Source organism: Prionailurus bengalensis, chromosome D4 (assembly GCF_016509475.1).
Source record: "Prionailurus bengalensis isolate Pbe53 chromosome D4, Fcat_Pben_1.1_paternal_pri, whole genome shotgun sequence".
Taxonomy (NCBI): domain Eukaryota; kingdom Metazoa; phylum Chordata; class Mammalia; order Carnivora; family Felidae; genus Prionailurus; species Prionailurus bengalensis.
The window spans coordinates 15,251,991-15,324,079 of record NC_057359.1 but is presented as its reverse complement, the minus strand read 5'-3'; the positions used below and the strand labels follow the sequence as shown (position 1 = coordinate 15,324,079).

The 72,089-nt window shown below is 39.0% G+C and overlaps 1 protein-coding gene across 1 annotated transcript; it reads right to left on the bottom strand.

Annotated features, from left to right (window-relative positions):
• Positions 1 to 46,313: 46,313 nt before the first annotated feature.
• ANXA1 (annexin A1) lies at positions 46,314 to 65,636 on the bottom strand. Its single transcript, XM_043566922.1, has 13 exons — positions 65,273 to 65,636; positions 58,412 to 58,491; positions 58,210 to 58,318; positions 57,591 to 57,685; positions 56,393 to 56,506; positions 55,876 to 55,966; positions 53,667 to 53,746; positions 53,161 to 53,217; positions 51,484 to 51,577; positions 50,530 to 50,625; positions 49,386 to 49,444; positions 47,863 to 47,985; positions 46,314 to 46,658 (listed from the first exon to the last, which is right to left on the bottom strand). Exons 2-13 carry the CDS (start codon positions 58,475 to 58,477, stop codon positions 46,605 to 46,607), a joined length of 1,038 nt encoding a protein of 345 aa, XP_043422857.1. The 5' UTR covers positions 58,478 to 58,491; positions 65,273 to 65,636; the 3' UTR covers positions 46,314 to 46,604.
• Between the last annotated feature and the right edge of the window lie 6,453 nt (positions 65,637 to 72,089).

Sequence of the window (72,089 nt, the reverse complement as noted above, 5' to 3'; positions counted from 1 at the left end):
TGTCTATAATATATCTAGGCACAGTGCCCTTTTTTCCAGTATGCATTACTGGGATTATTTAACATGCACCGAGGATGGCCGCCGTGCAGAAATAATTAGAACAATGGACACCTCAAAGGGGAGCACATAGATGCCCCGCTGTACTGATAATGAAAGGTGCTATCAGAGGCAAATCACACCCAATTAAGACATAAAAAGAAGACATTATTAATGCTTAATTCTGACTGTGTCAAGAATCCCTGTTTGCCTTCCTTTATTGCCGATAAAATTGTTGCCTTGGCCCTACAGCAGAATTAGTGGCTGCCATTACCTCGTGTTGTATTCGCTGTAACCTAGAGATGTGTGTGTTTGTGTATTTATTTGCGATTTGTGTCTTGATCATAACATCACTTAGCATTAACTTTGTTCATAATTCTTTCAAAAAATGCGAAACCTCAGAGCAAAACCAGAAAAAAAAAACACCTCTTTTCACAAGATTCAGAAGTATTCAAGATGAGTTTGATTTAAATTTGTATGAGCTGTATGGACTAGTGACCTGGGTCCTCATTTGGTTTCTTGTTTTTTAAACCATATACACTTCACTATGCGTATCTGAAGAAAATAGTTAGGAGGTATATAGTAAGGTGGTCTTGTGTGTGTGTGTGTGTGTGTGTGTGTGTGTGTGTGTGTGTGTTTTGGGAGAGTTAAAATCATTGCACCTCACCTCACTAGGAATTGATGGTAATCCTTAAGCAGTGTGACTGGATGGCCTTGATCTTGATCTCCCCTGGCAGCTATTCTGGGGCTCTCTGCTCCTGTCCCACACCATCTCTGTTGTGCTGGGTATATGATTCCTGCTGTGGGACCCTTGCTCAGTCTTGGTTCTTGATTGACAACTTCTTGAAGGGGCAGTCTTTCCATTTTGAGCCTGTCTTTGTTAATGTTGGAAATGTCTATGCAATGATGCATTTATTCTATGTAATGACTTCGGTTGTTTTGTTTTGTTTTCGTCTTTGTTTTTGCTTTGGTATATGAGAGGCATCATAATGATCTTTGGAGGCAACACAACTCTTCCTGTTTGAAATTCAAAATAAAAAGTGGTCTTCTGTTATAGCCATGTCATGACACTTTCTGAGTAACACCATGCATGTTCTCCAGGCAATAGGACCTTGGTGTCTTGCTTAATATAGCATAGGTAACATGTGTGAAGGTATAAAAGGTGAAGTCAATTCAATTCAGCAAATACATGTTGAACGTTTAGTAGAAGCCACGCTTATGTAAGCCGGTTTCTCAACATCAAAATAATTCATAAACTGGTCCACCAAGGACTCATCTCCATGATGACTCAGGCTATAGGAAAATTCTGAAAACAGTATTTTCAACATAAGAGTTACAACCATCCTCCCACACATGTTCTAAGAGAAGAGAGAGAGGCACATTGCTCTTCTGATAATAATTTTACCTCTTCAAATGTTACACTTTGCATAGTCAGAACAAATAAAATCTAATCAACATTTTGTATCTTTACTGAGTTACCTTCACTATTGAGTAGCATGATGCTTCACTGCTCTCTGACCAAAAGGGACTACGTAAGTGGTTCTCAGCTGATGTTCAAAAGGGGAGAGTTACCAGTGGCCAGTAAAGGGACTCACTGGGGCTGAGTCTTTTACAAGGGCAGAATGAAGGGGAGAAATCATGCCTTTTGTTTTGCCGCAGTGCTCCCTCAACCTAAGAACACACTATGCACTGATGGCATGAAAGCGGTGGGGGTATAGATGGCAACAAAGGGCCAGATCAAGGCGTATCTGCCTCTCTTGGGCCAGTGCCATACATGTGAGATGGAATCTGGGCAGTTCCTGGCTCCTTTTATAACCCAGTAGTGTAGTGCCCAATCTAAATACTCAAGAAAATAGGAATTAAATATGCTTGAAATTGTCCAACTCTATGACAGATGGATTTCTAAATTCACAGAGACAATGGAATTGTTACATTTTAATATACCTTCCATTTGAACATTGACTATGGTATTCTTTTCTGGTCCTATATTATGCGTTGTTTCTTTAAAATTAGTTATTTTTAATGTGTGACATTATGCACATGGATGTTAATTAATTAATTTGTTAAAAAAGTTCTGCTTCTAGCCTGGAACTTCTTCCTTCATATTTCCCCAAATCAGAATGGCAGATACTTCCTATGTATGCTGATTATCTGCCTTCCCAGACCATGGCAGGTATTACAAGTTAATTTTTGCATACATTTCTGTTGAGTCTCAGAATCCTTCTCCACACAGCTCCACTCCAGCACCACGATCAATCAGAGTTGTCCTGGGAAATTAAACAACCGTCCTTGACATAGGTAGTTGCAGAAACTATAATTTGAAGTTCGTCCCTTACATTCTTGTTGGTGGTGTGTACTCAGGGCCTTGTGGCTGGCTCTGTGTGAAATAGTTTCTTCTTTAATGATGCTCTTCTGCCTTTGACCTTATGTCTTTTGCTATTTTTTTTATATTTTTTGTTTTGTTCTGCTTTAACCAGAGTATGAGTCAAATGTATCTCAGTATTCATAACTTCCCATTGCTCTGCCCTCATTCATTTCAGAATAAGTCTTTACCTCTGCTACTACGATACCAAGAATCAGTCACTTCAATTTTCATTGTGTAGAGTATGGGGCCTGGAGCCAGACAGCCTGTTTTATATGGCCTTCCATTGTTTTTTGTATCTGAAAATGTGGATACTTAGAGTATTGGCCTCCTATAGCTGCTATGAGGATTCGGTGAGTTAACACAAGCAAAGCACTTAGGACAGTGCCTACCACATGGTACGTGTCTAATACATGTTAGTTGCGGGCAGTTCAGTATTACTGGCTATCACTGTTGATCCTGGCTAGATGGGTTTACTCTTTTTTGCCCGCACATTCTCAGTATATGAGATCTGATCTCTTATTTAATCGACTTTTACTCACAGAGGTTCACAGTTATATAAGAGGGGACACATTAACAACCATAGCAGCAATAGCATCAAGTTCACTGTGTCTTTAACTCACCTGCTTCCTCGGAGCTTCTCTTTGAAGGTGCTCTCAAGTGGTCCTAGGAGTCTTCAAGGAGGATCTTTCCAGGCTTCCTTGCCACACTGTCATGTCCAGTCTCCCACCAAGCATTGCAGTCTTTGCCGTTGCTCTCTTTAGCCCTGCAGTCAAATTCTATTGCTGTCCAATAGATCTTTCTGTGATTTTAGGAATGTTCTATGTGTACGCTTCCCAGTACAGGAGCCACTAGCTGAAAGCGGCTACAGAGTACAAATGTGGCTAGTATGACTGAGGAGCTACATGTCTTATATTATTTACTTTTAATCACTTTAAATGTAAATAGCCACGTATTGCTAATGGTCACTGAATTGGACAGCAGGAGAGCCTGTACCCATCAGAGTCATGTCATGCCCTGCATGGATGGGAGGAGGACATCCATGTTCCTATATTGTGATCACGTAGTCACTTGGATGCTGAAACAATCCTGTGTGTGCTCCGTGCCTCTCAGAGCCCTATTTGAGAAGATCTTCAGTTCTGTCTGCCGCTTCTCATTCTCTAGGTCCCAGATACTAGCCAGGTTGGGGAAGGACACAAAGGAGACATTTAAATTATGTCTCTGGGTCCACCCGTCTACATTCCCACCTCCAACCCAGTGTCCTCTTTCTAATTTCTTCTCTTCCACATTCCGTGTTTCAAATCAATTTATGCACATTGACTTCCCCGAGAGTACACAACAATTTGATAGCTGTTGCACACATGAATTAATCCAGATATTATGCACATGGCATAACAAAAAATTTAGTATGTCCTGCGTTCAAAGGTATTAGCATCAAGAAGTAGTGAAATAGAAACTTCTCTATTTGTTCTCCCCTCTTCTCTAATCTCATCTCCATTGTCTACCAATATCCAGGAAATTCTCCCAACATGTAAGGATTCCACAAGCCCATGATGCATTTATTTTTTCTTTACGCTTCCAATCATCCTCAGTATCTGAGTTACTTGAAAAGCACCAATTTATAACCCTGAAATTCTCTAGCTACCCAGTTCCTCAGTGTTAACAAACTTCCTTCCGTTTCCCCTTTTTATACACCTCGGCGTGGCCGTATCCTGCCTCTTGCATATATGGGAGCTAATCCACCTACAAGCTCTCAAACCCAGAGACAGTCTTTCCTGAGCAGCTGTTAGCCTTCACCTCCCCTCACTTTGTTTTATGACATGCAAACCTGGATTATAATTACTTGTATTTCTTGCTTCTCTGCTTTAATATATTGTAAATTTCTTGAGAGAAAAACAACCCATTTGTTTTCTATTTACCTTCAATGCCTTATGCATGCGAAGTGACATTTTACTGTGCATGGAATAAATCACTGTGTTGGATAAATGTATAAAGATATCTTCCCGTATTCTTTGGATGCTATCCTGGGGCTCATTTGCATGATTTGTCCCTAACAAAACATACTGCACCTAGTTTTCATAAAATAAATCTATGCCATTTGATCACAGACCTGCACTTTACCAGTGGTGGGTTTTTTTGTTTGTTTGTTTGTTTTGTTTTGTTTGCTAGGAAAGTTATTTAATCTCCTAGACCCTCATTTCTCATTTATATAGAAGATAGACTCTTTCCAGTATTGTTGTGAAGTGATAATAATGAAAAGCACCTAGTACAGAGGTACAGCTGTTATTCAACTTATCCCTCCTCAAAAATTTGAATACGTTGAATACATTTTAATACACAAGAGAGTACTGTTCCCTTCACATATTGAGAAAGAGTAAACTTTTTTTTATAATGCCTAGTTTTTCTGAGAATGTAAGGAAACAGGCATGGTCTTATAAATGCTGGTATGAGTGTAAATTTGTGTCAATTTGGGGAAAAGTCATTTGGTAATAGAGAAACGAAGAGAAGGAAGAGGGAAAGAGCAGAGCAGGGAGATGAGGAAGGAAAGGGTCAATCCCAGGGTGACAAGGAAGTGAGAAATGGAAAGAGATTATTGGGGGTGGGGGAGGCAGGTAGAGGGGAAGGAAAAGACGTGTTGGGGCAGGTAATAGGAGTAGCCAGAGGAAACAGAAGGGTGAAGGAGACTTAATGCCACACGTAAGCAGAACACTTCTGAATGCAGAAGTGAGGGAGCCTGGGAGGACTGAGCCCATACCAGCTACCGCTCAACATGACTCCTCCCTTCCCCACCCTCCTGTGGGCTTTCTCTCGCTCTGCTCTGCTCTTTTCCCTGTGGTCACCATCTGGCCCTGATCCCGAAGAGGGGAGCACACGCAGCCACTCCAACAAAACCTCTGTCCTTGGGCTTTGTCTTCTCTGGCCACGCTGAATATTTCTCATATTCTTTTGATCGTTGCATGTGAATGTAGGATCAATAGGAATTTGATAGCCAACTTCACGAACATCAGGAAAAATAATGTATGGTATTTTCTCATCCATTCGACCTAGCAACTCCCAATGTCCCGGTGTGATGTGATTAAAAGAAATATGCGTTTTGTCTTTGTCCCAGTTTCTGGCACGGCGCTCCTGAAACCCTAATTTCCTAAGTGATGGGGGAACAGGGGAGAAGGAATCTTTTGTTATTGTAACGAGGTGACTTTTGCAGCCCACCTAAGGATGGGGGCTGGTTGCCAGTGGAGCCAACCATAGGATTAGAGGGTCGGCTTTCAGTCCTACCCCAGACCTCCCGGCAGGGGCTAGGAGATGGAGGTTGAATCAGTTGCCAAAAGCCAGTGATTTAACCAGCCATGCCTATGCTATGAAGACGCCCGAAAAAAAACAAAAGGACAAGATTTTTAGGGCTTCCAAGTTGGTGAATGTGGAGCGATTTGGGGAGAATGGTATGCTCAGAGGGCACAGAAACTCGCCCCCCATTTCCCCATACCTCCTCTGTGCCTGTCTTCCATCTGGATATTCCTAAGTTAATATCTTTTTTCCTTAAAAAAATATCTGGTAATCTAATAAGTAAAATGTTTCTCTAAGTTCTGGGAGCTGCTCCAGCAAATTACTCAAACCCAAAGAGGAGGTCATGAGTTCTCATGACTTACTGTCAGTTGGTCAGAAGCCCAGGTGACCAGCTGGACTTGTGAATTGTGTCTGAAGTCCAAGGAGGGAGCTGTGGGAACTTCTAGTCCCAGCCAGTCAGTCAGGCAGAGGCACAGGTGGGCTCACACTGGCGTCTGAAGGGTGTGTGGTGGTGGCAGTCTTACGGCATTGAACCGTTAACCTGTGGAACATGCAGCTATCTCCAGGTGGATAGTATAAGAATTTAGTTGAATTGTTGGAGACATCCTACTGTTGTCCAAGAATTGCTCATTGCTGGTGTGGGGAATCCCCCCTCCTTACACACACACACACACACACACACACACACACGCATACACACACATCAGTATTGGTACCAGAACCTGTTTAATAGGAAATGCTGGCTGACGCCATTTCTGCCACTATCTAAATATGTCACTTCAGCTCACTTTGCCCTCTTTGCCTCAGTTTCCTTTCTTGTAGGTGAAGGAATCAGTAGTTTTAGTTTGATATCTGAGTTTCCCAGAACCTTGTGAGTTCTACGGCTCTTCACTTCGAGACTGACATCAGTGTCTCTCACAGGTCAGGAAGCATCCAGTAGACAGGGCTCAGCACAGTGACTCTGCTTTTTTACATTCCACATATGACTTCCCCTGAAGAAGTGTTTGCATTCTCTAAACCCCCGTATACTTAGTGGTCACATGACTCTGTCCTATTGGCCAGACGACACACTCATAATCCTGCCTGTCTCCTCTCACCAGCTATATATCTCTAGCCTATCCTTCACTGGCATCCAGAGTTTGCCCAGTTCTCTCCAGCTCATGGGCAGTAACAGGTTCACATTGACTAAACAATTCTAAGCCTCACTGGTGGATGAACTTATTACCCCCTTAAGGACATCCTCCAGCCCCTACATTTCCCCCTTCCCAGCCTTGTTCTTTGCATTCTCACTAATTAAGCGCTGGGGGTGGGGGGAGGGGTTGCCCAGGCTGCTCAGCTCCTTCTTCATCAGTTGTTTCTATGGCCATCTGAGGTCATTCTTCAGACCTGCCTTCGAGAATGTGGCACTCTCAGTGCTCGAGAAGCTAACCCTGGAGGAACCAAAGTGGAATCATATCCCCCACAAAACTGAGCGCATAGGGTCCTAAGACATTTCTTGCAGAAGAGAAGTTATTACTCTGTCCCATCCTGTGATACCTTTTGTCCTCTGTAACTAAAACTGTATTTCTTGTAATTCCCAGGTCTTTCCTTCCTAGGATTACTATGTTCATTCTATTTCTGCCTTTGTCCCCTTCTCTTCAGACTCAGACACAAATTATATGACGGTGATGGCATGTTACCAATTTCTGACTAAGTGCTGATTTTCCCACTCACTCCATCTTTCATCAGGAGGGCAGTGCAGACCTTTGCTGCATAACCCTTTCTTCCCAGGGGATTCATCATGTGAGAAGAGTGGCCTTGGACATCAGACTTTTCAAATATTTCCAAGCTCACATGAATACCAGAAATGCCTAAATCTAATTATATCCTGGGGATGAGCTCACAGACTCCCATTCCTTCGAGATCATGCTCTTTACAAGTTGGCAAAGGGTGAGTTTGACAGTGAGTTTGAGATATGACTCAATACATAAACTTTAAAACTTAATTTATTATTTTTTTTTGAGAGAGAGAGAGAGAGAGAGAGCATAAGCAGGGGAGAGAGACATTCTTAACCAGCCTCCACGCTTAGCACAGAGCCCGACACAGGGCTCAATCCCACAACCCTGGGATCATGACCTGAGCTGAAACCAAGAGTTGGACATTCAGCCAACTGAGCCACCCAGGCACCCCAAAATGTAAAATTTTTATAGAAGAAATAGACAAAGTGAATATAGGTTGGTGAAGTAGGCAAAGGATGGAGGAGTTTGGGAGAGTATGTATGTGTATATCCATATATATTATATATATCTATATCTATACATATATATATATATATATATATCTACAGAATATATAAAATCCTGTGTGTGTGTGTGTATGTGTGTATAAAGTCAGTGACCTATGTCCTGTGTGAATATTTCTTCTTACTGATCCACCAAGGGGATGAATTTAGAGCACCAAAATAAGAAAGTATAAGAAAGCAAGAGCTTACTATAACAGGAAAGTTAGAGTCTGAATCAAGGCCCCCAAAGAATCATAAGAAAGAAAAACAAGCAAGTTAATCATGTCCCTAGCTTCCCATTGGCTATTAAAAAGGCTTTAGACCCACTTTTGTTGTTTCCCTGAAGCAAACATACTGATGTACACTTTGTGCATATTAAACCATTTCCTGGGTTTATTGTTTCTCCCAGGATGATCTCATTTTTAATATTGCATGTGTTTTTGAAAACTGAATTAATTATGTTAATTTGTTAAATTGTATTGTGAAATACATAAGAAACATGAATACATACATATACACACAATGTATGTGTGTGTAAGTGTGTGCAGATCAACACTCTTAAAGTATTTTTAGGATTGGGTAAACAAAGCATGTTAAGTTAGCAGAGCAATATATATCAAAACCAAAATAACTTTTACTGAATGCTTACCGATATCATCAAAACTGCCTAGGTGCTTAGAATTGTGCTCTGCAAAACAACAAAAATGATTTCACATCGTCTAAAAATAAAAAGTATATTTTCAGGAATGAAGTGCATATGAGAAGGTATGAGAATGGAAAAACAAAACATGAAAGGAAGGAGGTACATTTCTTGAAGCACTGATGCTTACCACATCCACATATAAATTTATTATAATATTTTAAAAACGCAAGCATAAGGAGAACCCAAAGAATTCCAGCTTCTGTCCTCCAAGTACCATTGGTCAAACACAGCTTTCTGGGATGTTCTAGGAGGCAGTCGGGTAAGCATGTCTACATCAACGTTTTGGGAAATAGGAGGCAAGACTCTCACTGAGTCATGAAATCAATGCAATATATTAGAAGCATTTTTTCATGGAACGGAACAAAGCAAAATAGAAAAGAATAGAAACATGAAAGAGAAAAGATCATGTCAGTGTATTATCCAAGATAAGCCCGCTGTTTCAGGAAACTTCGTTTTCTATATGTACACGCATGGAGATGGATAGAATTTTTTTTTTTTTACTGTGCAATTTTTTTTACTGTGGCTACCTGCCAAATGTTTTGGTAGCTCCCACCTTTCACAGTATTAGTGAAAAGCCATTTGCATGACACCAATAAGGGGATGTTCTACTTTGGAAGCGCTACAAATGGTGACCTTTCTGCCAGTACAAATGACAAAGCACTCCACAAATAAAACCCTGCGGTCGCAATAATCAACATGAAGTGATGATGTGGGAGAGAAGAAAAGGAGGGGAGGCAAGAGCCGTGGGGGGTGGTTGGCCGTGATAAAGAGCCTCTTCAATCTATTGAAGAAAAAAAAAATGTAGCTATCCGATTAGCTCCTGCCCACAACCAGTGGTTTATTCTCCATTTCCGTACCCCATACAACCCCCCCCTCCTTTTTGTTCAAATATGTGAGTTCTTGGACAATACAGATTTTGACATTTCTCATAATATAGAATGGCTCAAAAATCATCATTACAATCAATGGGGTGAAATGGCTGGAAGATGTTTAAATGCCTTTAGCGCCAGCTTCTCACTGAAGCAGACCTCAGACCATCTCTCATCACTGATTAGGCCATCACTTAATGCACTGCTAGCAATGTAGCTGGGCCTCTGATTTCCCAGGAAAAGGGGGAAAAGGGTGGGGGTGGAGGAAAAAGTTAAATGTTTTCATAGGGGCTGAGAGGTATCCCTCCATCTTTCTCTAGTCTGTACCATCAGTATTTCCCTTCTAATTATGCTGACAAGAAATTATTTTGGATGCTACTTTAGGGTGAGTTTCTTTTGACTTGTGTTTGGCTTCCCAGTCACAAGGGAGCATTAAGTGCGAGGTTTCCCACACGTTGTAGTATTTAGACCACTTATTGTGGCAATGAGCTGTATGCTCATCTCAAAGAAGGTCAGGAGAGACCATGCCATATAATGGAGGGAATCTTAAACTGTGAGTCAGTTCACAGGAGATTCTCCCCCAGTCACTAAATGGCAAAATACAATGGAGACATTCCTGTACCTCTCTGGATTTAGTTCTCTTGTCAATAAAACAAGTAAGTACTTAGACTAAATGTTATCAGAGCTTCTTTTCAGCATAAAATTCTTATAATTTCTCCCCAAAGCCATGGAACAAATACAAAACTGCTCACCAAACAATCCATTTCTCCAAATTTCCCAGCCTCCTTTGGATTTGTTTTGGGATCACATATCAGTTCTAGCCAATGTGCTGTGAGCAGAAAATAGGTATGTCACCTTTAGGCTTAGATACTTAAAAAACAGGTTTGATTTAATATTGCCAGATTTAAGGAGGCTCCTGGGTGGTTCAATCAGTCAAGCGTCCAATTCTTGATCTCGGCTCAGGTCATGATCTCGCGGTTCATGAGTTCGAGACCCCCATCCAGCTCTGCCTGACAGTGTAGAGCCTCCTTAAGATTCTTTCTCCCTCTCTCTCTGCCCCTTCCCTGCTTGCACTCTCTTTCTCCCTCTCAAAAAAAATAAACTTAAGAAAAAAAGATTGCCAGATTTAGCAAATAAAAATACAAGACACCCAGTTAAATCTGAATTTTTGGTAAACGAAAACATTTTTTGGTAAGTATGTGCCATACATTATTTGGGACAAACCGATACTGAAGAAGTTATTCATTGGTCATCTGAAATTGAGAATTAACTGGGTGCCCTATTTTGTCTGATAATTCTAGTTTAACTTTTAAGAATCTCTCATTGCCTACTGAAACTGTACTACCCTTGTTGGCCTAGAAGCATCACTAATTGTAGGAATATGGGATTCCTGAAAAGCTAGATGGAAGTTAATTGCCTTGGAGAGTCCTACAGAAGCATCAGAATTTGCAGGAAAGAAAAAGACTTTTTTGGCTTCACTAAGTCCTTGCAATTTCAAGATGTATTTTTTTTACAGCTTTATTGACATTTAATTGACATATAGCGTTGTATCAGTTTTATGCATACAACATGTTGATCTGAGAAACTTACGTATTAGACAGTGATTACCACCATAGCATTAGCTAACAGTTCCACCACATCACATAATATCATTTTTTTTTTTGGTGAAAATATTTAAGATCTACTCTCTTAGAAACTTTCAAGTTTGTAATATAGTATGATTATTATTGTTGAGAGAGTGCAAGTAGGGGAGGAGCAGAGAGAGAGAGACTATTTTTTAATTTATTTGAGAAAGAGAGAGCATGAACTGGAGAGAAGGGGAGAGAGAGACAGAGAGACAGAGAGACAGAGAGAGAGAGAGAAGCTCGAGCAGGCTCCACACTTGGCACAGAGCCTGATGGAGGACTTCTTCATCTCATGACTGGGAGATCAGGACCTGAGCCGAAATCAAGAGTCAGATGCTTAACTGACTGAGCCACCCAGGCGCCCCTGTAATATAGTATTATTAAGTATAATCACCAAGCTGTACATTAGATCCCAAGAACTTGTCTTATAACTGGAGGTTTATGCTCTGCCACCAACATCTCCCCATTTCCTTCACCCTCCAATCCCTGGTAACACTATTCTACTCTTTGTTTCTATGAGTTCAGTCTTTTTAGATTCCACATGTACATGATATCATATAGTATTTCTCTTTCTCTGTGTGGCTTATCTCACTTAGTATAATACCCTTGAGGTCCATGTTCTTACAAATGGCAGGATTTCCTTCCAGTAGCCAGTGGGAACATAAGCCCAGTGTTGCAAAAGATTCCTGTTATACAATGGAAGCCAGAAATTCAAGGGTAATAGTGTATAAAATCAGCTATATCATATATTGAGAATATATTTGTTTAAGCACTGAGCCATGATACTAAATAAAATATGCCTATAAACTAATAGTTGCAACCCCTTGTTAGTTGTTAAAAAAATAGAATAAGTTTAGGAAAACCATATGATTCAAGAGAGGGGGGAAAATTAAAACAAAACAAAACTATTTAAGATACTGCCAAGGAAGGGATCTCCCAAGACATGCTTTTAAGAAGAAGTAATGATAGTGACAAACTATGTTCGATTTCTCCTTTGGCTGGAGATAATCAACAATGCATTACTTAAACAGTCTGCCCAACCTAATTCTACTTGAAAAAATGACTGAGGAAGCCTGTTGGGGGTCAGTGGGGGCGGGGAGGACAACACCTGATCCTAATGGAAGAAAAAGTTAATCAAGCTCGATTTATAACATGTCCACATAAGACCAACAGTGTTCATCTTCTTTACTTTCACCTTCTCCCGTCCCTCACCTCTGTTCCAGATAAACTGACCTGCTTGCTATCTCTTAGACATAGGAAGCCAGGCTCCCGTTCAGGGCCTTTCCTCTTGCCTGGAATTGCCTTCCCCAGATATATACATGGTCTTCCTCTATTCCCTCCATATTTTTACCTGAAAGCCACCCTGTCAACAGGGTCTCCCCTGGCTACACTATCCACATTTTCAGCTGGCCCCTCTACCTTCAAAGGTCCCCAGCCCTGTCACATGTTCCTTTAACACTCAATTGTAGAGTAATTTATTAGTCATTAGAGTCACAATAATACAAGTTTCTTATCTCTTCTCCCCTTTCCATCTCTTTTCCCTTTTAGCTAGAGATACAAGTTTCTATTTTTTTTTTCAACGTTTATTTATTTTTGGGACAGAGAGAGACAGAGCATGAACGGGGGAGGGGCAGAGAGAGAGGGAGACACAGAATCGGAAACAGGCTCCAGGCTCTGAGCCATCAGCCCAGAGCCCGACGCGGGGCTCGAACTCACGGACCGCGAGATCGTGACCTGGCTGAAGTCGGACGCTTAACCGACTGCACCACCCAGGCGCCCCAGAGATACAAGTTTCTAACAAGTATCCTCAATTTATTTTCTACCCCTTCTGTTAATTTTTCTTCTCTGCTATTACACCTTTTTAGAATTCCAAGTGTATACTTATTGACTTTAAATATTGCTTTTCTTTGTTTAAATTTGTTGTTGTTGTTTGTTTATTTATTTATTTATTTATTTAGAGAGAGCGAGCAGGGTAGGGGCAGAGAGAGAGAGGGGAGAGAGAAAATCCCAAGCAGGCTCCACACTGTTAGCACAGAGCCCGATGCAGGACTCAGTCTTGTGAACCACAAGATTATGATCTGAGCCAAAACCAAGAGTCTGAGCCACCCAGGCACCCCTTTCTACTCACATTTAAATGAGGCTCAGGGAAGCATGATCGGATTCTCTGGTTTTTCAGATTTGACTTGTCACCTTGTGGGCATCATTGCATGGGGGTTTCATTCTAGGCAGCTCATTTGTTGGGATAGTCCATTTCCCACAAAGAAATCTTCCAGTCCCCTGCCTGGGAGGTATAAGCCAAGTCGCCAGGTTCTGAGTCATCCATGGAAAGGCAGGTGTCTGATGTCTCACCATTTAGTAGGTAGCTCTTCCTTTCATCCTCTGGTTTCAGTTTTGCTTCCTTGGGATTCTTCTGGAATTGGGGTTAGATGTTGCCCAATCCTCATGTAGTCTCATCCTACATGCATCATCCTAAGTTCTGCCTACTTAGACTCTCATCCAATCCAGTGTTCTAGATCCACCTTTACCAGAACTCTCAATTCCTGAGCCATGCAAATCTGCTTGATTCTCAACTTCCTCTCTGGCTACCTTATATCTCCATTTATTTGGTGCGTTCTACCAGACCATTTTCCACTCACCCCTCTGCCTCACAGCCTTTCTTCCACATCAGTCTTTTTGTTTTTATGGGCTTATTTGGTTATTTTAATGACTTTCCTCTTCCTCACTGAAATTTTGAGAAACTGAGATTTGACCCTGAACCTGTAAAACTTATTCACCCATCTACTCTACCATGAGAAACTGTTGCCCGGCACAGATTTTAGTGGCAAAAATGAGACCTGTGAAACAGTGTTGACCAAAAGAACAGCTTTGACCCAGAGAACAACAACATCTTGCTTGGATACAGTATGGTTTTCAAGTAGGCAAAAAAGGCTTCAATAGGTCAGTCGCAGACCTGTAGTGATATGGAATACTGTTAAGTCATTTGGGAGAAACTGTTTCTGGGGAACAGAAAGGGAACATCATTTTTCCTACAAGTCACACCTTTTAGGAAGGACTAGTGGAGAAAGTAACCATGGTGGTGATAGGGTTTTCAGAGACAGTCCCACGGAAAGATTGTTGCGCGGGAGAGTAGAGATGAAGGAAAGTGAGAACTCAGGGTTAATTTCTTTAGGATGTTGTAAAAAACTCCTGAGACTGCATAAGCCTCACACGGTATAGAAATAACTGTACAGGCAGTTGGGAGATCTGAGATCTGGGATAGCTCTTATTTTAACTTGTTTTCCAACTGAGGTGATTTTGGGCAAGGGATTGTGTTGGATGGAGAGGCTCACTATTATTTTGTTGGTAGCCTTATGCCCACGCATTTCCCAGTAAGTTAAAATTATGTGGCAAATGACATTAAGTGGTACTGAGTCGAATACTGTTTTGTTTTCATAGCAATATATTTAATGTCATAACTTACATATAAAAACTTATAGATTTTTTTAAAAAAATGTTTACTCATTTATTTGGAAAGAGAAAGAGTGCACGTGTGAGCAGGGGGAGGGGCAGAGAGAGAGAGAGAATCCCAAGCAGGCTCTGCACTGCCAGCAGAGAGGGACTCAATCCCACGAACTGTGAGATCATGATCACAGATCTTGAGCTGAAATCAAGAGTCAGATACTTAACCAACAGAGCTACCCAGGGACCCCTACAAACTTATAGATTTTAAAGATATTTTTCCTTAGAAGGTTGAAGGAAAATAAACAATTATTTTTTTTAAGTTTATTTCTTTATTTTGAAAGAGACAGAGACAGCATGAGCCGGGGAGTGGCAGAGAGAAAGGGAGGGAGAGAATCCCAAGCAGGCTCCACACTGCCAGCTGTAGAGCCTGAGGCGGGGCTTGAACTCATGAACCATGAGATCATGACCTAAGCTGAAACCAAGAGTTGGACGCTTAACCAATTGAGCCACCTGAAAATAACCCATTAATTTTTTAAAATACAGTAAACTCTGGGCACCTGGCTGGCTCTGCCCGTGGAACATGCAACTCTTGATCCTGGGATTGTGAGTTTGAGCCCCACGTACGGCACAGAGATTACTTAGAAATAAAATCTTCAAAAAATAATAATAAATAAATAAGTAGAGTAAATAACAATCTTTGTGGCATACAGATCTGGTAAATATCTTAAAGGTAACTAACCCATGAACGGGCAGTGTAGGAAACACTTGACTTGCTAACTTCCTGTCTCTGCCTGTATGTTTGGATTTCATGCACGGCTTTATTTCTACTTTTCTTTGGAGGGCCTTGTGAGAAGACACATTTTTAAAGTTAAAGAATCGGGGCGCCTGGGTGGCACAGTCGGTTAAGCGTCCGACTTCAGCCAGGTCACGATCTCGCGGTCTGGGAGTTCCAGCCCCGCGTCAGGCTCTGGGCTGATGGCTCAGAGCCTGGAGCCTGTTTCTGATTCTGTGTCTCCCTCTCTCTCTGCCCCTCCCCCATTCATGCTCTGTCTCTCTCTGTCCCAAAAATAAATAAATGTTGAAAAAAAAATTTTTAATAAAAAAATAAAAATAAATTAAATTAAATTAAAAAAAATAAAGTTAAAGAATCAATTCAAAATGCTAACCTTAACTTCTCATTTGTTTTAAGGGAGATTTTTTTCCCCCTCCTTGGACAAGGAAAAGCAAGGCTATGTGCAGTTCATTAAGACCACGGATCTTAGCATAAATGGTTTCCTGGAGGCACTGTTGAAACAGATTGGTTATAGCACCCATGTCTAATAATACCAAGGAAAGCAAAAATATGACAGGCGTCCAACTTGGCAATACTTTCCCCAATAAGACCATTTAGTTTTTGGCAACCAAAAAATAAAAGCTTCATCAGATATACTTAAGAAATGATTCATAGCATTCAGACTCCAGATCTTAGTCTCTTTCCGAGGGATGGAAGAAAGCCAGTGCTCTTACCTATAGAGACGGCATCACAGAAAGATGTTTTCAAGGCACTCTTCCTGGTGAATGACTCCTATGGATTGAAGTTTTCCTGTTTCTTCCATGATAACAAATAACAGCATTAAGACAGATGTTCTCCGAACTGAATTAGGTAGAGATCAATCAATCATTCGACCCTTAAGTGATTTTAGGTGAAAAATGTAAACTCTTAGGCACACCACTATTATAGTGATTAATCAGTGTGGTCCTGCTGTGGAAATTACTGAAGATACTATGTTCTTTTTTTTTTTTTTTTCATTGAAAAATGGCCAATCTTGAAAGGGAGACTAACTTGCCTCAGAACACTGATTTGGGGGTTGTTTCTAACCTCCAGCCAGTTAGCTGTTTGGCCCTAGGACTGGTACTAAACTTCTCTAGGCTTAAGTTTACCTATCTGCAAAATGAAATAATAAGAAAATCCAACTAAAACAGTATGTGTAACTATTACATAATATATTAAGTGCCTTGAAAAAGCAATTGGCATATATAAGATTAAAGGCATTATTTTTACATTGATCTAAACAAACGTGCTCCAAGGTCAGTTTGGTACTGTAGTTAAGATCTGGAAATGTCAGATTTTTCCACATAACAATACTTTTATTAATGTCGTTCATTAAATTCCCACCTTTTTTTTCCTGTTTTGCTCTATTTCATTCCCTATTATCATCTCTCAAAACCCTGTAGTTGCCTGCATTGTCTCCCTGCATAGTGGAAGGTGTTGGTGGCCTGGGTTTTTTGTTGTATTTTATTTTCAAAGATGTGTTCTCAGACTTTTAAAGGTGGCTCTGCATCTCTTTTTTGTATTGTCAACTTTTTAAAAAGCTTGATTCATTTAGCGGTGCGCGGGCATGTTGTTAGAATGAGGCTCTCACAATCCACTTGGGAGAGCCTCTGCTGATGCATAATCAATAAGGACCTGGCTGCTAGAGATTTTACTTATCTTATAGCTACCTCTGCAGCATAAATGGAGATTAGAACACTCAAGGATTCTGGGGATATTCATAAACTTTGCTAAAGGATTTTGGTTTCAGACTTAATGAACCCACCTTGAATGCTTTTATCATTTTTCATCCGCGGGAGATAAATTATCATTCTAAATTCCCTCAAGACATCCGATTTTAGCACCCCGATTTATTCTTAAATTAGTGGCTTCAAATCCTTATCTCATGCCTGTTTCCTAGCATTGCTTCTGAGAGGATGTAAAAGCGTGGACGTATCCTGATCTGACAGTAGTGACGGGAACCACAAGCTTCTCACTATATTATTTTGTCTCTTTCATTTAAGAGAAGAGATGGCTCAAATAGTAACTGGATTACTTTCTTAGAGCTGCCATAATGAAGTGCCACAAACTAAGTGACTTAAACAGCAAAAAATTATTGTCCTGTAGCTCTGAAGGCAGAAGTCCAAGATCAATGTGTTCACGGGGCCATGCTCTCCAAAGCCTCCAGGGAAGGATCTGTTCCGGGCCTCTCTTCCAGCTTCTGAGAGTTCCTCGTCTTGTGGCGACTGATTCTGACCTTCACTTGGCTTGCTTCCTCTTTGAATCTCTGGCTCTGTGTCCAAACTTCCTCTTTATGCGGATGCCAATCATTTTGGATTAGGGGCCCACCCTACTCTGATATGAGCTCATCTGAACTAAATACATCCGCACAAAGACCCTATTTCCAAATAAGTCACACTCTGAGATACTGGAGATTATGATTTCAGCATGTCAAATTAAGGGGCGGGGGGGGGGCACAATTCAACCCATAACACAATTGAATGCATAGCTTCATCTATGAATCGATTACTTTATTCAAAACCCTAGTCCGTAATAAGAGCTTATTCTTTAGATCAGTCCCTAGTAGATGAATTTTTAGCATAGGACTCCCAGAGATTTCACTCAGGGTGCTGAGTCACAGAAACAGCTAGAAGGACACAGAGATGATATATATCTGTTCACTGTGAGCTGACTATACGTGGAAATATCTTTTCTATCTTTTCAGTGTTGTGGCTGAGGTTTACAGTACGTAATGTTTCAGCAAATCTAAAACATGCACAAGCAAAGCATCTAAGATTCTGGCATACAGCACTGATTCCCAAAACAATAACACCTCTGAGTCTGTTTAAAAAGTCAGGCTAGGCCATTTCATGAACGAAGGCTTACATTGAGGTATACAACTGTGAATATATTAACAACGCTAATTCAGAGAAATTAATCATCAATTGTTAAATCTTCTGATTCATATTTCACGAATGATGGAACTTGATACACATTTCCATCTCTCATCCGGCCACTCTAAATTCTATAAACTCCCATGGGTGGGTAGGTCTTCACTACTCACACTGGCATGCAGAATTTAGTGAAAAGTCTGGGGTATGCCTTTTTGGTATGCATTTTACCTATAGTAACAGAATTTTATTTGGGAGACAGTCGCTTAAAAAATTCCTTTTAAGGACTATGGTTTGCAGAAAATCACAGTTCTGCCAAACAGAGTGCTTAGCACACCGTCGTTGCTGGGAAAAAAAATCTGTTGAATGAATAAAAGCGATTTACCAAGACATTGGCGTTTCTCTTATTTAAATTTTTTTCCATAAGCATTCATTCACTATGGACAAAATTTGAACTGGAGACTAAGGAAAAAGAGAATAAGGGACAGAAGGGTGGGGAAAATGACAAAGAAAAGAAGAGAGGAAGAGAGAGAAGGGCATGGAGGGATTAAGAAGAGATTACAATTGCTCAATTGTGTGTGTTATGCCATACTGCTCTTTGAGAAGTCATTCTTATTAGAGTACACTCTTACCCTCAAACAGAACTTGGAATTTGAAATGCATTTAAAAATTCAACGTATCCATTTAATGTAAAATAAATGATTTGTCAAAAGGAAAAAAAAAATCCAGGAGGCTGAGTCACGGCAAGAAGTCTTAAATCTGATTGGCTTATTTTGATTGCATTTGCAAGTACCTGATGAAAATGTGCAAATCAGCCCGTCTCAGCATTTCAGGCTTCCTGTTGATTGTGTGACAGAGTTGCCAGGCACATAACACATTTGTTTTACAGCACTGCATGATGAACTCACAGTGTTTTACCTCTAGGACTGAAAGTCCTTAATTTGTTCTTTGAGGAACAGTCTGTTTTCATCAGGAGACACGCTTTCGTTGATCAAGCAATTCTACAGAGAGTGACATTAAAGAAAAAGAATCTGGGGATAAGGGTGAGCAAAGAAGTATCTGCCCAGTGCCCATGAAAACAGAGCAGCTCTTATTTTCCAATTAAACACATTTATTAATTTTTAAATGAAGTTTTCAGAATGTGCCTACATCCAGCACAACAGCAATCTCCAGGGCAAAGAAAATATGAAACAAAAGCAAAAAAAAAAAAATCAGTGAATCTGTAGTGAGTGCTGTGTTTAAGGGACGTAATATAAATGTCAAGGAGTATAAAACGTGTTTAAAATATTGTTTTGGTAAAACATTACTGTCTGCTTCAGAATCTATTATCATTTTGCCAAATCTAGTTTGAATAAGTCGTGGGGTGAAAAAAATAGATGTGTAATAGGTATTGCTTTTTCTGCTTGGTATTAGAATTCCTCTTGGGGAGTACATTGATGTATTTATTCAAAGTATGTATTTATTATTTATGTCCTCCATGTTAGCTCCCCCCCACCCCAACTCGACCTTCTTCAGACAGGAGTTGCTGGAGTCAAAGGTCAGACACTCTCCCTCCCCACGTGGAGCCAAGCATACGTTCTAGTCTGAGCTCATCTTAACAGTCCACTGGGGGTGAAGGCGAGGTTCTGGGGGCTTGGGTGAGGAAAAAACAAAGGAGATTCATATTGTGCTCACGGTAGGAAAAAAGCACTAATTTAGGGATAAGGGCAAACACAAAATCAAGTAGAAGGTAAGCGTTTCAAGAGACAAGAGAAGTCGAAGAATAAGGAAAAAAGCTTACACCTGAGGTAGGAAAATGATTGGAAAACACTGAAAAAGCAGATCGTCTAATATCCAATGTAAAAATATCTGCTGAGCAGTACTGTGTGTCAGGATTGTCGTCATTATCTGTGAATCCTCAGAATAATCCACTATGCTCCCGGAGCTATCCGCAGACAAGGAGTGCTGGCACCCAGAAGAAGCTGGGAACTGGAGACTAGATGTCTAGTATAAACAGTAGGTCAGGATTGAAGAGGAAAACCTGGGCAGATTCTTTTCTTTTTTAATTTTTAATGTTGTTTTTAATTTCTTCTCTGAGAGAGAGAGAGATAGAGCAGGGAAGGGGCAGAGAGAGAGAGAGGGAGGGAGATACAGAATCCGAAACAGCTTCCACGGCATGGAGCCTGATGGGGGGCTCGAACTCAGGAACCATGAGATCATGACCTGAGCTATAGGTAGACATTTAACTGTTTGAGCCACCCAGGCACCCCAAACCTGGGCAGATTCTTAAAGGACCCAGTGAGGCTCCAAATGAAATCCACTCTAGAAATCTCTCTCTGTCTCTGTCTCTTTTCATGTGTGCCTGCACAAGCTCATGCGTGTATGTATTTATCGCATATGAATATTTAAGTTTAACTAAGAATTTAAGTTTGAATCTCGAATTCTGTAGCCAGCCATCTCTGTTTGGTTTCTTAAGATGTAAAATTGATCCTGCTGGCTGTAAAATTGGTCCTCATTTCAGAGAGCCTCAGTGTTCTCATCTGTGGAATAGGAGGTTTCTCTTTATATTCTGCAGGACATCTCCAAAAACCAAACTCAAGAATACACATTAAAGCAATTTGTAGATCCTCGCCTGCCAAACAAGTAATGATAGCAACGATTTTGTATTTGCACAGCTCTGAACTCTTTCTAAAGCTTTTTACCATGGATTGTCTGCTTTTCTATTCACAATCACCCTGCAAGCTACGTCTTCTTAATCCTACTGAAAGACAATAAACGTGGTTCTGAGAGGCTAACTGAGAATCTCAAAGTCACACGGCAAGTAAATGGCAGAGAGGACCCTTTCTACTTCAAGAGCAGTCCTTTTCCATAACCTCCATTTCTTTTAGCTGTTTAATGAGACATCAGATCATCGGCAGTAGCCTCAGTTTCACCTACCGCATCTTGCCTTCTGGTCACAGTGAGCCAGCCCTGTACAAATGACCCACTGGCAGAAATCCTGGACTATCCAATTTTTCTCTTTAGTTAAAAACAAACATCCAGGGGGTAGGGAGAAGGTAGACTAAAAAGAAGGAAAGTGGAGAAGACATTGAGTTTTAAAACAGAGCTCTTATCGTGCTGGGTAATTGCTTTTCATAGTTTTTTTTTTAAAGCAGAAATTATAGATCCATAATATGCTAATGAACATTCACACTCACAGCATGCGCTGTAATGACTCTGGTGGAGAAGCGGGAAGCTTCCATTCGGCTCTGAACAGGCTGCCAAATGAGATCATACCTAGTTTCCAGCAATCATAGATTAAACAATATCTGTAGCTTACTCTAAAATACACACACGCACGCACACACACGTGTGTGCACACACCACGACCACCACTACAAAATAATGATAAAATAGAAATATAATCAGAGAGGGAAAGGAATCTTCAGAGAAAATAGTGAAGGCAAGCCAAAAAATTAAACATTTTTAAAGGTTAAACAAAACACAGTAAATTAGGGATCTGATGGAAACTTCGTTCTCATATGAACTTACTGCCAATCACAATTCTTAGAAATGCCAGAATGTAAGAGACGTAACATCAACGAAGAAAAGCTGTAGTGTCATTAAACCCAGGGCAATCACCTTAACGGTTTGGCTAGATGTATACAGCTTCTCTCTTCAATATGGATGGGCTGGAATGTGGGAATGTTTTACATACGTGTGAGTAGACCACTCAGTACAGCCCCTGCCACCCATGCCTCCATCATAACATAGTTGCCAACATTTGAGATCTGAGCACATCAGACTTCAATGATTTACTAATTGTCTCCCCACATCATTTTGCCAACTGACGGGAGAAAACCCAGTGCCAGGAAGTAGCCAGTTATTTTTACCATGCCTCTGTCTCTGGTGAGTGACTGCATATGACATAGCCATGATCTTTGAAAAGCTGTCACCTTCCTTCCTCCGTTTTCTCTAAGAACTAAAGTAGATTTAGCTCCTTGTCATAATTTGAGTCTATATTGTTAGTGCTTCCTCAAGAAGAAGTCTGTTCTATTCTCCTCTTCCTTCTGAGGACCTCCATGCAATGTTGAGACAATACTGTCTCAGTCCCAAATATATACATCTTGTTTGTTCCCCCGATTTAAGGCAATTTTATGTCTAAGTATGTATGGCTATACAAGTGAATATGCAGATGTGTCTTCATTTGGGTTCTTCCGGAAGCCAACCTGAAATAAGTATTTGAGAGTAATTAGGCTATTTGGAACATCATCCTAAGAAACAGTAGTGGGGGGGGGGGCAGTGATAAGTTGTGTTAATTCTCCTGTACTTTCATACTGCTCTACAAGAAGGTAGACCTAGCTCCAGGTATCATTAAAGCCATTGGGCAAAGACAAGCAGAATGTGGCATTTAGAAGTCAGAGCTCCATGCATCACATGGTAAAACCCTAGGGACTATAATGGGACACCAGCATCATTTGCAAGAGGATTGATACAACCCAAATGCGTTAATAGTAGAATCCACATTATCAGGATGCTGGTAGAATGAAATGTATATGTATACGTAAACCACGTAGGGTCTATGCATGATAAGTATTCAATAGGCATTATTGTGTTATACCCATAATTAATAAGATGATTGTGATATGTATTTTTTTGTCGTATATACATTTTTGTTCCCTTAGTAATCACTCACCTATGAGATTTTTTTATGTATTCCTTGTCTGTTCCAGAAGTTATTTTAAATTCTTACAATAATACATAAAATGGAAAAAGTTAAAATTTAGAAAACGGACATTCGGAATTATAGAAGGGATCAATGAAGACTTAAAACAACTATCACAATTACCTGCACATTTTTGTGACTGGCTAGACATTTGTTTATATGCTGTTTAAAAGACAACATAAAAACAGCAACACTGAAAGCCAAAACCGGCTTCTTATTCAATCTGAATGAAAATGCCAAGGGAATAGCTGGGAACTTTTTCTCGTCAAGGGGCCTGGGTATTTGAAGGTCCAAGGACAACACAAGGAAAATCTGGGCTGCATTTTCCATAAAACTTCTTTTCTGTTACCAGGAATATAGAACCCTTAAACATATTATATGTTTGCCATTTATACAGACATGTAGTATATACATATGGGAGATTACTCCTGCTTCCAAAATCCTAAATAACTTCAGTCTGCAGAAGGTAGACCTGTTCTTGCAGACTCCTACAGCCCATATTCTCAGACTTTCTGGGTTCATGACACCCTCACTATTTAGTAATACTTCTGTGGGCACCAAGGCCAGAATTAATACTTCACAATTCCATTTATTACGTGGTTAGATCCAAGAATTTGGAAAAGTAGTTATGCTCTAGCAATATAGTAACCATTGAAAATACAGTTGACCCTTCAACAACACAGGAGTTGGGGGCACTGACCCCCTCACAATCGAAACGCTGTGTATAACTTTTGACTCCCCCAAAACCTAACTACTAGTAGCCTGCTATTGACCATAAGCCTTACCAATAACATAAACAGTCTATTAACATGTATTTTGCATTGTATATGTATAATATGCTGTATTTTTACAATACAGTAAGCTAGATAAAAGAAAATGTTACCAAGAAAATCATAAGGAAGGAAAAGTACATTTTTAGTAGTGGGCTGTCTTTATGGGGAAAAAAACTAGGCATAAGTGGGCCTGCACAGTTAAAACTGTGTTGTTTGAGTTAAGGGTCAACTGTAATAATAATAATAATAATAATAATAATACAAATTTAAGGAAGAAATCATAGTTCATTTATTTCTTAAGCAATACTGATAATGGGGTATGTTTTCTGTTGGGCTCTGCCTGCTAACCCTTCTTCCGACTTCCAACACTTGCGTTCCTTCAACTGAAAATAATCTCTGGCCTCAGAGTACATGTTTCTCACGTGCAATGACAGGTGAGACATGTGAGGGAATGAACAGCTCCCAAGAGCACTCCCAACCAAGCAGCAAGAGTCACTACAAAAATATTCCCGATTGCCTTGGCCATTAGGGGCACAACTCTGAGGCGTCTGTGTTAGCTTATCTCCCAAAGCTCCTCACTGGGATTAAGCTCCAGTTACCCACAGTGGGAGTTTGCTTGATGATGTTCCCTTTGATTGGCTGCCTTTCCTTCTCTAACTTTCCTACTTCCTCCTTCTAATGTTGCCTGGAATAGCCTCCTGAGCAATACGCTAGTGTACTTGAACCCTTATCTCTAGGTCTTCTCCTTGAGAAAAATCAAGCTAAGACAAGTGAATTGATGATCCATCAGCCTTACACCATGTACTAGCTATTCTTTCCTTGTAAAGTTTCTTGCTTCTGTCCTTTGTTCTTTATCCCAGATGCTAACTTGGAGTGATATTTATGACAGGCACAGAGCTAATTGGTATATTCTTATGGTGCCTAATCACACTACAATTCATTCAGTGGAAATGCATCAAGCCTCTAGGTTTTACACACCGTGTTTAGTGCTGGAAATACCAATATAAATCAATATAAATAAGACATACAATTTTTGCTTTCAAAAGTTCAGAGTCTCAAGAGTAGAAAGACTTATGAACTGGGACTATTAACATATGGTAAATGCTTGAAAGCCCTCAATAAATAGTTCCCATATACCTGAACGTAAAGGCACCTTTCTTGCCTCCATAACCTTCTTTATTTTTTTCATTGTGTTCTTTATCTCTTTATACAATATTGTCAGAAAAGAGCAAGAACAGTGGGTGTAGGTCATAAGTCACATGTTAGGACAACTCCCCTTTGTCGTCTCTGCAGTAAAAGTAGGAACTATTTGGTCCATTTGTTTAGAATAATGCATTGTAAGACCAAGATTGTGAGTCAGACCTTGAGCAGACATATGGGAAAGCATGAAAGAATTAACACAAATCCATCACCATTGCTAAGGAAACAGCTTAAAATTATTACTTATGGCAGGATAATAGCATCATGTTTATTAGTAAAAGAGACTGATGAAAAGAATCATGTGGAAATCTTCCCCTTTACCCAACTCATCAATAACAAAAGTCCCTTGGGAAAGTCCTCTTCAGCAATCAAGGATCAGGAAAATGCTACCTAGGTCCATATGTATTAAACTGAGTAGTCCCTTCCCAGATTAGCCATGACCTTTCATATGGAACTAAGTGAAATAACTAGATAGATAGATAGATGGGTAGACACACGTAGAGGTATATATTGAAGGATATAATGAGTTCATAATTCCTTGCCTACCATCAACAACAGTAACAAAACATGAATAAAATTACTTGAAAATAATTAGGCATTGTTTCCAATTTAACTATATTTTCATCAAAGGTTTAGAGTCAGTATCATTAGGAGAGTAGAAAGAAAATAATTCTACTGTCACACATGATGTCATAAAGTGATGTATAATGCGACCATTGATCACTGCTAGCGGTCACAATTTGAACACCTCAACTCTCAGGAGCTAGGTGAAAGCCAGCAGTCACAGTGGCTGCGCCAGTATGATGGCTTGAAGAGAATGCTGTATTTCCCTTGAACAATTTAATACTCTGCTGGTCAGATATAGCCCGCAATTTGTGCCCCTGGAATTAAGCGTCGAAGGAAAGGAGACTTAAAATTCAACTGACAGCTTCCTCAAATGAACCACTGATAAAGAGATATTGTGTTTATATGGTTATGATTGCCATGTTGCTATGAGAGACCTCTCTCAATGAGTGACATGAAAAACAGAAACTTCTTCATTGCCCTCCCATTTCATTCACCTTTACACAGCAAGAAAGTTGAGTTACATACACACACGTGTGTGCATATCATGCACGTGCGCACGTGTGCACGCACACACACACACACACAAACAGGCAAGAATATTATAAACCCCTGTACAAATTCAGCCACAGTAACTACCTCCCTGAAAATGTTCAAAGTCAGCCACTGGTTAAACACAGGGAATTAATAAGTTACAATGAAATTTGTAGTACAATATATTCAACTCCTATGCGTCATTGCCACGGACAAAAGAGCAGGAATCATTTCAGAAAAGTACACTTTACTTTTGTTCATTATTATTTCTAATGACCTTTTGGAAAACAGTGACAAAGTAACTGTCCCTGTCACCCCTTTGTTAGACTCAATGTACAGAACTCAAACACTACATGTTTTCCGTTTTGTGGTATTTTCTGGTTGTATTTCTAAACGGAAAGAAACTTAGTGTTTTGTATGTTTGTATAATTTAAGGGATTTTAAATGTGCTTGGGAAGCAGAGGGAAATAAATAATCGGTTTAGCAAAACTCCCCTATTTTGAACTAACTAAAAGGGAAGCCGCCTGAATTAATGACTATGTTGAAGTCAATGCCATCTTTTTCCCTCCTGAGTATGTTCAGTACCTCACACTAGGCTAATAAAATGTTGCCTAGAAGCAGTCATTAGAGAAACCACTTTACTAAATAAGAATGTAAATAAGAATGAGTCACAATTTGTAGTGTATCAATTGTTTTAAGGGAATATTCCAAAGAACGATTTACGTAAACCAATTAAAGCCAGCCCCAACAAACTTGTTTACATGATAAAATCAAGCCAAGGGCCCCTAGAACTAGAGAGCTAATAGTCCAAAAGGTTGCAGTCATTTACATAGCAAGCCTGATACAAATGTTTCGTGACACTGCACATCCACAATTCTGATACGTGCCCATTTTAGTTATTTGGACAAAGAAGAGAAGTGCTGGTAATTCTCCATCCACAGATACACACACACCCATCCTTTGTTGATGGTTAGCACAGAAGAAATAAGAACCTCATGCACATTTTGCTCATGCTATCTGGGGCCTGCAAAAATACCATAAAGGGTGAAAAGTAGAACGTCTTAAAAAAAAAGAAAGAAAGGAAAGGAAAAGAAAAGAAAAGAAAAGAAAAGAAAAGAAAAGAAGAAAAAAACGAAATCAACATACTGATGACAAATAAATGGCCCCTCTAGAACAAAACAAAGCAAAATGTAAACAACAAAAATAGTCTTTTTATCTCTCAGGGAATCATTTCAAATACATATTTGTTTTTAAGATGCAAAACTCATGCTATCAGAGACCAAACAAACAAAACACTGTTGCAGTGATGGTTATGGTCAAACGCTGATAAATTGATTCAAGGTAGAGTAGAAATGAGAAGAGAATTAAGACAGCACCTTTAAAAACATGATTCTCTTAATCAAACTAGGAGACCAGACAGCAGGCAAATGCCAAGGAATAAGGGTCTGATGTCTGCCCTTTCCAGGACATTTGCGTTAAAGAGCAATGTAATTTTTAACATGTGGGAGATAACAGTGCCTCGCCAAAGAAAACAGTGCATTTAAAGTAGGTAATGAAGAATTTTCCTTGACAGGCAGAGAGGGCAAACACTGTTACTGGACTGACTCAGGATAATTTGCCACCAATTCTCTAAAAGATAATTTTTAAAAAATCATACAAAAAATAATCGTTTTTCGTTTCAGTTTCAGTCAGCCTCTAATCACAGTTATCAATAAGGAAAAGACATGACTTATCTTTGTTATCGAAAGAAACACTTAAATTTCCTCCGCTGGCCTCTTCATCATTTTAATTTGAATTTCAGAGGATCTTATACAGCATCCAAGCCAACATTAAAGATGCAAGAGGTGAAATGATTTGCTCAGCCTTCTAAATATTTGGAGACCAGACTTCAACTAGAACGGGCCCTCCTGATTGTATCTCTAAGAGATCTGAGCGGAGTGAGTGTTTCTTGGTGCAGAGACAGAGTAAGAGCCAACAAAGACATAGCAGCTCACATTTCCATTTTTTTTTCTCTCATCAGTGTCACAGAATCATCAACGATTAAGTGTCCTGGTACAAACTGCATTATGATAATCAGCCACCCAACACAATGGGTCTTTTACTAAGATGGGCAGAGTCTCAAGAAAGTGGATTCAAAAACTTTCAGTACAGTTAGTCCTCGGCTTCTCTGCTGGGATAGTAAAGGGAAGTCAGGCTTTATTAATGTCAACTCTGATAAAATTGCTGGGGACATGGGGACTTCAGTTGTGGAGAGGTGGACTGAGTCTACCAATTCTTTTTAAACCAACGTTTAACAAAGCTTTCTGAAAATATTACATATGGCGTGTATCAACTTATGACATGTGGCCAATAACAACAGATGTAAATTTAGCTTGGGAAATTCGATATGAAAGGCATACTAACTCATTAATAATTTGTATTACTGAACTCTAGAGACAGTACACACTAATTAGGCATGACATAGTCAGTGGACAGTTTTGACCACCAGTGCTGTCACGATCAGGGGTACATTGTAGGAATTTACAGGAGCAGGGGAGATGAAACTTGGTATTGAAAAGAGCCTTCTTGTATACACGTGAACGTTACATAGGAATAAAGACAATGGCAGCCAGGAAGAGCTGCAATACGGGTGGGAGATATATTTTCACTGGAAAGGCATGTCAACAGTGGATAAATAACATTGTTTAAGGAGTGAAAATGTCACCTATTAGAATTGGTTATCGTGAGCGGGCAACAGCCCAGCAGTGGATAACACGAAGGAGGTGATAGAAGTAACAATTATAGTCCTTTCATCAAGAAACTTACATATGGGGCGCCTGGGTGGCGCAGTCGGTTAAGCGTCCGACTTCAGCCAGGTCACTATCTCGCCGTCCGTGAGTTCGAGCCCCGCGTCGGGCTCTGGGCTGATGGCTCGGAGCCTGGAGCCTGTTTCCGATTCTGTGTCTCCCTCTCTCTCTCTGCCCCTCCCCCGTTCATGCTCTGTCTCTCTCTGTCCCAAAAATAAATAAAAAACGTTGAAAAAAAAATTAAAAAAAAAAAAAAAGAAACTTACATTCGACCTGAGACATCTCCAAACAGGAGTCCATAAGAATATACACAGATATAGTTAACAAAAATAATGTTCTGAAGATCATTGTCATTATCGTTTTAAAAAGAAATTGATCAGTAATAAGAGAGGAGTCAAGAAAGGCTATAAGAGGAATTACAATAAGAGCTTGGTCGATTGAATTTCACAGTGCAAAAGGACAGGAGTGCATCTAAGTCGCGAGGTAAAAGGAATAGGTAGGAATGATCACTCTTTCAGAGGCATTTTGAATAATTAGATTGGACCGAAGCACTGGGTGCTGGACTGTGAACTTCTTGATGGCCACACTGAAAATGACATTATACATTAGAACAGGGTTGCCCAACAGATCTTTCTGTGATGAGGGAACTGCCTTATATTTGTGCTGTCCAGTATTGTAGGCACGTGTGGCTATGGGGCATTTGAAATGTGGCTAGTGCAACTGAGAAACTGAATTTTAATTGTATTTGATTCTAATTAATTAAAATGTAAATTTAAGTAGCCACACGAGGCTAGTGGTGTCAGTGTTGAACAGCACAGCTCTAGGGAGTAGGGAATCACTGTAGGTTTTAAGCAGGGAATGACAAGATAAAAACCATATTTTAGGCAAGTTAATTTGGCAGCAGTTTTTAGGAGAGTTAGGTGCAAAATGAGTAGTTCTCTTGAGATTGTACTGAATTTGTAAATCGATCTAGAAGAATTGACATCTTTAAAAATATGAGTCTTCTAATCATGAACATGCTGTATTGCTACCTTCACTTAGCTTTTCCCATTTTTAAACACATCTGAACAGGTTTTATAAGCTTATAGCAACATAGTTCATAAAAACAAAATTATGGAAACAACATTAGGGGGCTAATATTCATCAACAATATAATGTGTAAGTAACGTCGATGGCGTATTCTATTACAAGGAAAAGGAAAGAGCTATTGCTAATGAGACATAATGAATATATTAGGTAAATGAAGTAAGACACAAATGATACACTTAGTATGACTCCATTCAGAAAAGGTGCTATAATAGGCAAAACACAATTGTATTATTTCTGTGAAGAGTAAATCATACAGAAAAACAAAGAAAAGATTCATTATGAAAGGCAGGATAATGATTTCTTCTACATGGACGAGATGTAGAAGCCACATGGGCTGTTACTAGGACTATTATTAACCGGGTTACTACTCAGTCTTGGGTGGTTTGTGTTGAAAGACAGTTTCATTGCATATATTCAGAGATGACTAAAAGCGTAGTAGCCGTACAGGTAAAATTATGATTTAAAACAAAAACAAGCATTGCTCAAAAGCCTTGCTGGTACTGTCCACAAAACCTCTACGCTATAGATGCCCATCAGTTGTCTTTAACATTATTTCCTGCAGTGGTGTCAAAGGTCATGCATGTTCTGTTTACACACTGAAAATCATAGGGTTGAAGAAAACTTGCTACTTACTGGTTGTAATTTGTCCTGCTTGACAGTCTTTCATTATCTTATTTCACACTTGTGTAATTTCATATTGATGACAAATCTACTCTTATTGGCTAGTACTAAAATTTCCAATATTGATAAGAGTCTGAAACTAGGTGAGCTTGCTAAGGCAAACATAATGATCATCGCAGAACACCAGGCTACTGATTAATAAAAGGGACTTCTCACCTCTCTGTTCCAAAAATAATAACAATGACAATAAGACTTCAAAATAAGCATACATATTTAACAAAAATAAAAAAAAAAAAACAGAAGAAGAATGGGAATGCGAGTCAGTGTCCAGTATTTTACAAATTTATAGAGAATGTCATCCATGTGAAACTAACATTGGCATATGCCAGCTGGATGGTTTAGGAAATAGTATAGCAAATAAAAGAAGAAGATTTTTAAAGTTATAAAATTTGATACAGTAATCCCAGGGGCAGATAGCAGATTTAAAAGAGAAATCTTGCCTCCATTCTCTGAAGTTTTCCTACGTTTCTTACTTAGTTACTCCCTGATTCCTTGAAGTGCTTTTCAGTGTAAGAGGGGTGTGGAGAATTTGGAGGGCGGGGGGGAAGTGACAGGATAGGGAGGGGACAGGCGGAGCATCTTGGGAGAGAGGAGAGGATCCTGAAGAGATGGAAAGAGAGTTATTAGACCCAACTATGGAAAGAAAATTAAACTATTTTGAAATTCAGAGACCTCAGCAAAGGAAACCATGGGGGGCCTCTCAGGACCTGAAAAGGGAATGTCGCTCCTACCAAAACTGCAGTGAGAGCCCACGAAATAATTCCTCCTAAATGCTGACAGATAGGCACGCGGGTAGTACGTGGCATTGCTTTGTTCTAGATTCTGAATCTGAGTTCATGGTCAACAGAAGTGTCTTTCTCTTCTGTCAGTAACAGCACACATCTACAACATTTAACTCCTTTCTGTTGATATGGCTATGAATGTGTTACACACATCTTTGTACAGTCAAACATAAACCCCAAAACCAAAAAAAACCTTACCTTTATTTCAAATGATGTTTTCACAAGAATCCACATTGCCTCATGATTAACTTCTCTACCACCATTAAGAAAGTGAAGGTATACCTATAAGGACTTCATTGTGTAAAGTTTAGGCACTAGCGTGGTATGGATACAACCCTTTTGAAAGCTTCTCCTTTTTTCCCCCTCCTCTGCTAATGGATTTAACATCCTTAAATTGCAAAAGGCGGGACAGAAAGGTGATGTTTTGACAAAATGAGCTTTGTTGTTTGGAAGCAGCCCCCAAGGCAGAAGCTCTGAATTGGGGGCCTGATGTGGGTTTCTCCATAATGCAGATAAAACTTCATGATATATTTAAATCCTTTTCCGCAAACATTTCCCTGATTTGTTGCCAAGCTGTCACTGAATTTAGTAATCCAGACAGATTACCATAGGGGTTCTATTTTTAGGGTCCTTCTGTTACTGTGGAGTTGCAGCTGATCGGATTACAGCTATATCCTACCCATGTAAAATGCATTGATGCTTCAGGAGGAACCTGCACTTCACTCCCATAATTACAATGTCAGACTCATCACTGGGTATTTCTCTCTGAGTTTATTTCGTAGCTCCGTTGTGGCCAATCCATTATTAACTCATGAGATGGCATGTTGTCTCTTAGTTTTGCTCTGTGTCTTTCAATAGTAGCCCAGGTGCGTGTGTGTGTGTGTGTGTGTGTGTGTGTGTGTCTGTTTTGGGGGGGAAGGTGGGTGATGGAAAATGCATGCTGTGGGTCACAGAAGACATATATAATTTCTGATTCTGAAGGCAGAAAAAAGCAACCCACACATTACTCTCCTATAAATGACAATATCTCCATCTAGTGGTGAAAATGAGCATAAAAATCATATTATCTTCACTGCCAGATGAGGGAAGAGGCATTTGCAAATTTGTCTCAAAACATAATTTGCATTTTACCTACAGAATATAAACATTTTCCTAAGAAGAATACATGTTCACATAACCAAATTGGACCCTTTTCCTGCAGCCTCTGCAAGGGAAAAATAATCCCTCTACTTCAGAGAAAGTTTGGACTTCCGAAAAGACTGTCCCTCAAAGTTCAGTTGTGCAAGATTTGTCAATAAGCTCTTTCATGTTTTTTTTTTATGAGGCGTTGGAAGGGTGACAGCTATAAAGTGTGGTGAAATAACAAGTTGAATTAATTTCATTTGGATTTTTGTATTTGGTCTAAGAAGTAAATTTCCCAACACATTTCTCATCTCCCACAAAATTACCTTTCATTAATTTCATAGTAGTTACACCCCAGTGAACTAGTATATATTATACCCACATAAGCAGGTAAATTGCATGTTTTACTTGAAGGAATGAAACCTAAAGAAGAATATTAAGGTTTTCCTATTTCATAAATTATTGCAATCTTGATCAAAGAGTTCTTGCAATATAAAGCCAATTAATGAAGGCCACCTTTTACAAATGCCACTGATTACATTATTGTTATTTGTTAATGAAAACTCGGGGTTGTTTTTAATTAATCGTCCAACTCATATCAAGTTATTTAACTTGTAGTAAATTTATGTACATAAATGTAAAATATAGACCATCAAGCAGAGAACCAAGATGGCCATGAAGACGGACACCGAACTTGCAGCAGAGCCCCACCAGGTGGCAGCACTCATGTGGGCATGTTCTAAATCCTGGCCCTAGGACTTAAGAGCACTCAAATTTCCACTTTTTTGGTGGGCTACAAGAATTTAGTCTCTTCAGAAGGACTGAGTCCGGTAACCCACTGCAAGAGAGTTGGACCTTCCAAGTCAGAATCCCAATTGACTAACGTAAAATTGATGAAGTTCCTTTCCTCAGACTGTAATGTCGGAATATACAGAGGGAGATCATAGAGAGATATGGAAATAAATACAGATGTGTGGGCATATACACATATCTATTTCCTAGTTCTGTATACTGAGCAGCCCTAACTTCAATCACACTACAGTAGCTATGCACACCGAGTGACCAGATCCTGGTTCCTAAAATTATTTTGCCTTAAAGGAGCTAGGGCTCTTTGGAGACATGAATGGTTCCAGGGATTATATAGGGAAGTAATATGACTAGAAACTGTGGAGGTTCTCAGAGAAAAGTGGGGACACGTCACGGTGACATAAAGGCCAGCCCAAAGAGGCTCCCACCATTTAACTTCAAATGATATGCATATGAAAATAAATTATGATATCAATGAATTATAAGATGTCAAAGTTGGAAATGCCAAAGATACACTGGGGAACTACTCCAGAATAAGGAAGATTAAAGAGACATGACAACTAAATACATGTGGTCCTGGATTAAGCCTTGGACCACATATTTTGGAGGGGTGGTCGTGGTGGCAGGTAGCCCTACAAGATATTATTGGGACAATTGCAAAACATAAAGTAGGGCTACAGATTAGATAGGAAAATTGTATTGATGTTCATTTGCTGATTTTGAGAATCACATTCCGATTTTGTAACAAACTATTTTTTTTTCCAAGAAACAACTGCTAATATGTTTAGTGGTAAAGGCTGAAAGTTACCTTCAAATCCATTAGAAAAAAAGTGTGTGTGTGTGTGTGTGTGTGTGTGTGTGTGTTAATGTTTAGAAAAAAAGACAGGACAGAAAAGAGGTACAGTGTTAAAACTGAGGAATCTGAGTGAAGGGAATATGAAAATTCTTTGTACTATTTTTACAAATTTTCTATAAGTCTGAACTTTTTCAAAATAAAAAAAATTAGAACTTTAGTGTCTAGAAAATAATATTATCGCCATTCCTGGCACACATAATTTTAATAAATGTCAAGCTTAGACTTCATAATTTTCACAGAACATTGTGAATTACTCACTGGGTGTGAAGTAATATGTCTACGTCATTCATCATTTAATAACTCACAAGATAAGAAATAAAATATCCGTATGTTATGTTTAGGTTAAAGAACACACTTAGAAATGACACTTGCAAACTTTTAGTTCAAAAATGCTGAAATGAGCACAGCATTTTTCCTTTCTTTCTTTTTTTTAAATTTATTTACTTATTTTGAGGGGGGAGGGGCGGGGGGGGGGGGGAGGAAGGGAGGGAGAAAAATCCTAACCTGGCTCCGAGCTGTCAGTGCAGAGCCTGGTGGGGCCTTGAATTCAGAAACTGTGAGATCATGACCTGAGGGGGAATCAACAGTCAGATGCTTAACTGACAGAGCCACCCAGGTGCCCCTTCCTTCATTTTTAGAATCTCCCTGAAATTACAGGAAATATACACGAGAAGAATAAATTACTTACAGTGCTAAAAGCAAGAAAGCATGCCATCAACCAGCCACATAAACCTACATTTTTGTAATATAGAAAGCTGGTAAAATCCTACTGATGGATAAATTAGAGAAAATGACTCAAAACGTGTGCAGAAGGCTGAAAAACAGACGGGGGCAATTTCTGTCTGTGGAATCACAGAGTGGCCAAGCTGAACGTTGACAAAGATGGTGACAGTGAGGGGTCCGAGGCTGTCCTCAGAGTAATTAGTAAAAGGCTGAATATAGAATGGCTGAGCTTTTGTGTTTACAGATGGCTGGGCTATCTACCCCCAAGTAATGCCACAAAAAGAGAAGGCAATCATGTGGATACACCCTTCTCCAGCTCCCTCTTGGGGTGCGAATGGGTGAGGGTGTCAGCTAGAGAGAAGACTAAGAGATTGCAGGGCTGTGGTCCCGCTGGCTTCTTGGCCAACCCCAGAGCCCTGCACCTCTAGACCTCCTGTTAGGAGCAGGAAATAAATCCTGATTTGTTTAAGCCATAATTCATCAGGTTTTCTTTTATCTGGAGCCAAAGTCACTCCAAAACCAATTCTAGATTTAAGTGCACAAATGGCAATCATCAGGAAAACTAGAAAATAATGATGAAATTAACGAATATTTGTAGGAGCAGGTGGGACTGGGGAGGGTAAGAAAGGTATCTTCATCTTTTGCAGGAGAAATGTTAATACTTTCCAAAGTTCACAAGTTAAGAAATAGATGTATGGGTTTATAATAAGAATATTTGAGTTAAAACATCAGAAGAAGTACAAATACATTTTCAAGTGGATTTATCCATTTTCTCAGACAATACAAGAACATATTAGGAAAAATGACCTCAATGCCATCATTTTAAATAAAAATATATATATAAAACCACGTATGTTGGCAATCTGAAATATAATATATAGCATATCATTTTCTTAATAACATGTGAATACTTACTTGTAAAAATAAAAAACACATGAAGAAGTACATACAAAGATTCGAGGTATTTCCAAAGTCTCTGTTTTGCGGTTTGTTCTTAAGAAAGGACAAAAGAAAGCCAAAATATTTTTCTTTTTTTTCTTCTATTCAACCAAGAAAGAATAAAATGCTCACAGGATCAAGAAACTTTACTTAGTCCTTTGGAACAGAGTTTAAAGATCTGGAAAAAGTAATTATATAATAATCTGATTTCATATGTTGACACTGGGTGCTTTTTTCCCTCCCTTGCATTTCCATTTTCACTACTCTCTTTTCATTTCTTCTCAGTGTGTGTTGGGTACATACCCTCAGTTTGATACTCGTGGCCTTAACCATTTGAAAATTCGCCTTTAGAGTGTGACCCAACTTTGAGCAATCTGCAGTAAGTTCAGGGGTCCATTGGCACAGCACCAAGGACAAGAAGCAAAGAGTATTCACAAGCAAGAATCCTTCATCCGAGGACAAGGATGCTTTCCGCCAGACTTCTGTTTTCAAATCACTGAGTTCTAAATGGAGTTGTCCACTCTTGTGAATAGTTCGCAATCTTCATGATCGGCAAAGTGCTACTGTCTAGTTAACCTAACTGGGATTTGTTGTTCGTTTGTTTCTACCCCAGTGATAAGCATTGGCAGCGGTCAGTGCCCTCCCCACATTTCTGTTTGGTACCAGCACAGTGATGACGATTCTGTAAAAGGTTGCTGTGCCTTATCCTGTCGCTCTTCTTCAGTAGGACTAAAGTTCACGTTCACAGGTTGAAAGTGCAGACACGGTGAGCTTCGGTTCCCGGGCAACATCCAAGTGTTCAGAAAGTCACTAGATGTGCCAGGCTAAAACGCTGGGGAAACAGTGCTTACACATTAGATTTGAAGGTTATCAGCATGTGGATGGAAGAGGGCGACGGGGTGGCTCAGTCAGTTGAGCGTCCGACTTGGGCTCAGGTCGTGATCTTGCGGTTCCTGAGTTTGAACCAGGAAGTGGGTTCTCACCAGACACTGAATCTAGACTTCCCTGCCTCAGAACTGCAAGAAACAAATTTCTGTTTTATAGGAGCCATCCAGTCTGTGGTATTTGGTTACAGTAGCGAGAACAGACCAAGACAACCAATAACATCCCAAGAGGAGGCCAAGGAAAAGGAACCCATAAAAGAGAAGGCATGGAGAAACCAGAGGACGGGAGTCACGGGAGGAGGGGAGAACAGAAAATAGCACATCAAATGCACCAAAGGAGCCCAGGAAAATAACTAAAAATGGCTATTGCATTGATAAAGTCACTGTGGGTTGGCCAGGGTCATTTCAGCAGAGTAGCCAGGAATAAAGGGAGCGAGGAAGCAGAACATGTCATTGAGGTGAAGTCTCTTAGGAAGTGTGGGCTTAGAGGAGAGCAAGAATGCTTGGTGTGATTCCTAAAAATCCACATTCCATTAATAAAATGCAATGTACGACTAAACTAGAGGAAATGGATGAGTTGGCTTTTCTAATGCCTCATTTCAACTAGAAATAATAAATAGGAAACACAATAATAATAAATATAAAACATAAAACCATGCCTCTGTGTCCATAGGACACATACAGCTTTTCCCTGTGGGGATCATTTTTCTTCCTTTATAGTCTTTTAAAAATGTTTTTCCATACCTCTCATGTCAACAGTTATGTCTCCTGGGCTGGACTGTAAATCATAGGAGGAAAGAGAACGTGCTTTCTAGCTCTTTTACATTCTCCGAAACCTGTCTTTCTTTATATACGCTTAGGAAGAAGTTTTTTAAGTTTATCACTAGGTGGCGGTAAAGGTCAAAAGTTGAATGAAACCAGGCCTGAACACTTCCACGAGTAATAATTTTGAAATACATCATGAATCTGCACATTTTGGAGGCGCCTGGGTATCTCAGTAGGTTGAGCGTCCAGTAGGTGGAGTAGGCTCAGGTCATGATCTCACAGTTCGTGGGTTCGAGCCCCACATCAGACTGTGTGCTGACAGCTCAGAGCCTGGAGCCTGCTTCAGGTTCTGTGTCTCCCTCTCTCTCTGCCGCTCCCCGCCCCTCTCAAAAATAAATAAACATTAAAAAATTTGAGTTTGCACGTTTGGAATCGATATAGAAGTTATATTGTCAAGTCCTATAGCTAATACTTACCTGAAAATAGTATTGATGCTCTGTTAGCACTTAAAAAGCAGATTCTCTTAGGAAAACCACGGAAATGTTGAAGCCAAGTTGTTAAAAACACAACCTAGTGATGTGCCTATTTGCATGACAACTACACCCTCCACAACTCCTAGAGACTCACTTACAAGCTTTTTAGACAATATGAGGATCAGGCCTAAAAGATTTAAGTCCAGTTCTGTGCCTTCTGTCAGAAAACATGCACCTCCCCAACAAGTAGACAATTTCTTCATTTAGTCTTTTAGCATTCTTCATTCTAGCATTCTCTTCATTTTTGAGGATAATTGGCTAATGCAAAAAAAAAAATACCTAAAGGAACATTAGGACAGTGCATAACAATTCTTACTATATTTAATGGCATTTGTTTTTCATTTAAAATAATTTTGCTGTTTCTACTGTTTTGCCAGCATTTTATTTTAGAAAAGTTGTGGGATTCTTTGCTATCTTTGAGCGTGTTTGTCATTGGCTTCTCCGCATAATGTGAGGAGTCATGACAAAACGGGTTAGTTATACAGCCTTTGCACTCCAAATAGCACTGGTTGTGACCTTTGATCGGAGATGAAGGGGACCTCTAACTCCTCCGTGGATAGACCTCTGAGAAAGAATCACAAAACCAGGATGGTTTGGGAAAGAGCCTGGTGAATCAGAAGTTCCTCCCCTCAGTCTGTCTTGATGTAATTTTTCACTAAACAGACCCTGTGAGGATTAGCCCATGAATTAATTAAAGTGTTTAGCTTCTGTTTACAATGACGCCAGACGCCAGGGGCATATCCTGAACCAGACACTATTTTTTGTGTTTATTTTGTTCTGTATTTGAAAGTGGAAAATTCTTGAATCATTTACATGAAGCTGGGAAAGAACCAGTAAAGGGAGAGATTTAAAATAACAAGCAATAATGAGTCTCATGAGGTATAAATGTTTCCCTATGAGATGCATTTATTTATCTGTTCCACAGAATTCATAAAAACACAGAGGAACAAGGAGACAAAATGGACCGACAGTGTCCATTGGAAAAAAAAAAAAACAACACTTCATTCAATAAGTGATGTTACTGCGGTGCCCCTGTGAATAAGAAGTAAGATTTGTGGGGCGCCTGGGTGGCGCAGTCGGTTAAGCGTCCGACTTCAGCCAGGTCACGATCTCGCGGTCCGTGAGTTCGAGCCCCGCGTCAGGCTCTGGGCTGATGGCTCAGAGCCTGGAGCCTGTTTCCGATTCTGTGTCTCCCTCTCTCTCTGCCCCTCCCCCGTTCATGCTCTGTCTCTCTCTGTCCCAAAAATAAATAAACGTTGAAAAAAAAAATTAAAAAAAAAAAAAAAAAAGAAGTAAGATTTGTGATTTTATATGAAAGTGGAGATTTTTTGATATTTTGCTTTAAGGAAAAGATATAAAACTCACCCCAAACAAAATATCAATATTTACTTGTAAATTTTTTTTAATCTTAGAAAAACTATCATACATGACTAGGTCCTAAATTCACGCGAATCATAGCTTAGATGTAGAGTAAATGTACAAGTACGTATTTTGGCTTTGGTTAACCTGTTCTTTCCCCCAGGTTCCCAAACCCTGGAAGAAACAATTATCTTTGAATTCCATCTTGTTTAAAATCTGATAAGGCCAGTGCCTCTGGGAACAAATGGCCAGTCTCTCATACCCCATGTTCACCTCCAATGTCAAGAGATGCTAGCCAGCAAACAGAAGGGCCAGGGGATGCTGAGCCAAACACCTCAGCCTTTCCCTCTGCAATGACACCCTTCCGCCAAGCACACTCCAAAACATCTTGGAGAGTAGCCAGTGGAATAAATGGAAGCAAAACAGAAAGTAAGCCTTTTTTTTTTTTTCTTTTTTTTTTCTGGACAAATAGGGGAGTATCTAAAAGATGATCAAATCAGACTAAAATTCACACCAGATGGTACTAAAAGTTCATGTATCCCCTCGTTCACCTGACTATGAGGGTTTATACCCTCACAGATTGTTTTTAGACAGCATAAAAGGGTTACATTCAGGTCAGCTTGACGGGCACACACCAGTGCCGTTGCCTCGGTTTAGAAGTTGCCCATTCAGAAGATCCCACGTTCGGTTTAAGGGTCTGCTTCCGCCATCTTGAAATTCTTAACTTTTGGACAAGGACCCTCACATTTTTATTTTGCCATGCCACCACGCTTGGCTGTGTTTTCTCTGCATCTTCATATTATGCTGTGCCTTCGTTTTTGTTGTTTTTTTATCGCATTAGACATAAACTATTCAGGTATTTTCCTTCTTTTCCTTTTGAAAAGTATTACAGCAGTTGGTGTTTCTAGGCCTATCTGGAGAGGTTCTGTGTGTGCTTCTCTGATGTTTTATGTCTGTGGTAATAGATTCAGAAGGACTAAAGTAGAGGACTGAATGTGGAGGATTTAAAAAGCAAATGCACAGGCTAAGGCTAGGTAAAATACAAAAGTCGAGACGTTTGAAATGAATAATTGGTTTGCATTCTGACACACAAACTTGCCAGCGGCTGCAATCATGAAAATGGAATGCCAATAACTGTTTCCAGTTAGAAGCAAGAGACCATTTCCATTCGACAGGCCAAAACAAAACAGCCTTCTTTCCAGATGGGTTGTGTGGTAGATGATTCAGCCTAAATTTGACTAAAATTGAATTTCTGTGGATTCCTGTGGTAGGACCCAACACACACACACAGACACACACACACACACACACACACACACACACACACAGTGAAATTCTTGATGTGCAGATATACTCAAGTCACGTTCATTTCCTTTCCTTTCAGATCTATTTTTTGCATCTTACTCTGTTCCTTTTCACAGATAGCTTCCTACTTTTGCCTTGGATCCATTTGTGCTTCCATATTCACAGAAAAAGACAGTCAGTAAGTAAACCTTCCATACTTAAAAGGCTGACACCATTGAATGTCATAATCTACGCTGAGACAAGAATATAAAGAATATAATCCACAACTTAGTTTACTACATGCAAGAAATCTCATTCCATTTATCTTTGCAGCAGCTAGGAGTGGCCTGATATTTCTGATAGTATAGGGCATATTATAACACACAACCATAAGAATGGAAGGTTTTATTGGCAACAATGAATTGCTAGCCCATCCTAGAAGCAGAAGGGAGTATATATTAATATTTCCTGAGGTTTTTTTTTTATTGGTGCTAGAAGCTGATGATTTCATTTAATTTCCATCACAACCGTTAATACCCTCATTTTATAGATGAGTCAACTGAGGCACAGAGAAAGGAAGAAACTTGGCCAAGCCCCACAGTCCGTGAGTGGTAGGGCTGGGGTTTCTGTCAAGCAGCCTGATTAATTCTTAATTATGGTTGTAAAGACGCTGAGTTTTGAGTCAAAAAGTAAACAGAGGTGATAATTGCAAGAGAACACATCGTTTACTCAACGCTAAAGAAAGGATTTGGAAGGTAGGTCACTTTGGTTGCTGAGTCAATATCCAAGTTTCTACTGGTAAAGGTAAGGAAAGTGTCATTTCCACATGACTGCATTTTAGGTTTCCAGACACGAGCAAGCTCTTTCTTTTCCTGTATTTCTGGCTCAGCCTGAAGGAGATACACAAACTCCAGTACAGGGATTTCTTTTCAGACCCTTCCATTTTTTTTTAAAGTCGTATCAGTTTGGAGCTAAGAATGACTTTCGTCCAATTTAATCACCACAAGATTCGTATCCTAGCAAGAGAAGGATGGAAAATAAAAATCCATTCAATTATATTGACTATTTGGCCTATCGTTACTAATCCTCTTAGCGTTTGGAGGCACCGATTTTTTTTTTCACGTTCTCTCGGGTGGTTTAATGTTATATCTTACTGATGAAAAACTATAACTTAGAAAAGGAAATTATCAGAGTGTCTGGGTGTCTCAGTCAGTGAAGTGCCCAACTCTTGACTTCAGCTCAGGTCACGATTTCACGGCTTTGTGGGTCTGAGCCCCACATCGGGCTCTGTGCTGTCAGAATTCCTGCTTGGGATTCTCTCTCCTCTCTCTGCCCCTCTCCCACTTGTGCTGTCTCTCTCTCTCTCTCTCTCTCTCTCTCTCTCAAAAATAAATAAATAAACTTAAAAATAAAGTAACTATTTTCCCCAGAGTCAATTAATGAGTGGTAAAGGTTTGGTGAGAACTCCAGTTGTCCTCGCTCCCAAGTCACTGCCCCTGCACCACTCTGCTCCCAGGTGATGATGAGTCCTTTGAAAATATCCACAGATGTCTTTTCGTCTCCATTTTTCTCTGCTAGCAACATTCTATGATTTTCACAAAGAAAAAAAAAAAAAACATAATGTATCCCAACCCTCGTTTACTACGTGTGGTCTTTTGAACTTTAAAGTAGTTATGCCAGTAAATTGAACATACCTTGTCGGCACCCCCACGAAAATGCTTCCCGAGATGGCAATCTAATTCCTGTATCACAGTAACCGGTATAGGAAACTCATGACTTTTTCAAAGCAATGCCAGCATGTGAACTTGCGTAGCCACTCCATGGAAGATATCGTAGGCAATGGTACACGGAATGTAATGACAGGCTATTGTCCTACACATGGCATATCATCGCTTTACAAAAATGGCTGTCACAGAATCTGCCCTTCTTCCTCAAATCATCTAGGACCCTGCTACTCTCCCTGTAAAAGATGAAATGCAATTGCCCTCCTCCCCTTGAATGTGAGCAGGCTTGTGACTTGCTCAACAAAAATGTGTGACTTCTGAGGCCAGGGTGTAGGAGGCGGATGTAGGAGCCCTGAATTGCTGTGTCAGCGGGCTGACTTCCCTGAGGCCACCATGCTGTAAGGAAGCTCAATCTAGTCTACTTGGAGAGATGCTAGGATTATCATCTAAAGAGAGGGATGCCTGGCCAGCCCTTATTTGTCTAGCGCCAGTGAACTACCATTGTAGGAGGTTCCTCTAACCAGAACTTCCAAGTCGGGAAGAGAGAGGACTGGCAGTGATTCCCTGCAGAGGTCTTGGTGACAGCAAAACCAGGAGGGTGCAGAAGCAACCTTGTCTTACTTTCCTTCTCCTGTTTCTCATCCCTTCAAAGCTCCCAAGGTTCTTGCCTAATTCTAAAGCTGGACTCCCAATCTTCTACCCATTCTCAGTCCCTTACTCCAACACACTCTTGTCTGTTTGTAAATCCCTCTTTTGTGAGTTAGCCAGTCAGTTTCTCTTGCTTGCAACCAAAGACCTGACATTTAAACTTAGAGATGACATTTAAATTCTCCTGACATTTAAACTTAGAGATGCCTATTGCTTCATATAAGCACAAACATAAATAATCATCCAGCTTCATTTTTTAAGGAAAAGGATTTTTAGGGAATGTGAGTAGTCCCCAACATGATGAACCCAGAGACGTTGTCTGGAGCTCTGGCAGCCACTTTGAAGCCATGAGATAATCAATATAAGGGAAAGGCCAAATGATCACATTTCTGAAATCATTTAGCGTCATTGCAAGCAGTGGTCTTCCCCGGGGTTTCTTGCAGAAAAAAAAATTCTATTTAGGGGCGCCTGGGTGGCGCAGTCGGTTAAGCATCCGACTTCAGCCAGGTCACGATCTCGCGGTCCGGGAGTTCGAGCCCCGCGTCAGGCTCTGGGCTGATGGCTCAGAACCTGGAGCCTGTTTCCGATTCTGTGTCTCCCTCTCTCTCTGCCCCTCCCCCGTTCATGGTCTGTCTCTCTCTGTCCCAAAAATAAATAAACGTTGAAAAAAAAAATTCTATTTAGCCATTGTTACTCATCTTTTTCTGTTAATTACAGAGGACCACAAAATTAATTGATATATATGTAGAAACTATCCCTGTGCATTCCATGTGAGGCCTGTAGGAACAAGAACAAAAGAGGAAAAAAGAAAGTCAAAAAGGAGTCATGCTCAAATCACTTGACCTCAGCATTCTGGTGACAGAGGTGTCTGTTGAGGTGCCACACAGGGTACAGAGAGCAGAGGTGAGTCACTGCAATGGGTATTCTTATTTAATGATAAAGAAAAATGCAGGTAAATAAAACTAATATAGAAGCAGCTACCTTAGCAGACATTTAGCCACAGATGAAGTATGTAAAGCATATGTGTGTTGAGCCTCGATGGATTTGTTAAATATTCTCCCTTTTGTATTGTTCCTGTGTTTATGCATGTTGTTGAAACTATTATCACTATTTTGTTTGAGAAATTTATCATTGGTAATTTATAGTTTCTACTCCTCCATGCCCAAATCAATGAGAATTCTGTGTATGTCTGTGTGTGTTAACAAAATCACCATAAGCGTACAAGAATTCATGCATCAGCCAAAAGGAGTAATAGACAGTTTTTTGGCAAATGCAAAATGCTGGCTACGTGTTTTATGTGTTTGTTGACTTATTTGCGTATTTAAAAATGTAAGTGTATTTTATCTTCTAGGGACCAGGTAGGGTACTAGAAACACAGAAGGGAATAAAACAAACATAGCCCGTATCCTTACAAAACCTAGAGAAGGGAAAACAACTGAACAGGCAATTGTGATATGGTATTCAGGGAACACTGAGGTGGGGGCCCTGACCAAGATTTTGAGTGTCCAGGAAGATGTTTTGGAAGAACTGTTGTCTTGACACAGAGCTAAAACCTTAGTGTGAGTTAGAAAGGCAAATGGAAGGAATGGGGATTTTTTCCTAGAATTTAACCATTTTATGGATAATATTGTCCAAGGCTTACCCTATACCACAGTTTACCAAGAAGAATATCTCATCCACATGGAAAAAGTAATTTCTTCTTTAAAAAATTTTTTAAACATTTATTTATGTTTGATACAAAGAGAGATAGAGCATGGGCAGGGGAGGGGCAGAGAGAGAGAGGGAGACACAGAATCTGAAGCAGGCTCTAGGCTCTGACCTGTCAGCACAGAGCCTGACGTGGGGCTTGAACTCACAGACTGTGAGATCATGACATGAGCCAAAGTCGGATGCTCAACCAACTGAGTCACCCAAGGGGCCCTGGAAAAACTAATGGAGCAGGAGACTATAGTCCTTTTCCACCTCTAATTTCCCACTCAGGTACTTGTCCTTCCCAAGGAAACACACCAGGGTGGTATCTTATGTAATAGCAAAAGAACTAAAAAATCCAGAGACTGTAATAGGCATTTCTGCCAGCCTCCTTTGGCTGATATATCAGGACTCAAGCCATCATGACTGTTCCATAGGATGCATGGGACCAGATATAAGTGGAAGAAAGTGAAGTGTAGAGGTCAAGGCAAATAAAGCTGCAATCAGGTGAATGCAGCTAGAATGGTCAGAAACTAAAATACCCAACTTGATTCTTTTGGTGGTGATAAATTAAATTAAATTAGATAGATTAGTTTAGATTGGATTAGATTGCCACCTATGTGGTATGAATACTTTCAGAGGAAAATAACTGATTTCTTTTACAAAAGTGCAAAAACAATTCAATAGACGAAAGATGGCCTTTTCAACAAATGGGGTGGGGGAGCCATTGGATATCCACAAGCAAAAAAAAAAAAGGCAAACAAAAAAAGAGAGAAAGAGCTTTGACCTAAGTTTCACACTTTACACAAAAATTTGTTCAAAACAGATCACAAAATTTAAATGTTAAATGGAAAACTATAAAACTTCCTTTAGGAAAAAACAGAAGAGGAATTTTCAGGAACTCAGGTTAGTAAAAAGTCTGTAGATGTGATACCAAAAGCACAATCGATAAAAGAAAAAACTGAAACATGGAACCACATTAAAATTTAAAGTGTTTGTTCTGAGAGAGACCTGGTAAGAGGATAAAAATACAAGCTGCAGACTGAGAGGAAGTATTTGCAAACTGCATATTGGACAAAGGACTACTATCCAGAGCATATAAAGAATTCTCAAACTCAACAATAAAAAGCAAACTGTCCAAATACAAAATAGTGACAGTAACAAATGCTGGCAAGGTTGTGGAGAAAGTAGACGGTCATACGTTCATTATGGAAAAGTAAAATGGTACAGCCACTCTGGAAACAGTTTGACAGTTACTTTGAAAACTCAACATGCAACGTGCATTTTAACAGAGAGACACATTTTACTTGCTGCTCCTGGTTCATCTTCACACTGGTTCGTGAAACACAGCAGAATGTTCGATTGTTACAATACCGATGCAATAAATCCATTATTATACAGACATGCTCTCCATTTTCTGTACCCAGATGATAAAATGCAAGGAGTCCATTTTCCAACTCTGACTATTTTCTTAAGTTTGATATGCAAAATCTATTTCATTAAATGATTATAATTTAGGATTCAAGCTCCTTTCCCTTGGTACCAAATAAAACCACTGCATTACACACACACACACACACACACACACACACAGAATCAGAATAGAAGAACCAATGACACACAACTGTCTTGCAGAATCATTTTATTTCCTGCTGCACAAACATCTTTCTCAGGTAATGTTACTAGAACAACCTGTTTATGAGGTTTTATAGTTTGGGATAAATAGAGTTTAAAAAAGCTACTCTCTATCATATGGAGTTGTGATATAAAAATGGTTTATAGGCTATATTTTTCAAAAAGCATTTAGCTAGACTATAATCCTGCTGAGAAAACGACTATTTAAGTGCATGATATGGAATGAAAAGATATGATGAAAAAGTCTTCTGATCAAGAAGCTTGTGGTCATCAAAGGAATGTTAGTCTCCGCAGAGAGCCACCAGGATTTTTTCATAATCTCCCTTGGTTTCATCCTGTTGATGAAGAAATAGAGTATACTTAATGCTACCTGAAACCACAATCAATGTAAAATATTTTTAATCATAGAAGAATTACATATTTGTAGATTAACAGTTATAGAACGTATATCATAGTATGTGAGCTCTAGGATCTTTGATATAGAACGTATATCATAGTATGTGAGCTCTAGGATCTTTGATAAAAATGTCATTTACTTAAGTCATATAATTAATATAGCAGATAACTGATATTTGTTAATCAATTATTGTATAAAAAGCAATAGCTTTCAAGATTCAGATATGTTGACTATGTTATATATTAGAGCCATTATTTCCCAAGAATGAAATACCACACAGAACTGGGTAACTTAACACAATATAATTTCATATCACAGTAAAGAAGGACTATGTGACTCACTCACCAGAGAGAAAGTGATAAACCTGTGATTTTCTCACTTTTTCTTGGTAGATTTAGTTATCCAGTGTAAGTGACAACTTAACTTTAAACTGTCAACTATCTTTCAATCTTTCAAGACGTTTAAAACCTTTGACTTGTGTTTCTTTTTTACTTTTAACATTATAATGAAAATTAAACTTGCATGTTATACATTTTATATTAACAAAATTAAGGAGGGGCGCCTGGGTGGTGCAGTCCGCTGAGCGTCCGACTTCAGCCGGGTCACGATCTCGCGGTCCAGCAGTTCGAGCCCCCGCGTCAGGCTCTGGGCTGATGGCTCAGAGCCTGGAGCCTGTTTCCGATTCTGTGTCTCCCTCTCTCTCTGCCCCACCCCCGTTCATGCTCTGTCTCTCTCTGTCCCCCAAAAAATAAATGTTGAAACAAAAAAAAAATTAAAAAAAAAAAAGAATAAGTGTAAAAAAAAAATGTTTAAAAAAAAATTAAGGAAAAACTTACAATAGTAAGTTTCTAATCTCTAATCAATAGTCATTGCAAAATACATCATTATATCTCTCTACTAAAATGTTTTGTTTGCTAAATTTATACATGGGAAACTAAATGTTTCCACAACTGCTGGAAATTGTGTGTGGTTTTTCAGTATAGAATTCACAAGTCCAGGGAAAGTTCAATAAATTACGTATCGGGTAAAATAACAAATTAATCTTACGCATACAATCTACAAATATGTAAGTCAGCTTTTCTCTTTGAAGAAGTTGCCATTTGCGGGGGTGGGCAGGGAGCATTATGAAAACCACAACATACCAGGATGGCTTGGCAGAGGGAGACACCATACAACTTCTGATAGCATGCTTTGATATCATTCATGTCGATTTCAGAACGGGAGACCATAATTCTGATCAGTGCCTTATGACGAGTCCCAGCACCCTGTTTAAAACAAATGATGGTAAATGTCATAGTCAGAGCATACTCTTAGTAAAGCAGGATATGGGTTTGAACGTGAAGCTCTTTTGTTCACTCATTAAAACATACATCCAAACACACACACACACACACACACACACCCATGCACTTGACACAGGTAAGAAATAAAATGACAGGGATCCAACTGTTGCATCAGCAGGTGTAAGCTTTTACCACCGCTTGATTAGTCCTCCATCATCAGTCTTTCTTTTGTCCAAACGCTCCAAAAATTACAAATAACACGAACCTTCTAATTTGCGAATATGATGGTCGAATTCATCTATTTAAAACCTTCAGTGGTCTTTGGGTTGCGTTTAGGATGAAAACCAAACATTTTGTCTGGGTTCACAATGTCTGCCTAGTCCCACAACCTCTTCTTCCACTATGTACTCTCACGCTCATTGTATTTATCATCTTCAAAGTGTCATCCGGAGTCCTCCTCCTGGACCAACCTTGCTTCATCCCTCCATTCCTTCCACCACCACTGTCCTCTGGCTAATCCCTATTCAAATATCAGGTCTTAGTTTATCAGACGGCAAGTCTACACTGATTTCTCCTGCTCTTATTCAGTGCTAGGCGTTCATCCTCACCCAGCTAGATAACCATCCCCTTAGATGGCAGCAGGCACGAGGTCTGGGACTGTATTGCGAACAACATAGTGGACCATGTGTATCATTTCAGAGGGACTCTTTCCTATGAATTAAATAGTTAGATCTCTCTCTCTCTCTCTCTCTCTCTCTCTGGGGACTTCTCTATTTTGGAGTTGCAAAGGAAAAAAGAAGGACGACTTTTCACAATATATGTATACAGGTGGCATCCTGTACAAGACGATGCATGCTAGAGAATGAAGTTCAAGTGAAGTGGCTGAAGTGGTATTTATTGCAAATGTATCTTAATAACACCTTCCACTTGTGTCATTTTAAAATGACGTTTTAAAATCTTAAAATGAAATATGAATCCAGGGCACGGATGCCAGAATAACAATAAAAACAAAAAGGAAAGTGAAACATAGAAAGGAGGAAACCGTAAAACCCACAACCTCAGCGGAAGTAGGTTACTAAAATCACATCTTAAAAGAAAAAGTAACCTTTCTCCGCTGACTCAGGTTTTGTACAAATCACGAGTAAGCCACCAATTACCGACAAGCTCACCTTACTACCTCACCCGTAAAAAAATACAATAAATCTGACCGAATTTTATGCTAATAAGGAAGGGTATTGCCTTTTGCACTAGATGGAACAATGATTCTTTTTAGGAGGGAGATATTAAAATAAGCATGGCTTGTAGACGATATGAAGTTTTCTGTTGCTCTCCCCACAAACAATAATTTTACCCCTAAGCAAAGCACATACACACAACGTTACCTTCATGGCATGATGAAGCTTCTCAGCAAAGAACATCGGTTTGCTTGTGGCACACTTCACTGCAAGACAGGCACACTTAAGTTGACATATTTACCACATGACAAGAAAGACACGTATGAAGGAAACATAAGGAATACAGTTTCACCAGCAAGATTCTATTCTACACTTCTGTTCCTCATCCCCCCACCTCATAACGGATATTTGGCCTATAAGAAACCGTTCCCTAGATGGCGTTCTGAGTAATCTTTCCCCCAACAATGTCGCCTATCTCCTCCTGTATCTTAAATGCATCCAGTACCAACTCCGGTTCATGCTATCTGGAGTATACTCTTCTTGGAAATGGGGAAACCAGTAGGTGTTAAAGGCCATGTGGGCACACGGTCAATACTTTTCTCATGTCATAAAAAGAATTTTTTTCAAGTGAAATGGGGCTTGCTTTCAACATAAGGCAACTGCCTGATAAAACACTAACACATGCGTCCATGAGTGATATTCTCTACCTTGATACTCAACGTGTAATCTGTAGACCAAAGGTATTGGCATCACCTGGGAGCTTGTTAGAAATGCAGAATCCCAGGGCCCCATTACAGACCTACTGAATCAGAATCTGCACTCAACAAGATTTTCGGGGGGATTCATGAGTGCGTCAAGGTTTGAGAAGCACTGCTTTAGAACATACGTTCCCAGGTAATCAGGATAGCACAGGAGACCTTTAAAGGCTTTTTCTTCTGAAGGCCTTTTCAGAAGTCTCTGCAGACCTACTGAATTAATCCCTCTGGCTATGACTAAGATGAGTCAATCAGCAAGTGGCAGACCAGGATTTGAATCTGCATTTATCTAAACCCAATCTCATGCTCCTAATGACTGACCACTCTGACTTTCCTCAGAGGTATGCCCTGCCTGGTGCATCACTAAATGCTCAGAAAGTTATTTCCCACCTGCCCATCTTTTTGATAAAAGGAATAATATCTTTTATTATTAAGAAGGCCATTATATGCCTTTAGCTAAACATTCATTGCCATTATCTTACATGTTGCCTCTATATGAAATATAAGTTTATTATATCAGCTATTTTTTAAAAAAATTATGGGACAGCATTGACCATTTCAGGTTAGAAAACCCTCCCCACTGCAGGACCACATACCAATAGCTGTGAGGCATTTCTCGATGTCTCCTTTCATTTCCAGGTCCAGAACTTTGTTCATGTCGTGCTTACTGTACTTGGCGTACTTCTGAAACACTGAATATGAAGTTTAAACTAAGAGATGTACAAGGCATCCTATTTTGGGGAAACTAGCAAAAGCAGGGCGACTCAAAGCATTCCTTGACTGAATTTCAAAACACACATTTTAAAGCTAATTATTCAACTGAGCATATTTTGGATACTTCATCTTCTCCTAGGAATGTAACTCTCATGGCTATTTTGGTGCTCCTGTATATTTTTGGGAAAGCTTTGCAAGTGTTGACATTTATTAGAGCTGGCGTGTGATTGACAACCGTGATACTTACTACATCAGAGCCAAGTGCCATACCAAATGGATCTCCCCTTCTATAGAGATCTGTGTACTAAATGTCTCTTATTTTTATCATTAGAAATCAGTGTGCTATTATAAGATAATGAACTTTCGATCATCATTAGGACTTCCCCTTTGCGTTGGCTGCGAAAAGGTGCAGAGTCAAATCTTGTGCTCAAAGGCCAACTCTTGTTGCTTTGTAGTGGGGGGGGGGGGGACCGCTGTGCCCTTTTCTTCACTTAGTCCTGAGTTTTTAATGTTTTTCTTCACTGTAATTTCACTTATCGTATGTGTGTATTTTGTCACACCCATTCCAAATACTTTGAGAGAGTAGAAATAGTTAAGATAATGAAATAATGTTCTACCTGCCAAAATCACAAAGTGTGTTTCAAGTACTATAAAATGGTGGCCGTTCAACTTTGGGCAAATGTACAAATGGCAATAAGGGGTCAGGAGCACCACATCCACTTGGGATGGGAAAGACGCTAATTAAGGCTTCTATCTTTCCGTTCTTTTATTTGTCCTCAAAAAACCCTGAATCTTCCATAAGTAATTTTCAGGAACCTTTTTTTTCCCCCATTTACCTTGGCGAAGATGGGGATATGCTCTGGTGGTGAGAATGGTAATGAACACATTCACATCTGTCCCTTTTCTCCTTTCTCCTGCTTCATATAAAGCCTATCAAGAAACACAAACGTAAACATTTGACTATCTGCCGACTTGATACCCGCACAAGAATGTTAGATCTCTTCAAAGATTTTCTAGGCAGCTGCTTTGTGTCCAATTCACAGTAAGCAACGCTAAGAATGCAAGTTCCGTAAAGATAGGGACTGTATTTGGTCAAGTATCTTCCACGGTATGTTTGTGCCTTGCAAACAGTAGAGACTGAAGATGTGTTTGCAGAATAAGTATTTGCTGAATTAAATTGCTTTCAGATTATGCTCTATATCAAGACAACTCCAAGGGACTGTCTAAACACAGGGTGTTTTTTTTTTTTTACTCTTGATCGTTCAGAGTAACTACCAGCAAACGGTACTAATAAATCAATAATTCAAACATAACCTAGACTTGAATTTTGATATTAAGATTTCTGGATTCAAATTCTGACTCTGGAACTTAGTTGCCCTGTAATCTTAGATAAACAATTTAACCTTAGTGAAGTACAGATTTTCCTCTTTTGTAACTGGAAAAGATAATCTTTGTCGTATGGTCACAAGCACGCTCTGTTAACTTTCAAATGTTAATTGCCATCATCCTCCTGGGCCACTATTAATCCAGGTAGCTGCCATAAATATACATCCAAGAGCCCTGATAGTCTTAAAATGGAAAGCAAATTCAGAAATGTCACAAGCAAATAAGAATCATTTTTTATTATAGGCAGTTATTCAAATGCTAACTTTTGTTCTTTGATACGCTTGCGTGATTTCTATTAAAATGGTCGAACTTCTGGTGGATGTAAGTTATTTTGGACTTTTCAAACAAACATCTGGTATGTATGCATTTATTCAACCAAAAGTTAATGAGTGCCTTTTATGTGCAAGATTATGTACCAGTATTGTGAAGGGAGTGAATATGGACAGATAAGTTTCTATCCTGTTAACTCACCATAATGAATTTACAGACATAATATTATCCCATAGGGAAAGCATATGCAAATAATAGTTGTCTTTTTTTTTTGTATTTAACAGAAATTCCAGGCCCTAAAATGGCACAGTTTCTCTAATGTTGCCAATGGATTGGTGTATAAATAACCAGCAATCTCACTGAAATTATATATGTCAATATACTTGAATGTATATAAATGTTATAATTTTTATAACTATAATCATTACAATAATGGTTTTACAACATAAACATACATCTATATGTATGAACTCATTGCACTGTTCACTGTTAAAAGACGGTTCAATGTGCTTACCCTTTCCCCTTAAAAATTATTTTTCCCTTTCTTAGACATGATAAGAAAAAATTCAGGGTTTTCTCAACAAAAAAATTCTTAAGAATGACAAATCAATTTCTTTCAATCCCCTCCCACTTTGTGAGAAATGAAATCTATTAAGAACATAAAGATCACGTGTTTCACTCTGTTCAAGTACAAATGGGTGTGCATCACTCAGGGAATGAACATTAGGGGTGACTGGCCTCTAGGAGGATCTAACGTTCGCTTTCACGTAGAGGCCTCAGGTGGTAACCCCACCTAACGCAAGACCTATCTGACATAGGAAGGTCGACTCCAGAAGTATTTGTGAGCACTTGCTTACCCTGGCGTCCGTATCAGCCAAGTCGTCATTCAAGCCAAAGTCCTCAGATCGGTCACCCTGAAAAAAATCCCCATTCTCTGGTAAGTTGTTTTATTTTATTTCTTTTTTTAAACTTTTTTAAGTGTTTATTATTTTTGAGAAAGAGAGAGAGAGAGAGAGAGCAAGCAGGGGAGGGGCAGAGAGTGAGGGAGACACAGAATGGGAAGCAAGCTCTAGGCTCCAAGCTGTCAGCACAGAGCCCAATGTGGGGCTCGAACTCACACCGACCGCGAGACCATGACCTGAGCTGAAGCCAGCCACCCAACCGACTGAGCCACCCGGGTGCCCTCTGGTAAGTTGTTTTCTAGCATGTAATCTCATGATTTACTTAATTCTCTTAACATCAGGTACATAACACTTTTTGAGAAATAGAGAGTCAATTGCTTATTTCGAGAGAGAGAGAGAGGAAATCTAAGACTTGACTCCTCATAAAGGAGGAGGTATTTTCTGAACTAGTTGAAGTATACCTTAGCGAGAGAAAGCAAAGCATTCCGATAATCTCCAGATGTGTCTGAGGTGATATCTTTAGCCAGATCTCTCTTCAGTTCTGAGAAATAAGAAAAGTGTATTTTGCAGTAAACTAGTGACAAATAATGGTGGTAGTAATATCTGACGTCTCTGTGCTGGATTACAATTTGCAGTGTCAAATGTCCAATGACTTATGGAACGTATCTCAAATATTATCATTTTTTAAATAAAAACAGAGTAATCAGAGCGAGTAAAATCTTAGATCATCAAAGTTATTTCCATAGGGCAATGAAAGCAATTTAGATAATACAGTGGATGAAACCCTACGGTCATAAAACTTTTGCTAGCAAGAATAAATTGCATAGGTATACATGATTAAAAATCAATTTTGAAACAAAATATGCCAAAATTTAAGCAATGGGATGAATTAGAATATGTATTTAAAACCATAAGCTAGAGGTACTTCCTTGAACACAGATTATGTATTTACTTTAAAATGTTATAAATATCTTATATGTGATATAGTTTTGCATACATGTGTAAATATATATACAGATAGATTGATTATATATATAGATACAGATTTAAAATGTTGTAGAAAATCCCTTAATTAACTAGGCAAAAATAATGCTCTAGTACACAAAAATTAACTGAATTTATAATTGAGTAGAGGACAGGGCAGTTAAATAAGCCATCATTACACTATATTTGGTATATAATAGAGAAATATGGACATATACCTTTGTAAACTATGTTTTATCAAGCAAAAACGAACTGATAATAATGCCTTTCTTGATTATCATTACTGATAAATGGATCTAAGAGAAATACTGATAATGAGATCGCAGAAAATGAGGTTAAAACCTTCCTTATTGTGATACCTTTATTAAATTGCCATGTGCAAGGGCTATTGTATTCCCTGTGCTTGGTATGAAAACCAAGCAGAAAGATCCTGTATGGTGCCGCATATTAGGATGGGAAAACAAACTTTGAAGGCTTGGGAAACTAGAAATAGAAATTAATAAAATTCCCAACACTGACCAGGACCCGGTGATAGTGACCCTGTTTACAGTGTTGAGTGTATCTTTTAAATGAGATGTGTCACTGAATAGATAAAATGATCCATGGCTGGTCGTTCATCCCCATGGTTATAAATAGAGATAAAGAGTAAGTTACAAAGATACATAAAGAGTAAGTGACTCATTTATGTTCATAATGACTAAAGTTCATAATGGTAAAGTTTCCATCAGAGGATTGTAAGTACTAGACTCTACATTTTCTTTTTTTTTTTAATTTTTTATTTTTTTTATTTTTTTTATTTTTTTTTTATTTTTTTTCAACATGTATTTATTTTTGGGACAGAGAGAGACAGAGCATGAACGGGGGAGGGGCAGAGAGAGGGAGACACAGAATCGGAAGCAGGCTCCAGGCTCTGAGCCATCAGCCCAGAGCCTGACGCGGGGCTCAAACTCACGGACCGTGAGATCGTGACCTGGCTGAAGTCGGACGCTTAACCGACTGCGCCACCCAGGTGCCCCTTTTTTTAAATTTTTTTAATGTTTATTTTATTTTTGAGAGAGACAGAGACAGAATGTGAGTGGGTTGGGGCAGAGAGAGAGGGAGGCACAGAATCTGAAACAGGCTCCAGGCTCCGAGCTGTCAGCACAGAGCCCCACGTGGGGCTCGAACCCACAAGCTGTGAGGTCATAACCTGAGCCGAAGTCGGACGCTCAACCGACTGAGCCACCCAGGCGTCCCTGGACTCTACATTTTCAAGGGCCAATGGAGAATATTTTGTGTGGAAATTTCTGTTCTTGTTATCTTTCCAAAATAAAAAACAATGGGACATTTTTTGGACATAAATCTCAGAAAAATAGAAATGTTTTTAGTTAATTCTTTAAATTCAGCGCTAATGAATTGAGTTTTCCATTACAGTAACATGTGGCCATTTGTGCTAGAAGGACATTTTCTATTAAAGTGCAACGTTGATGAGGGGTGGGATGCTGTCTCCCTCATCAGCACCCTGGCAACTCGAGTGCTGTCTGGTAACAACGTGTGCATGCATTGACACATGCCGAACAATGGAGAAAAATTATAATATGTAGAATTTCCAAAGCCCCATTATTAATATCCACATTCAGCTTTGAGAAACACATACCACATTTAGTTTCCAAGAGGCGATTTGGACTGTTGGGCATTAAAACATACCTTCTCTATAGACTCTGTTAATCTCTCTGATTTCTTTGTTAGTTCTTGATACCAAAATCTCATCCAGAGTATCTTCATCAGTCCCAAGGCCCTGGATTAAAGAAGAAATGGAGGAAAATCTTATTCAAGAGCATCTGCTAGCTTTTGTGTCCCAAAATTCGTTTGAATCTGACAGTTAGTAACTTTCCCACGGTATGTAGTAAATATCCACAATATTTAACGATTACAACAAACGCTATTATATTGCTCTAAAAACAAAATGGATTTAAAGCCAGTGTTTTGCACAAAGATGTGAAAAGTGAGGCGTATGATTCATTGCAGTGACATCATGAAAAGACTGGACGTAATACAGCTGCTAAGTCCAACATTCATTCATTTATTTATTTACTCATTCATTCATTTTATTCTCACTGATGGGCATGCCCTGTACTGGATGCTGAGGATATAAGAAGACATGTAAGTGGACTTGGTCTATACAATCTCTTGAAAGGAGTTTTGGTTAAATAAGGCCATTTACCTTCATGGCAGCACGAAGCTCTTCAGCATCAAACTGGGCTGGAGTCTTTAACAGAGCCAAAACAACTTCCTCGAGGTGACCAGAAAGGGCTTTCTTCAGAGCTTCATCCAGGGGCTATAACCAAGAGATTAGAATCAGGGCCTCTAATAAGTAAATGCTGATGCTGGGTAGTACCACATTGTGGGGTTACCTGACTGTTAGGTAATCTTACTGCTGATTGCTAAATCCAGCCACCTTTTAGAGCTCCTTTCATTCAGGTACAAAATATGACATTTAGAATGTTACCTTCATTTTTTAGATCTAGAGTGATTACAATGAAATTCGCTGAATTCATTGATAACTTTCTTTTTCTTTTAGAGACAGTGCAATCAGGGGAGGGGCAGAGGGAGACAGAGAGAGAGAGAGAGAGAGAGAGAGAGAGAGAGAATTTCAAGCAGGCTACACACTCAGCATGGAGCCCCATGCAGGACTCAATCTCACGATAGTGAGATCATGACCTGAGCCGAAATCAAGAGTCAGATGCTCAACTGACTGAGCCACCCAGGTGCCCTACACTGAGAACTCATAAAGGACTTCTTTAAGTATTCTCTTGATGTTTTACACAGGAAGAAAATCACAAGGCTCAAACATAGGAGTTTGTATTTTAACAGAAAGAGTAGTAAGAATACTTCAAAAATAATGTACTAATAATTTTCCAGCCTTTGAGGTTTTCACTGCTCAAATAAGCATTACAATCAAGCACTGGTATTATATCATTTTCTAACTGGACTCCTTAAAAATATTACCCATTATTGGTATAGAGAATACAAAGCTTACTTTTAAAGTAGAATTATATGTATAAACTTTACATTCAGACATTTAATCACTCAATTTAAAATTTAACATAACACACATATCAATCAGAACATATTCTTTACTGCCAAGAGTACTCTCGATATTTGTTATATTCAAATTAAAGACTGGTCTTCAATATAAAAGTCATCTGCAAAGCACCAAGACGACTCATGTCTGAAACCAGAAAATTTGCTAGAATTGATTACACTGCAAGCAAGCAAGGAAATACTGTCATCCTCGTCTTAGTTGTAAGGGGAAAATAGTGTTGGAGACTGAAAAAAGAATAGGTGAATTGTGCTTCAAAATCCATGTTTATACATAAACGTAACTGAAATTAAATGTCTAAATGTACCACTCGACCTACCTTTCCTTTCTCCTGGAGATACGCTGCTTTGATCTGCTGACGTTGCGCATTGTTTCTCTTAGTCAGAATGTCAATGATGGTTGCTTCATCCACACCTGGGAATAAAAGACCACTAGGCTTTTAAAATCAATTTTCTTCATCATCAATAACTGACATAAAATAATTAATTACCAAGATGGCCCAAATGAAGTTCTAGAAAACTAAGAAATGGAAATTATACCAGCCTAAGATATAAAGGCAGCATTAAAGGGAAGCGTTTCAGATGTCACTTCCTCCATCTGAAGGAGAAAGAAAGAGAAACTGTTCCCGACCCTCATAGCTGCAGTGCTTGGTCCTGATTTAAACCCTAGATGTGAGGAGAGGTGTTGATTCCAGCATTGAGTTTCTGCTGGAAATGAGCTGGTAAAAATATCAGTCGTAGCAACAGAGATTCTACTGATTTGACCCAAATTTCCCAAGTGCTGAAAATTCCTAAGTTCTTTTGACGAAGAAATCTTTTTTTTTTTTTATCTTCAAAATGAAACAGACCTTTCCCACTGCGCATGGCCGGTTTTCAATAGCCATTCTAGTGGCCATTCTGAAATGTCCAGGAGGGGCGGTTATGGGGAGACATGATTACCTTTGACTGTTATCGCTTTATGCAAGGCGGCAACATCCGAGGATGGGTTGAAGCTAGGATAGGGGCTCACTGCTGACCCAGGACCGCCTTTGGAGCTTTTCACAGTTTTCTGTGGATGAGACAGACATAGAATAACGTCCACTCCTTCATACTAGCTTCTCTTCTAATCTTAACTAAGTTATTTTATTGTCACTTGACTTACAACGTATTCCTGCTCTTCATTTTCAATAAACCAGGCCTGTTTGAGGAATTCTGATACCATTGCCATTTTCAAAGAAGTATCTGGAAAGAAAACAGGTAGATGCTTTTACCAAACAAAAACCTACAGCACATATATGCCATTCTACTCTCTTGCATACATAAGACATAGAGTAGTCTTGACCTTACTTAAGGATTACATTTAGGAGCATAATAAAATGCTAGATGTAAGCTCTTTAAAAGGAGAGTCTGACCCTTGAACAGAAACACCGAGCCTCACCCACCATTCAGAAACTTGGTTCTTTCTTGGCATATTCAGTCCTAACCTTTAGGGGCCAGATGATTCTACAAGTGGGGTTGGTGATTTACTTCATTGCTCTAAATTTATAGACCATCTACCATATGCCAAGCACTGAAGGTCCAGAAAATATTCAAACATCATGCTTTCCTCAGAGAGCTTCAAGCTAGTGCATGCTTCCTGCGGGAAAACACAAAAGCTAAATGCTGGCTGATCTGAGCCTCTCTTGGAATGCGTCAAGGTTAACCTGACAGAAAAGTTAAAGAGAACACAACAGAGAGAAGGCTGTCATATTTGGGACGCTACGAAAGCAAGAAATCTTGGCAGAAGCCCAATCCAAAGAGGTTTAAATTATCTCCAACGCTTTGGGAAAAGATGAATGGATTTCTAGAAAGAGCAGTACGATTCCATTTATATTTCAGAAAGATCACTCATCCTAGATCATAGAGAATGGCTAAGAGACGGGCAAGATGAAAGATTGGAGACCATTTAATAGGCCTTTAGAGAATCTGGGTAGGATTTGGTGAGGGCCTAAAGAAAAGTAATGGCTGGAGAAAAAGCATAATGTTCTATTTACATTTATAAGGTAAAACAGTCTGTGACAATCTGCCGGCGTGGATTCAGGCTCAAAACGCTAAAGGAGCTTGATAAAGAGATAGTCAGGTGGCATTTCCCCCTCAAATAATTGTTTCCTTTTGCATTCCTTGGTATAAAATTATTTCAGCATTTGAAGCAATTGCCACCCTCACATTTCTTCCTAGCTGAGCTGTCCTAAATATTAGTCCTTCATGGTTTTCCATCCAACACACAAAAAACCCAGATTTTATAAGAGGTTCTTTGTTCTCATAGGAAGCATCAGGGTGATACTGCAACATAGATGTCCCCTTTCCACAAACTCTGTCTTGAAATTTTGTTAATTGCTACCATGTTTCTGCCGTATTTTTACTTAATCAACCATGTATATCTTTAAAACCTGAAGCATGTTGAAAAACTCGTGTGTTCCCTGTTTTGTCCACAAAAGAAGCTCTCAGTGATCCTTTCGGGCTGGGGATGTGTTTTGAGGGGCTCGTTCGTGAGCAAGGTTGACATATCTCTCCATACCGCTTTGTTTATCCCTCTGGAGACTACGCCCATGAATACATCTGAAGGAGTTTGGAAGGGAAATCTCAGTAGTTTGAAATTCTTCATCAGAAGCTAAATGAATCGTGAGAAGTAAAACCCATAACCTGACTCCTTAACAGCATGTTCAGACGAAATCTTTCATCCATACCTGCTGAAAAATAACCTCAGTTTCAAGTAATGAGATTAAATACGTGAGAGAAACCATATCCAAAGCAGAAACTATCTCCACTTAATTATCATGGGGATTGTTCACATTACTGTTCTGTCATCAGTGAGAAGAACCAATATTTTGTGCATCCGTTTAAAATAACCTCTTCCCCCTCCAGCAACTGATAGATTTAAAGTTATTTCCTGAGGTAAAGTCATGATGTACAATTTTGCACAAGGTTTTACTTCCTGTTACAGTCATAATCTGAGGCCACTGCTGTTGGCACAAGCAGATTCATTTTCCAATGATGTCATTGGCACATCCAGAACTTCTAGTAATTTCTGGCAAGGTTTCAGGTATTTGAAATTTCCATTTTTATAATCTCAGCCATGCCCTTCGTAAAGTAGAATCCTCAAAATGAGTGATATGATTGGTCACTTAGCACAGTACTTTTCCATCAGTAAAATATGTATTCCAGTATTTCCACTCTTTTCAACTGGAAAAAAAAACCCTCAAAATAGACCAGAGACTGTGCATATTGTCAAACATAATTTTAAAAATGAACCTCAGAACTTCAACACAAATTTTATGAAAACTTCACTGTGCTTCATTTTTTTTCACTTCTCCAAAAATGCTCACATAATGCATTGATTTCTTCACATAACACCAAACAACACAAATAAGGGGGCTGAATAATTTATTTGACACAACAGAGTTTATAGAGGAGACACCTTTGTAACATATCTTCTGGGTTCCTAGATCTTATAATCTGAAATAATTTGGATGGTCTTGGGGCACCTGGGTGGCTCAGTTGTTTAAGCCTCTGACTTTGGCTCGGGTCATGATCTCATGGTTTGTGGGTTTGAGCCCCGTGTCGAGCTCTGCGCTGACAGCTCAGAGCCTAGAGCCTGCTTCGGAGTCCATGTCTCCCTCTCTCTCTTTGCCCCTCCCCCACTCTCACTCTGTCTCTCTCTTTTAAAAATAAAAAATGTTTTTAAAAAATAATTTTAAAAAATGAAATAATTTGGATGGTCTAAAAGCACGGTCTGGAAAAGAAAAGTAGTCTGAATAGACTGTCTCAGAAAAGCAATTTGAGGAAAATGGAATCTCAATCCAGCCAAATAATATCTACTAGCTCTTAGCTTGAGGACACAGGGATACTGGCAGGATGTAAGAAATTGCCCTAAAGGAAAAATATTTTATCATGTACCAGTAGTTAAGTGCTCAATGTCGACTGCAAGTATTAGCAGAAATTTTTAACAGTTGCAACATACTTTACAAATACCACAGCAAAAACATTTTGGCCAAACTGAACTGCTAAACCATTCTGTCTCTTCTGTAACTACCCTCCGCATGAAAACGGCATTTTGTACCTTGATAAAATATATTCAATAATTTGAAGGTAACACTTGCTTTACTTTAGATAAATAATGCATACAAGGATCTTTTATAGACTGTTACTTGTTATATAGATATCAGATATTATTACTATGCAGAGAAAAAATTTGGTCTAGAAAATAGAATTGTAGAGTTAAAAAAAATAAATTACCCTATGAATCTGCAAAAGATTTTCTTTTTTCTTTTTTTTTTAGTTGCAACGTTTGTAGGGTATGTATTATTTTATTAACATACCTTGGTGCGCTCTCTCTCTCTCTCTCTCTATATATATATATATATAAAATCTGGGTACTAGTGAACTCTGAAACCAGCATTATCCAAGATTATCCAAGATTCACATTATCCAAGATTATCTCAGTCTTTAACATGATCTAATTTGAAGACGAAATTGGCGATTTATACATAGGTTGACCTATATGGAAATTAACAGTATTTCAGAGTTCTTCTAGTGAATGATCTGTTTGTGAACATGCACTGCCTACCAATCTCATTTATCTGTGCATAAATGTGTAACTTTCTAGAGATGAGCATTTTTGTGTATATTTATGTGTCATAAGAGAGCTTTCTTCATCTCATTCAGCAAGGAATTACAGAGGGTAAACACACATAAAAAGTATGCCCAAGATGTTAGGCAGAATACAGGATCCATGCTTACAGCACTATAAGATAAAGGTATTCCAGAAATGGTACATTAGTAATTGGGCCAGCTCAAAATCTGAAAACACTAAGGCTTGTATCAAAGTTAATTTCCTGATTTCTCAAAAACTGCATGACAGTTATGTCCTTGTTTTTTTAATATAGAGAGACAGAAGTAATTTAGAGGCATAGGGCCATTGTATCTGTAGTATTGTCTCAAATGTTACAGAAAAAAACACAGAGAGGGTGGAGTGAGGAAGAGGATAACGTGAATGTGACATACTAACAATTGTGGGATCTGCGTACAATGGTAATTCTGTGTGATATTCTTGAAACTTTTCTGAAGGTTTGAAATTATTACAAAAGTTTGTTTGTTTGTGTTTCTTTCTTGTTTTAAATCGCAAGTTCTATCTCGGTCGGCCTCATGAAAGGCTACTTCCAAGATCTGTAAACAGAAGAAGCCGATTTTTATGGTCTCTCATGCATCCTGGTGACAATCTAGAATGATCAGAGTTATCCATAGATACCAGCAGCAACTAATTCTTGCATAGGACAGCATCTTCATTCCTATTTTCTACCTGGGAAAAACAGTGTAATTTTCTGGCAGTTTTCTAGACAGAAGCTGTCAAACATCAAGTCATACATAAATCTATGCCTTCTGATTCCAAAGTATTGCAAATTGTTTTACACTTACAACTAAAAAGACAGTGAGTGACAGGAATGTTATTTTTAAGAGCTCACACTCGAGAATCAGCTTCATTACCAGTGAACCCATGGAGACTGTGGCAAAGTTTACCCTAGCACTTGGGGGTTTATTCTTCAATGCTTTGGCTTGTGCTCAGTTTTTCCCTTGAATATATATATTCACAGGACCTTCCCTTACCTGCTGGTGTAAGGGAACCAATTAGACTATACAAAGGCATGACTCATTCATGAAGAACCATTTTATGAAAGGTACTCTCATGAATGTTTTGCCTCTAGGCCTTTGGATAGGGTGTTTCCTTTGCTTGGAATGCTGTTTCTTCCTCCGTATTTGCTTCCCTTGCCAGACTGTTGCTTCTAAAAAGACTCAGCATAGACCTCTTCACATCCTCCAGAAAATTTTCAAGCGTTCAACACTCAACTGGGTGAAGTTCTGTGCCTCTTCCAAGATGTCCTCCTGTCCCCTTACACTCGCCCCTACCATTCTGTATTATCACTTTCTATGTACCCGTCTATATGCCCCAGCAGCATTCCATGAGGGCAGTGCTAATCTACTATTCATCATGCACCTCCAATCTCTGGTATTTAGTATATTAATAAGTATTATTGAATGAATAAAATAGTGGATCAGTGATAATTATTTAGGAAACATACCTATACATTTCACAAACGTTTCTTCATAGCTATAGGATATAAAATAAGAACTGAAGAGTTCTGAGCCTTATTTGGATTCCCTTTAACTGACTATATGGCCTCAAGAAAACATTTAGCTTCTCCAGGGGTCTTCATTTATAAAAATACGAGTGTTGGAATAAATAGTGTCTACAATGCATAATAGCTCTGAGGTGCCTATCTTAAATTTCATCTCAAGTGGATGGAGGTGGGGAAAATTAGCATAATTAAGGAAGGTATTATATAAATTATATCTGTTCTGATCTTTCTGATAAAAATTTATCCTGTTTTAAAGAAAGATGAACTCATCTCCTCCAAAAACTGTTTTGGGTTGATCGCTGAAAAATACAAGGTCCACTGTTTTAGCTGCTTAGCTCTGATTTTAAAAACAGCTCCAGGGTTTAGAGAAGATTAAGAACAACCGATTCAGCAAACTAACATCATAAACAAAACTCAACTTTTGCAGCTCTTTGGGTGGAGGAAGCATTTAATAAGCACGAAACGCTGCATAATGTTATTATTAACTATTTTGTCAACATCCATCAAAGGTTGGCTATCTGCCTTGTGTGGTTGAGCCTGGGGGCCAGGGTGTTGACAGAACTTCTGGGGAGGAGGCCATTTCTGAATTAGGGAACCAGTGCTTTACCGCATTTGAATCATTTTGCAATGCGCCTTCCCTTCTAGCTATCAAAATACATTTCTGTGGGCAGAGGGGAATATTATTTTTTCAAAGTCCATGCAGAATTTTAAATATAAACAGGGCAAGAAAGAGCACTTCCTTCTTAATCAAGCTAGCATTAAAAGTTAGATGCCAGGGCATTTAATTTAACATTCAAAATGGACTAAGAAAAATTCTCAAAGGAGCACTTGTAATAAATGATAGCTGGATATATGATGATTCGAATTCTCTCACTTTTGCAAATATATCCAACACCAGTAAAAAGTCTACCTTGGATTTGTTTGGTGCTTTTGCTACTAAGGAAAATAATTTTTAGAGGACCCAGCTAGCATTTACAGGAATAACTTATCTGACACCACCCAGAAAATACTTTCCTTCCCCTTAGGTTTTCACATCCACACTTGAAAAACCTGTGTATGACACAGAGACTCCAGGAATAAGAATGTGGCCACACCCTCTTTAAATGAAATGATTAATCAGTGGATCCTCTTATTTACACTGCATAAATAAACATAACGTAATTTCAATGTAAATTACAAAGGGCATAATTATCACTATGAGGTCTGAATCTAATTCTTAGAAAGAAAGAAAGAAAGAAAGAAAGAAAGAAAGAAAGAAAGAAAAGGAAGAAAAGAAAGAGAAAGAAAGAGAGAGAAAGAAGAAAGAAAGAAAGAAAGAAAGAAAGAAAGAAAGAAAGAGAAAGAGGAGAGAAGAGGAGAGGAGAGGAGAGGAGAGGAGAGGAAAGGATAGGAGAGGAGAGGAAATAGTCCTGCCATTTTGAAACAGTTTCCTGAAACTCCCCTCCAGCACTTCTGTTCTGTACTGGTTGCCTACAAGTATCCACCCTCCATCATGATTTCCATGTAACACACACACACACACACACACACACACACAGCTCTTGGAAATGTGTAACTCATAGGAGGAAAACACATTCTTCCCTTTTTCTTCTATGGTAATTCACCAACAGTGCAATAAGCCAGTATTAAGCAAACTGCCCATATTTGTAAAACTCTTAACTATATAAAAGAAAACATTACAATTTGTGATTTCCGACATATAAATACCCAATGTGATTTTACAGAAAGATTTATCAAAACATACTAAATGCAGCTAGCCATAAATCCTGGAGAAGCAGTAACAATTAACATCACGATGGGACAAGTTTTCAGAACAATCAAAGCTAACTAAAAAGAAAACTAAGACTTACCCTTTTTCTTCACCTTCTTCCAAAGCACTGGAGAGAGATTCTCCTCTGAAGGTTTCACACTAGAAGTGAAGTCTAGTGCTTCTGATTTTATAGAATTTGAAAGGAGACCACACCTAGCAACCAGAAGTTAGTAATTGGTTGCCCTTTGTTTGAAGTACGTGGCTCAGCCTCGGCCGAGAAACAAAGTGAAACAAGTCTTGCAAAACTACTAGCTGAACCAACTCCTAGCTGACTGCATAGAGGGGGGGGGGGGGAAAACACGGAAAGACAGACTTTTTTTTCCTCTTTAGCTTGCACTGCTTTTTCCAGAGAAAGTAGACTGCAGTCGATTTCCAAGGATGCAGTACTGTCTACCCCAATCCTGATACTAATAATTGGCATCCTTTTTTTAAACAGGCTGTGAAAGGAAAGTGTATACACTTCAAAACAAAATAAACCTAAGAAAAACCCTTTTAGTTTGAATCTTAGCTCCATCACTAGTTACTATGTGACCTTGGGGATATATTTAATTTCCCTGAACTTGTCTACTTTATTTTTTTAAGTTTATTTATTTACTTACTGTGTGTGCAAGCACACACACACATGCACGGGGGGGGGGGGGGCGCAGAGAGGGAGGGAGGGAGACAGAGAATCCCAAGCAGCCTCTGCACTGTCAGTATAGAGTCCGACACGGGGCTCTATCCTGCAAACTGTGAGATCATGACCTGAACCGAAATCAAGTGTCAGATGCTCAATTGACTGAGCCACCCAGGTGCCCCTGAACTTGTCTACTTTTGTAAATTAGGGATAATATTATCTAAGCTGCCTACCCACTAGAATTCTTGTGACAATTGAGAAATTATATATATATGTGTGTATATATATGTATATATATATGTGTATATGTATATATATATACACACATACATATATTGTAAATTTTAACACCATGCAGTGCTGAATAATTTTTATTTTTATATTTTACCAGCAATTTTCTTTCCTTAAAATAAAAGACTTCTTGTGTTTATATATGGCTGGTGGATATAAGTAAGAAATAGAAAAGAAATAAAGCTCCAGATTGTCCCAAAATTACAAACGAAGTTAATGCTAGAAATATGATCATTATGACATTCAAAAAAAGGTATTGGCATTCAAGGAAGGCCTATTTACGGCGTTTCTTTTATAGAGAATCAGTTGTACAGATAGATATGCATAGATCCCTGACATTCTAGAGTAGTTGAACACTAAAGGAAGGCACTCAAGCTATACAGTGAAAGGGTTACTAGAGTAGCATCTAGTACAAAACAGGTGCCCCAAGACATTTCCTGCTTGCCACAAGGAACAGAAACTGGTTCTGGTAGCCTCAATGGTGGTTCAGTTTTATTCTTCACAAAACTTTACAAGATTCTATGTGATGTTTCCATTAAACTATGCAGAGCTGTAAACTCTGTCATGGTGTATGGTACAGTTTATGGGGCATTTTAGGGTTTGTTTTTTTGCCTGTTTTCCTCAGAAATATTTCAGGTAATTATACATATCATTATATAAATATATATATATATATTCATATATATATATACACACACACATATATATGTATATTATATGTATATGTGTATATGTATATATGTGTATCATTATATATAATATATAATATAATATATATTATACATGTCATAATAATATATTATTATATATAATAATATATTATATATAATAATATATTATATAATGACATACAATATATAATGACATATATATGCCAGCTTTACAAAAATCAATGAAAATACTTTCTTAAGATTGTCAGATTTTATAACACATTCTGAATTCTCAATGCTAATTTCAGTGAAGTCAACATATTCTGATGTAGGATGATCGGCTAATCTAAATATTTGAGAAAATGCCAATCTATATATTTGGCACTTACTGTAAGTACGTGTTGAGCAAACTAATTAGCTGCTAATTAATTGTTTACTATTACTGCATTACATTTTGACAGATACAGACCAGCTTTCTAATATTACATTTATTTTGTCAGGTGTGAAGAGAAAAGATAATTAACAAAATTTGGTTTTATATTTGTGTTTGTATTACTAACTTTGGTAATGGAAATGATGGAACATTTCTGCACAGTGACACCCTTGTGAAATGAACAAAAAAGCCTGTGTGCCTTTTATAACATATAACCACATAAAAGAAACGTATAGGTTTATTTTCTTTTGTTTTTTGTGGTTACCAGTAGCATAAATCCAGAGGAATTACTTTATATACTTGGATTTGTAAGGCACTGGCAAATCTATAATAGCAACAATATTCTTTCCAAATTCTTGTTGAAGAATTAAGAAAAAAAAGTTACAAGAACATTTTTTTTTTCAAAATTCACTTTTAGCCGGAACTCTAAAAGCAAGTGAAACTCCCAAATATGAAAAGTAAAGAAAGTCACTAGTCATATAAGAACACTGATGCGAATGATGGGTTGGAAACGTTTCCCCCCCCACGCAAATCAAGCGGATTTGTGGAAATAAAATAAAGCATAACATATGTTACCATTTAACAGCTAAGGGATAATCAGGGGTTAAGTGTTTCCTGTTCTTGAAACCCCAGGACTGCAGCCTCTGAGACATGACTCACCCCTCTTGGTGCTTCAGGAAGATGATGAGTCATCAGCTCCAGTTACTTTACAGAGAGAGAACAGAAAATAAAGGAAGAGGAAAAAAAGAGAGAGAGAGAGAGAGAGAGAGAGAGACGATAGTTAAAAGCAACCGCTGTGTGTTACATTTTTGCAGCATCATTATTTCTGCTCCTTTAGTGTGGACCTGATAGCCAAAAGGAAGCAAAGCAGTGAGACAACGTAACAGAGCTGAAGTATGCACCTAAGACTCCAGCAAAAGATCTGATTTAGTAAGGGGTTTCCTGCCACCCCTTTCTGTTAGGCTCTGTCTTCAGCATTTTGTTTCGTGTAGAGAAAGAGATATATTCAGAATCATCAAGAACAGCATTTCAGGGGCGCCTGGGTGGCTCAGCTGGCTAAACGTCCAACTTCAGCTCAGCTCATGAACTCAGCTTGTGGGTTCGAGTCCCATATCAGGCTCTGTGCTGACAGCCCAGAGCATGGAGCCTGCTTCAGATTCTGTGTCTCCCTCTCTCTCTGCCCCTTCCATGCTCACGTTCTCTCTCTCTCTCTCTCTCTCTCTCTCTGTCTCTCTGTCTCTATCTCAAAAATAAATATTTAAAAAAATTTAAAAAAAGGAACAGCATTTCACTAAGATCCCCCAATTTCCGCTCACCTTCCTCACATCCACTATCCACAACCCATGGGAAACATTGCTTTAGTATTTAAAATGTGTTCACAGGTTAAAGCATTTTGAGAAATAGTGATCCAAATGGTTTTCCCTTTACCTCCAGATATGTCAATAGTCAAATAATTATCATGTGCATGCATGCACACACACACACACGCACACTAACTTACTGGGATGATGATTTTGAGAGACAGAGAGAGACAGAGCATGAGCAGGGGGGCAAAGAGAGAGGGAGGCATAGAATCCAAAGCAGGCTGCAGGCTCTGAGCTGTCCGTGCAGGGCTCAATGTGGGGCTCGAACTCATGAATTGTCAGATCATGACCTGAGCTGAAGTTGGACACTTAACCCACTGAGCCACCCAGGAGCCCCGACAGTGTCTCCTGTATTTTTAAATCAGAAATAGTCCTCTGTGATAACGCAGGCAAAATAATAACCAAATAATTTCTTATTACACTTTCAGTTCTACTTTTTGTACAGGGCCTATTTTTGTAAAGCTAGAGTATAAAATCAGTCAACTCTTCTATGTAGCCTGTATTTCCATCACCTCTAACATCTTAGAGTGAGGAGACAGAGTCTTGTAAGATGTTGGACTTCTTTCCAAAAATGCATCAGTTGCATTTTTGTGACATGTCTACTAAGAAAATATTGACTTCACCTGATACCTAATGATTTTGTGGTTTGTTTCTTGAACTTTCTTCCTCTACACTACGCAAGTTTAATATTTTCACTATTGATGGGTTAACATTTTGACAAGTTATCTTGCTTTCTTGATATGGATTCAATAAGAAAAAAAAATGCAAAGAATCACCCTGCCCCCCCTAAAAAGTAAACCAGGTTTGGAATTCCTGAGACCGGAATTTCCTTATCCCCATGGACTTTGGAAAGAAAATGGAAGTTTCTCATGAAGTCAGGTCCCAGCAAGATAACATTGTGGGTTTTGAAAATCCAGACACATATGTAGCACTGTGTTTCAATCTTTAGTAGAGTATGAAGTCAATGTACTATGTACTGACCAACATTTTTAAAAATTAGAAAAGAGAATAGAATGAAAAGGAAGATCATGGAAACTCTCCCAAGTGTTTCACATATTATGAAGTACATATTTTATGAAATATTGGCTTATGTTGCTATATGTATATATATTTATGAGTACATGGTATAAATATATAAATTTATTCCAACTAAGTGTTGCGTTTTAAAAAGTTTGAAAATAGGGGTGCCTGGGTAGCTCAGTTGGTTGGCATTGGAATTTGGCTCAGTTCATGATCTTGGGGTTCATGAGTTCAAGCCCCATGTTGGGCTCTGTGTTGACAGCTCAGAGCCTGGAGCCTGCTTCAGATTCTGAATCTCCCTCACTCTCTGCCTCTCCCCCCACCCACACACACACTCTGTCTGTCTCTCTCTCTCAATAATAAATAAACATTAAAAAATTAATTTAAAAAGTTTGAAAATAAAAAAAGGGGGTGCCTGGGTGGCTCAGTCGGTTCATCATCAGACTTCTGCTCAGGTCATGATCTTAGGGTTTGTGAGCTCGAGCCCCTTATGGGGCTCTCTGCTGTCAGTGCAGAGCCCATTTCAGATCCTGTGTCTCCCTCCCTCTCTGCCCTTCCCCTGCTCATGTGTGTGCATGGGCTCTCTCTTCCTCTCTCTCTGTCTCTCAAAAATAAATTTTAAAAGAAGTTTGAAAAATACTGAAGATGAGTGGTAAAGTAAATCCACCCAAGAAAAGTAGGAAATATTGTGGCTTTCCAGTTACATAATCTAGAGAATGCAATTATATCCTAAGGAGTCATGTGTATATATGGAGACTGAAGTATTGCTTATATTATCCAAAAAAAAAAAAAAAGAGATGATCTATCAATGGAAGCATGGATAAAAAAAGTGATATAGCATGAAGGAACTAGACACATAAACTTGAATACATGCTGAGAACATGTTAATCAGAAAGAGCAGTGTGAAAGGGTAAGTATGATACCTCTTAAGAAAAAAATGTAAACATCAAAACAGTAGTATATATTTTAGAAATGCTTGTATATGAACTATTACAACATCATGATTGTGAAGAATGCTTATAGACTCTGGATAAGGGTTAACCCTGAGGAGAAAGAAAGGTGAATGGCATCGAGTATGGACTTTTCACCACACCTCCATCTTTCAAGCATCCTAACATAAGTAACATTTGTTAAACTTAGATGTTGGATACAAAGATGGTTATTATGACCTTCGTTGTTACTTTATATTCGTTTAAATTTTTTTTACATTGTATGTTTAAAGGAATCAGCTACTGTGTCTGAGTTTTTCATCCAATATCAGATTTATGAGATTCATCCATTATGTTGCGTATATGACTATCCTTTCTTTCTTCCCATTGCCCTATGGTATTACATTGTATAACATGTCACATTTTTTTTTATCCAGTTTTCTCTAGTCAAATATTGGAATGTTTCTGATTTGGGGCTGTTCCAAACCATGTGGCTGTAAGTACTTTATATGTATCTTCTGATACCTCTTCTAGTTTCATGGGCTGTACATACATTCAAGCTAAGTCAGTCCTGCCACATAATTTTCCAGAGTTGTGCCAAGTTACGTTCCGAGGCAGCAAAGGAGAAATCGGTCATTCTTTAGCCTTGTCAATATTCAGTATTGCCTTTTTTCATTTTAGCGATTCTGATGTTGTGAAGTAGCGTTACCTTAGAGTTTTAATTTACCTTTCTCCAGTGACTGATGAAATTGAGCACCTTTTTTACATATATGTTGCTTATTGGCTATTCTCTTCTTCAGACTGCCAGGTCAGGTTTTTGACTCATTTTGTCCCATCTCGCCAGGAAAAGGGAAAGGTAAGTTGGAATGGTTTATTTACATTTTCTTCATTCTTTATCTGATGTTCATAAACAGACAAAACTTATCAATTTCAATTTTTTAATATTTTTTAAGTTTATGTATTTATTTTGAGAGAAAGAAAGAGAGAGAGAGAGAGAGAGAGAGAGAGAGAGAGCAGGGTAAGGGCAGAGAGAGAGAGAATCCCAAGCAGGCTCCACATTGTCAGCACAGAGCCCGATGCAGGCCTTGAACTCAGGAACCCTGAGATCATGACCTGAATCAAAACCAAGAGTCAGGTGCTTAACCGACTGAGCCACCCAGGTGCCCCAAACTTTTTAATACTGAATTTTAAATAAATTTACTTACATACACACACACACACACATCATATGCACAAGATAATTGGTCTGATCTAAAGGAGTAATTGCAAAATTCTTAGTCATGAGAGAAACAAGGGCTTTGACTCTCTAAAGCATATAGTCAACTTGAATCTTCTCGAGTAGCCTTGTGTTTGAATGGCCACAGAAGGGGTTGACTTCATAAGACACAGAAGTCAGCACCAGTTGCCGTGGTCTCGGGGCCTTAAGACAGGTCCCCACTACTGAGTTGGTCATCAGCAGTCGAGATCATTAGGAAAAAGAACAAGGTGGTACCATTTCCCATTTCAGTAGATTTTCTGAAACTGTGTATTCTGGTATGACTTAAGGATTAAAAA

Excerpts from the sequence above, each read along its gene's own strand:
- ANXA1 (XM_043566922.1), bottom strand. The coding sequence starts at position 58,477 with ATGGCAATGGTATCAGAATTCCTCAAACAGGCCTGGTTTATTGAAAAT. Across the intron at positions 51,578-53,160 it reads TGGCTGATACGGACGCCAGG|GCTTTATATGAAGCAGGAGA; the intron begins GTAAGCAAGTGC and ends GTTTCTTGATAG. Across the intron at positions 50,626-51,483 it reads ATATCCCCATCTTCGCCAAG|TGTTTCAGAAGTACGCCAAG; the intron begins GTAAATGGGGGA and ends CTTCATATTCAG.